This window comes from Pollicipes pollicipes, unplaced genomic scaffold, assembly GCF_011947565.3.
Source record: "Pollicipes pollicipes isolate AB1234 unplaced genomic scaffold, Ppol_2.1 Scaffold_4295;HRSCAF=5057_pilon_pilon_pilon, whole genome shotgun sequence".
In the NCBI taxonomy this organism is placed as follows: domain Eukaryota; kingdom Metazoa; phylum Arthropoda; class Thecostraca; order Pollicipedomorpha; family Pollicipedidae; genus Pollicipes; species Pollicipes pollicipes.
Genome location: NW_023596461.1, coordinates 34,525,345 through 34,597,433, shown reverse-complemented (window position 1 = coordinate 34,597,433; position 72,089 = coordinate 34,525,345). Strand labels below are relative to the sequence as shown.

The window sequence follows — 72,089 nt, the reverse complement described above, 5'->3', positions numbered from 1 at the left end:
CCGGTGGCTGGTCTCTGCGGACTCCCTGAGTGCTTCTGGCTGCTCCTGGTGTCACTGCGGGCCTCCCACCCCGGTGGCTGGTCTCTGCGGCCTCCCTGAGTGCTTCTGGCTGCCTCAGTCCCTCCCCCCTCCCCTCCCCTTCCACAGCAGGGCCTGGCGCATGCCCCGGCAGCCACTGCGAACACCTGTGACCCCTGCGAGGGTCGCGCCGCCCGCCCCATAAGCGGACGGTCGTGCCGCACCTGTTGCAGGGCCGCCCCGCCAAATAAGGACTTACGGCCGGCGGGCGGCCGACTTATTCATGCGGCGGCGGCGGCGGCGGCGGCGGCGGCGGTGGTGGTGGTGGCGCCGGTGGAGGTGGAGGCGGCGGTGGCAGCGGCAGCGGCGGACGCGGCCAAGCCGTCAGACGTGGACAATTGACACTTCCAAACAAGCGTAATCGTTGACCATTGTTCCGTGCCGATATGGACTACCGACCGGGACGCGTGGCAGCGCGACAGGGCCAATTTCGCCGGCATCATTGCCGTGGAGGAGCAACAGATACAGCATGCGCGAGACGGGCCTTGGAAATGTAAGACACGTGTGTGATTCGTTGCTGTTTTGAAATCGGCGCCGTGTTTGTAACGTTCACGCGCCAAAGGCATGGGGCCATATCTGAAGCAATGCAACGCCGATGACAGGGATCGTAGAATTTAGGGCCATGTAATCTGCACACTGATAAATAAATAATCGATGCTTTTGCTGCACGTGAGGCTTCGTGTTCGTGACCGCAAAGTGCCCGTCAGCAGCACGCTTGCAACGGTCGATATTTTTCAGCGCTGCAGTGCAGCAGCATTCAAATCATCATTTTTTTCTCCTGTAGGTGGCGCTGCTGTATTCGGTGATCTAACGGGAAATGCCACAAACTATGCGCGTGCACTGCTCGACGCCGAGTCGACGCCACCTCAAGTGCGTCCTTTGCAAAACTCCTATCGGTCTGATCCACTCCTGATGCGTCTGGCGCGTGGCCACAGGCACATGAGACGTGTGGCCAGATACTGTGTATTAAAAGCTCTAAAGGAGCCTCAGTGTTTTGTGAAATGTCTCTAATGCAAATGTGCGGCGCCGCATTCGCGAGCTGGCAGGGCGATCATGCCATATGAAAATGTGGATGACGGCGGGATCCATGTGCAGCCGTACCGCATGCATAGGCCGCCATCGTGCATTGCGCTCCAGCAAGACGAGTCGCGACTGAACGCATGCAGGACCCAGTCCATATTCAAAGGTCTTGGGTGCATGCTTCAGACCCTGACATTTCGGTGCACCTGTCTGGACTCTACAGCAAGCAAGCCACTGGTCACTGGGCAGCCGGCGCCTCCACAGTAATGCCGCAGCGAGCCCTGTAATCCAGCGGTGTTTGCGTTGCCTGCTGAGCCGCGGCCGACCGTCCGTGGCCGCGGCGCTTACGCGACCGAGCGCATGTGAATCAGGTCTCCGAAGCATGATTAGCATGCTGCAATGCCCCGGCCGTTCTGAGAACCGGGTCGGATCAGCCCCGTGTTATCTGGAAATATACTGCATTGTGTGGCTCCATGTATAAGGCCACGTCGACATCGAGGCCATTTTATTGGAATTGAGTGCTTGTACATATGGCCATAATTTATGCTTCTTTCAGCATGTTTGGTCAGTCATTTTTGCAGCACATGTGGCTTTGGCGGGGTGACACATGTGCGATCAACTGGAACTTACTGAAGACCCATTGTACCTATCACTTTATCACGTAATGTTTCATGAAACAATCTTCAAATGTTCCAAACCTACCGTATGTCATCGTGTACGGCAGTCATTACTGTCGAATAGGACCCAGCTTCCGTCCGCCGGTCACTTCTCCCTGTCTGCCACGCTGCACCGGGACTGCTTGCGGAAGCCGGCGCCGCTCCCGAGCCGCCCGATTGGCAATGTTCCGCGAGGACGTCCCTCGGGGTCGGCCGAGCCCCACCGGAGAGTCCCGCCCCGCCGACGAGGGCGTCACTCGGGCCCCGCCGACGAGGGCGTCACCCAGGCCCCACCGGAGAGTCCCGCCCCGCCGACGAGGGCGTCACCCGGGCCCCGCCGACGAGGGCGTCACCCGGGCCCCACGGAGAGTCCCGCCCCGCCGACGAGGGCGTCACTCGGGCCCCACCGGAGAGTCCCGCCCCGCCGACGAGGGCGTCACTCGGGCCCCCACGGAGTAGTCCCGCCCCCGCGACGAGGGCGTCACTCGGGCCCCCACCGGAGAGTCCCGCCCCGCCGACGAGGGCGTCACCTCGGGCCCCACCGGAGAGTCCAGCCCCGCCGACGAGGGGCGTCACTCGGGCCCCCACCGGAGAGTCCGCCCCGCCGAACGAGGGTGCCACTCGGGCCCCACCGGAGAGTCCCGCCCCGCCGACGAGGGCGTCACTCGGGCCCCACCGGAGAGTCCCGCCCCGCCGACGAGGGCGTCACTCGGGCCCCACCGGAGAGTCCCGCCCCCGCCGACGAGGGTGTCACTCGGGCCCCACCGGAGAGTCCCGCCCCGCCGACGAGGCGTCACTCGGGCCCCACCGGAGAGTCCCGCCCCGCCGACGAGGGCGTCACCTCGGGCCCCCCACCGGAGAGTCCCGCCCCGCCGACGAGGGCGTCACCCGGGCCCCACCGGAGAGTCCCGCCCCGCCGACGAGGGCGTCACTCGGGCCCCACCGGAGAGTCCCGCCCCGCCGACGAGGGCGTCACCCAGGCCCCACCGGAGAGTCCCGCCCCGCTGACGAGGGCGTCACCCGGGCCCCACCGGAGAGTCCCGCCCCGTCGACGAGGGCGTCACTCGGGCCCCACCAACGAGGGCGTCACTCCGGCCCCGCCAACGAGGGCGTCACCCAGGCCCCACCGGAGAGTCCCGCCCCGCCGACGAGGGCGTCACCCAGGCCCCACCGGAGAGTCCCGCCCCGCTGACGAGAGCGTCACTCGGGCCCCACCGGAGAGTCCCGCCCCGCTGACGAGGGCGTCACTCGGGCCCCACCGGAGAGTCCCGCCCCGCCGACGAGGGCGTCACCCGGGCCCCACCGGAGCGTCCCGCCCCGCCGACGAGGGCGTCACTCAGGCCCCACCGGAGAGTCCCGCCCCGCTGACGAGGGCGTCACTCCGGCCCCGCCGACGAGGGCGTCACTCGGGGCCCCGTCGGCAGCAGCCGTCGGTGGCGGGAGAAGTGGGTCGCGTCCCGGCGGACACGGCCCGGGCCGGGCCCAGATCAAGAGGTCACTGAGGGTTTGGGTCGCGTTGCTGCGGGCGCGATGATAGGACGCAACATTTGGTAGGTGCTGCGTGCAAAAGGCCCACTTATAGATAGCTCCGAGCATGTCGTGAAGCTCCAGATCGCCAACCTCTCTTTCTCACCTCGCAGGAAAAAATGTGCATTGGACAAAAGGTTTGCGCAGGCACAAGCGCTGAGCTCCAAGGGATGTGAAGTCAGGGAAGAGTTTGTGACGTTGAGGTCGACCACCGGCCTTGCTGCGGACTTCATGTGTTTCTTCCATGCATTTATATTCCGTTCGCCTTTACACGGAATCATCCATCACCGTGCATCCCACGTCAGTGGCGTTGGCAGAGCTCGCCAAAGGCTCATCATGGAAACACACTGCACGTGCGGGCAGTCAGCCTGCATTCAGCAGAAATGAGAAGCCCCCGCATGTTTTAGATAGCCACTCGGTGAAAGATGGTTCGGGTGCATGACAAGAACACCCCTGCAGACGATCCGTGATCGAGCACCGCCCTTCCACGAACCGACTGTCAGGAACCAAACACGATCTTAAAGCTGAGGCTCACGCCATGCAGGAGAAATGTAGCGAGGCGGCGAGTGATGTGCCTCTCCGACATGCGAAGTCTGAGCGCCACTGTGCTGCTCTTCGTACCCTTTAGCTCGCTACAGCGCGCGTATAGAATGCACACGAAGTACACACGCACACCACGACGTTGCCAGTCCGAGCACATGCGCCTGGTTCACATGGGGTTTCAAGGCGGAGCTGGCACGCGCTCACCCCAGCTATCACGTAGGACCCACAAGGCACGGGCTACACTCGGAGCAATCGTCCAGAGTCCGAGGCTGGGAGGACGGTCTGGAGGGTAAGGCAGCATGGCAACCACCTGGCCCCGCCGAGCTGGACGACGCAGCGAACCGTCTATCCATGGAACCAACCGTCACGGCCCAGCGGTGTGTGCGGACCGGTTAGCCGGCTCCCCACCAGCCGGCGCTAAATCATCGCGGCTTACCGCGTCCCGTGCACACCCTTCTGCCGGCGACTGTAATGAGGGATCAGCGGAGGACCGACGCTAAATCACCGCCGCTACTGTGCCGCGGCCGCCGCCTGTTCGGGATTCAGGCGGCGCGGTGGCAGCGCCGGGCCGGCCTCCGTGCCGACTGGCCGTCCTCAGCGGCGCGGCGGCTGGCCAGCACCGCTCACCGGCGGTGCCGCAGCCTGGTTCCGCCGGACCAGATGAGTCACTTTACGTCGGCTACGAGCAGTCGCAGAAGTATACAGAAGCAGTCATGGTGACATTGGACCTCCTTCACATGCCCGATGTTGTGTTGACCGCAGGCTACCACGCAATCGTCCGATGATTCAGGAGCCTGTGGCACTCGCACCCGTCGTGTGATTTCAAAACCGACAACAAAAGACAAACGGTGGTCTCATACCCCAGCATTGCTTAATAGCCTCAGCAGATTACAGATGGAGGACAGGTAAGATTAGGTCGAGTCATACGAAACATTCAAAACCACTGTTTTTCAGCCTTGGGAATTCGGCTTTGTCTACCGCTCTTCCGAGACTAATGAGTCAAGGTGGCCCCTGGTGGCCTGGTTAACATGGATTGCTTCGGGAAATGTCATGTTAAACCAGTTTACTAAGGGTTCGTTCCGATAAGTGGCTTTTTATTTGTTCCAGTCATACATGGCACAAAAATGAAATGCAGCGCTATGCAACAAAACAAAATATTCATTCTTCGTTGGATCTGATTGTGTTTAAAAGGAGGAATAATTCAAAAATCAGAACTCGTGGAAGTGAAGCTTTCATGACATGATACAAACTGAACGGGTAGGTATCAATTAACCATTACATTTTAATGTCCCTGCACATTTCCCTGTGATAATTTATTTAAGTCAACAAAATGGGAGGCATCGTTAACATACTAGAAAAAGGGAACAGTCTGCCAACTTCAGGAAACTGTTGTACTATATTTCAATGCATCGTTCTCCTCACAACGCGAACCATCCGGTTACCAAGGCTCTTTGGAAAATATTCTTGCACACATAAAGACACATTTCAAGCGCTAGAAAAGTTAATATTTGTTCATAATAGTATGCGCGCCAACAAATGTGATGCCGTTTTAGACACGGAAATGGCATATGGATGCATATACAAACAATGCTCCACGGGGTTACGCGATTTTTTTCCTTTAAGCTGAACAAAGGCGTTGACTTTCAACTCTGCTAAAACATCCTGCTTGCAGTGGCCCGAAAAAGGTTATCGAACTGCAATTCAGCTATGCTTTGGTGACCTGCCATCCGACGGGAGAGACAGTAGCTAGGCTGGCGGCCTGGGAATGCTTTTTGAAATTTGGAGGACGCAAAAAGCGCGTGCTTGTGTGACACAAACATTACCTGTGATAAACCTGGTGACTTATGAACTGCATTCATGATCCAGATTCCCACGGGTGCGGCTGCGCACGCTGCATTTAAAACCAGGTACTGTAAGCAACATTTCATTTTCATATCAGTTTCTTCCCTCCTGCCTCCTCTCTCTCTCTCTCTCTCTCTCTCTCTCTCTCTCTCTCTCTCTCTCTCTCTCTCTCTCTCTCTCTCTCTCTCTCTCTCTCTCTCTCTCTCTCTCTCTCTCTCGCCCTCTTTCATCTCTCCTCCCACTCTTTTCCTATCCCTTCCTCTCTATCTTTTCGTCTCGCTCTCTCTTTGCTTTCTATTGCGCCTTGCGTGTGGCCATCTCTTCCTGTGTCGTCTTCATGAGAGTCGGCCTGGGATCATAAAACACTGGGAGCCCATTTCCCGCCCACGAAATGCGAGGCCAGGCGGCCTACGGGGCGGGCGCCTTACAGAAACCGTAGATCGGTAGCCAGCTCGCGTGTGTACAAGCAGCAGCGAGCGGCGCCGCGTTGGTCACGATGGCACGTTTGTCGTGATGTCACGTCACCTTTTTCAGCTTATCCAGTTGAGCGGTGAGTGCAGCCCTGCGACAGTAGCAAAAGCGTAACACCACGCCGAGATCGGCGGTGTGAGGGTCGCGAGGGCACAATGCGCGCCATTCCTGAAAACGCCCGTAACAAAGATGAGAGAAGCATGGGTGAAATCCAACAGGCGCACTATGAGGTTGCTGTCGGAAGATAGGAGAAACTGAGGCCGAAAATCTTGCGAGAGGGGCCTTCAGTTTCATCTGCCCTTGGTCGGGCACAATCGGTTTGAGTGAAAAGGGAGCCCATGCTAAAAGGGAGCCCATGCTAAAAGATAAGGGAATGTAGTTCCTAGTCAGGCGCGGAGTAGATAGACGTTACGTGGCGAAACGGCGAATTCGGAGTTGACAGAACGGCCTGGCGTTCGTCTTGAAGCGGTCAGTCCGGGTGGCAACGAGGCCAACAGAAGCCCACCTTCTGTTCCAAGACCAACACCAAGCTCGCCACCCCCAAAAATGCAGTGAAAATAAGCCCGCCCTGCCTGCTTTCGTCGAGGGACATTTCAACAACTTGACGTGGCAATTCACATGGCTGTCAGCAAAGGTGCAAGGTAAGAATAGGCCTTTGCAGGCAAAGCGACCGTCGCGAGGTCGCCGAGTTCGGCGAACGTCTGCTCCAACGCCTGAACACTGTCCTGAAAGCCATGGCATCCGGATGTTCAAAAGATGCTGAGAACCTCGGTACCTGTTGCCATGAGATAGCCGAACGATGCGTGAACCCCTAGTCACGACACCAGATGACTGTATTCATACACGGAGTAATAAATGCTCCACGGAGCAGCTTTCGTTGTCGTGCATCCACTTCCCCTCGGAGTTTTCAGTAAAGGGACACAAGAGTCGTGCAGTAACGACCTGCCGGCGTGCCGTGCGGGACACGTTAGACGAGACTCGCCAGTCACGTGGCGCGTCTCCTTGGTCAGATTGGTCACCAGTGAGCCTTTTCCCGACTCCGCGGTGAGCAGTGTGCATTGCCAGGGAACTGCCATGAGGAACAAACCATCATCGGAACAGCTGCTCGCCCTGTACAGGCCCTCCGGGAGTGTCCTGACATTTACTAGAAGGCAACACGAGCGACAACAGTTCCGACCAAGTGGGTCACCAATTAGCAAGCATGCTTGTTTTGCCACGTGCAGTGCACATGCCCCATGCCATTACCGTCATCATCGGTAGTTCCAAAATAATGATACTCTAATTCTGCGCGTAAAAATACCGCTCACGCAAACTGAATTTAAAGCAACCTTATCAAGCATGGCGTCTCAGGTGAACAGGGGCGGATCCAAGGGGGGGGGGGGCGCACGGAACCATCCTTCGCCCCCATGATATTTTGATGCCTTTTCGGCGCACCGAAATTGCATGATAAAAGGGCAGCAAAAGTTGTATTTCTCAAGTACATAGCTTTTATTTTCAAGACGCACTTAATTCCAGCGAACACTGGAATGCGACACCTCCCCATTGACATCTTGGGGCAGCCTATTTGGCGAGCGCCACAAAGTTTCTTTTAGGGGCACCATTATCTTCATTCCCAAGAGGCACCAAACCCAAAACGGGCCATTTAAAGAACCAAAAAACCCTTACAATCGGGAGACACCAAAATACCATGACACCACAACTTCTGTGCCTTTCACCCTAAAGAAACCCCAGATTGGCCCCTTCAGCGAAGTATGTCAAATGTGCATGCTAAACCAATTAACCACGATTGGACATATTGTTGCAAAGGTTTTGCCCTGTTTTGATCTACGCTGGGGTTTGACCAACGGGCCCTCGTCGTTGAAACCTCCCGAGAAATTGGGCACCTTTGAATTCCCCGCGAAAATTTAGCAGCAACGCAAACTGTTACCGCCTGACACAAAGCGTCCAAGGGACCACTGTAAAGTGAATAGCGCCCGCGAATTATTCTATGTAGCCATTTCATTTCTGAATGAGTCAAATTGATTTACTTCTAAATGCGTGCAGAAGTGCATCTTCCAGCATGAAGGGTTCACTCAGGCTAAGTTAAACATAAAAAATAACTTCAGACAATAGGATTCCTCGAAATGTAGCAGGCTAAATTCGGGCGAATCATTGTTTTCTTATTTCTTATTTTCGGGATCAGTTTTCCTGCTGCCCTTCCACCAGCCCTTACCCTTTGTTAAGCGCAATGCACCTCTCTTACCGTGGCTCTGGCTGCGTCCCAGGTCGCAGTGTCTGAGCATCCGCTTGACGAGATCCGGGGGTCGGCCCTGGTTAGCGCTAGCAGTAAGGAGACATCATATTCCTCACGCCCGTATGACATTATTGTTTTAATATAGCAGTTGGATCTTCACAGAAAGGTACAACTTGATGTGCGCTTTACATTGACCAATACCCACCTGCAGCGAAATCCATCGGCATGACAACAATAGTATGTGAATATGTCCATAATAAAAACAAATATGAACGATAAGGGCGGACCTTAAGAGCGGGTGGAGTAGATTTGCCGCTGATACCCAAACCATACACATGCAAGTATATGCAAACACGTGCCAATCAGTCGCTCAGCTTTGGCGCCACGAAAAGCTGTTTTTCGTTGAATTAGCAATCACGTTTTACATTTAGATGACCGACCGATGACAGTCTGAACAAATGACCCGTGCATGCACCTAGTTGAACACGTCATTTAACACACTTTTTTAATACGCGACACACTGGGCGTGATAAATGTATTTGAGGATAGCAACAGCACAAATGCGTCTTACGCGCCGCAAAGTTGCGCATGCCCCCTGGCATGTTTGCTTCGGCACTAGTTTGACCCAACAAATACAGATGCAGAATTTCGAAGCATACATGATGTCGATTTCGTCTCGGCGGTCTCGCAGATAGCAGGAGCGGTGTGTGCCGACAAACTTTCGCATCCGATTGCAAGATATGCCATGCGCGGGCGGCGCAGGTCTGGTATCCGCACTTGTTGAGTCAGATACTCATACTACTTATACATCGTTGGAGTCACTTTCTTTGGCCCGAACTTCGCACTCCTTCACGATGTTCAAAACATTCAACGTAAGGTTTACTTATTTCCACGTTAACAGCACAAGCATTCCGCATGTTCCAAGGAACTGGCCATATGTTTTACTGCCAGAAAGTAGATTGGTCAACAGTCTACGAATTTCACTGGCTTCGCCGCCTTCTGCTACAACAATATTCGCGTCACGCGAAATCCTGTGAGTCAATATGATTTACAATTAAGGAGCAAGCCAATATTTTCGCTTTCGACCATTAACTGCAAGGTCAGTGACCTACAAAACGCAACTTTCTGCTGGTTTCATCGCATGTGAGCTTAAGATGGCCAGTGAGCTAAAGTGAGCTAAAGAGCTTGAGTGAGCTAAGGACGGCCAGTGACGCAAGTCGTGCTGTGATGTCTGATTTCGATTGAAAACTTTAACCCGTTTTTCCCCATCTTCTTAGCTCAGAATGGAAAGGGCATCAGTCTCTGAAAAACGTATGCCATGTATGTATGTACCTTTTATGCCTAGCCATCTACCATGCACAGAGGAAGATAATTTCTCGATTAAAAGTAAGAAACTGAAAATGAAGTGACCGGAATCCGTGGACTTTTGCGAGGGCGGAAAGCAAAGTGAAGCGTGGCCCTTTCCTTGACAGGATCCTTGATCCATCCCTGCAGGTCAGCGACCTCAGTTTCACCATGAAAAGGCCAACAATAGGACGTTTGCAATAAAAATGACATGCATATTTGGATTGCGAATGAAAACTAACTTACAGCACATGTTTTCAGCAATTCATCTTTCCTCGCCGAATTATTTCCATACTTAACGGCAACCTGGCCAGTGGGGCGGTAAAACATATTGCAAAAATAACCCTGAAGCTAAAAACACCGTGCGGTATTGCATTACTCACGACGATTAAGCACTATGCCCAACATGACGTGTGCCCGGGTTTATCGTAAGAACGCAGCCAAAAATTAAGTTGGCTCAGCAATTACCGAGTTGTTTTAGATGACTTCCGTTCGTAACCTGATGACTTCATAACGTGTCATTGGCCCTAACAGATGCATTCTAACTATTTGTTGCGTGCACAACATTAAAGTAATCCATCGTTTGCGTTCCTGGAATTTGTATGAGTACATTATAGCGAATTACGACAAAAGGGTAGCATGCATAAGCAGAAACGTAATGCAATGCATACTGTATAAGGGAGACCCTTTACAGTGAGAACCGACCTAACTGCTGGTCTGACCACCCTCCAAAAAGTGGTGCCTTTGCGCCCGCGAGCAAAGGGGAAGGGGGCGCGGAATTATTGGAAGTAACATGAGTACATCAGTGGTGTAGGGGCTGTGATATGGACTACTTCAATCGCCTTCCCAGAGCATGCTTGAAATGCTCGTCTGCGACGAAGAATCACAATGGAGTGATAAAAACAGTAATGTAAACAAACGCAGTGATGTTAAACCTAGGTATGACTTAGTCAATCTTCCACGCTGTAGTGTTGTGTGACAACATCTTTACATGTACGGGCTTTGTCATAGACATAACATCGTTCGATATGGCGCTCTATAAAGAGAGACGGAACGGAATCAGCTATCGACTTACCATACCAAGCAACCAGAGAACGAATTACCGTACTGGTGGAATAAACAGACCGTGCCGTCCGTCAAATAAACTTCGTGTGCAGGCATCGTGTGCCTCGCAGCACGCCAGCTGCTCAATGCACTAGCCGTCCCGACATCCCCAAACCCCAGAGCCTGCGCGAATGATCGGGGCGTTGGCCACCGACGGCGAATATTGTGCCGAATCAGATCTCCTTTCCGAAATTGGCGTTCGACGGCTCCCTCGACCCGCGTGACTTTCAGGCTATTCCACGAGTTGGTTCGCAATCAGCGAAGACAACTCGCTTTCTGAGCCTTTTACACCGCCGACATCCCCGCCAATGCGCCACTATGGAGCGGCTGGAAGCGCCTCCGCCCCGCACCATTTCTCCGGCGCCCGCGCCAAGCGCCGCCGTCCCCCATCAGCGCCCGAGATCGGCCGGAGCTGGCGCGGCCCCAGCGCAGTCCGACGCCGTCTCCTCCGCGCCCCAAGCACCGCCACTTGGCCCAGGCGCCATCCGAGAGCACGCCACCGCACCACAATGGCCGCCAGGCCGCCGCGCCGTGCGTGCAATTGACCACTATTCATATGCAACGGGCGAATCATGGCGTGCAAGCGACCCACGCCGCGACGGCCCGGCTGAATCTGCGCAATAACGGTGGCGACCGGGGCACCCCGGCGAGAGCGTCTCGCCCAGAGCGCGGCGGGTGGCGAGTCTCGTCGCCCGCGCATCCGGCGCCGGTCACCGAGAGCGCACCAGGGGAACTCGACAAGAGCGAGAGCGTCTCGCCCGGAGCGCGGCGGGTGACGAGTCTCGTTGCCCGCGCATCCGGCGCCGGTCACCGAGAGCGCACCAGGGGAACTCAAGAGCAAGAGCGCCTCGCCCGGGGCGCGACGGGGGTGACTCATCTCATCGTCCGGCGCACCCGGCGCCGCCCACACACGGACGCTGTGGCACGGCGCTGGGAGCCGGACAGGTCGCGCGTAGCCGTAGCCGCTCTGGAACACACACACTGCACCTTGCAGCGCGTAGCCGCGTGCTACGAGGTGCAGTGTGTGTGTTCCAGAGCGCTTCCTTGGCCAGCCAACTGCGGTCGAACCCCACTCGGCGTCTGGCGAGGCGGAAGCCGTCCAGCCGGCCGGGAATTGAGAAAGGTCGGTTGCCGTAATCGGAGCGGCGACATTTGATCGTCGGGGGCTGTGTCGGCATACGGTGAGCCCGCAGGTCGGGGCGCCGCTCAGTCGACTCGCCTGGGGCCCTGCGCTGCGGTGGAACGTAACCAGCTCGCGGCCCGCACTACGAGAGGACCGACTGCTTGCACCCGGCCAGCATATGTATTGCGTTTAGCGCACGGAAACTGAGCGAAGCAGACAAAAGCGACATCCGCAAGCTGGGTGCTCATGCAGCTGGGATAACGCTGCCATTCGAAAGCATGAAAAGGCCAACACATGCGATCACCTCCCGAGCACCGTCAGGCGTTGAAAGGAGCGTGTTGTACTGGCATGTTTCACAGGCGCTGCAGTTCGGCAGGGCCACCAAACACTGGCCACGGTCCGCAACGTTGTGACACCACGGCTGGTTCGGTTGACGTTACTGCTGGTCGGGCGCTGCCTGCTGGGCGTGCCCTGACGTCACTGCTGGTCGGGCGTTGCCTGCTGGGCGTGCCCTGACGTCACTGCTGGTCGGGCGCTGCCTGCTGGGCGCGCCGTGATGTCACTGCTGGTCGGGCGCTGCCGGCTGGGCGCGCCCTGACTTCACTGCTGGTCGGGCGCTGCCGGCTGGGCGCGCCCTGACTTCACTGCTGGTCGGGAGCCGCCTGCTGGGCGCGTAAGCCCCGGGTCACGTGACTCAGCCGGTCTGTGAAGCGGTGCTGCATCCGTCCGTGGGCAGCCAGCACCTGAGGGCAGCCGGCGAACGCGGCTTACGACGGAGTACATCACTCAAGTGTTCGAGGAGATGTTGTGGAACAAACAGTGCACGGATCCTGCAATATCCGGTCTGCGGGCGCGTGGTGTTCAGGGTCGGGTTGTCTGATCATATGCAGACGCTCCTTCACAGCGGTGTTATTGGTTGCTGGAACAATACAAATAATCGGCCGGAGTGCTGCCAGTCATGACGGATCTGGTGGGACGTCTTGAGCTGCTTCGGATATTAGGTCCCTGCGAGGACGCTGACACGCCACTGTCAGACCGCTGAACGGCATCTGGTGGATCTATTCAACCGGTATCGTTTGATATGCGCTTAATTGTTGTGCACCGTAGCGTATGGGCAATTCAATCATCATGTACCACCGAACTTTCACACGCTACATACGCTACATAACCCATATGCTGTCTAGTTTTCAACTGTCATGTAGACGGCAATTGTAAAGCCCCCTAAGCAAAGTTTTTCTCCCGCAAGAACATGATAAACATTAACCAGTCCCGTTGCACTTGATTTCACAGTTAATGCGTAGGAAGTGTTTATCAACGAAGTGATTTATATTTATAACATGGTCTCCGAAAGGATTCTAAAATGCAGGAGGCCGTTCGACCCCGTATCCTTGCGGTACCCTTGTTCGTTTAATGGACTGTTCCACATTTGTGTGGGCCATTGAACTGATGAGTCGTTTTTAAGATCATTTCCTGCAGTTCAGAGCTATGTAAATTTTAATATTCCAAATCCACTTATTTTTTAGCTAGGCGCACGCGACCTGGTGCAGACTTTCGCGCCGGCTAATAGGAAGTCAACCAGAGATGTATGTCAGAGAAACGTCACACGAATTCTGCCTGAGTGGCCAAATTGTTTTCAAGGTCAAGACGAATACAGCCATTGATTTATTCGTGTCTAAAGTACGTTGGTACCAACTGTCCCATCAACAGACCGCAGTCAGCTATCAACCAGAGAAATGCAAGTCTCGATCACGATTGGTTATTGGTCATTTGGATCAGAGCCTTTCGGCCGTCATGGTCATTTCAGGGCTATGAAACGAAGGAAAGCGGATAACAGTGGGGAAGGATCGCATGCACCTGGAGACCCATACGCCGAGGCTTCGCCCACACAGCGACCCCTACGCGGTGTGTGCGCGCGCTCAGCGCTCGGACTAAGGCCACCAGGGGCCACTTCGTCCCACTCGAGCGTGGCGCATGTGGCCTGCCCCGGAGAAGCGAGATGTCCCGGGGATGCGGGATAGAGCGAGAACGACGTTAAAACAGTGGATTGCGAACGCGAACCACCTTCGGTCACACGTGATACAGGAAATTGAGTGGTTCAACTGGTCACGGCGAGCATGACGCCGGAAATCGAATAATCCGTGAATAGTTACGCAACCAGGAATGTAAATGCGAGTAAAAGCATCACGTGCCATCACGGAAACACGTACAGGAACAGCACGAGAGAAGCTACAGAACACACGCACATGCACATATAAGCATACCAAAAGTTGAAAGTGAGCTTTTTCCATCATGCTTGCCTCAATATCTTCTTAATTGTGGGACACCCCCTCTAAGGTGTGTTTCGGTCAAACTGGCAGCTCACCTTTAATCGTGATTTTCACAATAGAGCGTTTTTTTTTACCACGTTCTATGGCAACATGCCTAGCATGCCGACACATGGCTGACTGACAGCGGCATCATAGCAAAAAACGTGCTCAACATCGAACTGCAGTAACTCTGTTACGGTTACTTAGCAAAGAACATGAGCGGATTAGAGGTCTGAGGGGACACGCACAAACGCCACGAGTCACGCCAGGCCTCCTCAGTGTCCCTTATCTCCACAGGCTCGCCGTCGCCATTCGTATCCATCACAATCGGCACGTAAACGTCTCAATGGTTCTGGCGGGAAGTGGTGTGCCTCCGCTTTGGCCTGAGAGCATCGCAGCCCCGGCCGGATTTAATGCCGCTATAAAGCCCCTAGCTGTGAGCGGCGCTAATGTACCGCGCTATCGGTCGGTGGCACAGGGGGGCACCCAAGACCGCGGCACAGTGCTCAGACCAATCATACACGCGGCCAGCGCCGTCTCTGGGCGCCCGTTAAGCCCCGCAGACATCGCGTTATTCAAATGATATGGCGCCGTCTGGTAACTGGGCCCGTGTAGGGTCGATTTTTCCCCCTCGTCAGCACGCCGCTCGAATGAATTTCTTCGTCCCCGTTGCGGACAAAGGGGCATAAAAGTGGAATAAGTGACCGCTTTCTGACGAGATTTGCTTTGAGGCGGCTGACGCGCTCGCAACGTGGGCCAGACGGCAACAAAGAGAACGCGCCGAAACTTGCCTGGTATGCGGCAGCACTGACACCGTCGGAGTGCACCGGTGGTATGCGACAGCACTGACACCGTCGGAGTGGCAGTATGCGGCAGCACTGACACCGTCGGAGTGGCAGCATGCGGCAGCACTGACACCGTCGGAGTGGCAGTATGCGGCAGCACTGACACCGTCGGAGTGGCAGTATGCGGCAGCACTGACACCGTCGGAGTGGCAGTATGCGGCAGCACTGACACTGTCGGAGTGACAGTATTCAGCAGCACTGACACCGTTTAAGTGGCACTACGCGGCAGCACTGACACCGTCGGAGTGGCAGTATACGGCAGCACTGACACCGTCGAAGTGGCAGTATGCGGCAGCACTGACACCGTCGGAGTGGCAGTATGCGGCAGCACTGACGCCGTCGAAGTGGCAGTATGCGGCAGCACTGACACCGTCGAAATGGCAGTATGCGGCAGCACTGACACCGTCGGAGCCGAAGCCTGCCTGGTATGCGGCAGCACTGACACCGTCGGGGTGCACCGGCCTATTACCGAAGAGAGATCTGATTGGCAAGTTTTACGCAGCAATGATGAAAAAGCGAGATTTTACTTATAACTTCCTGGATTGAGTGGCACGCTATTCGTGTCAAGGGGTCACAGTTTGGCTCAGGGATGTGAAGCGGCGGCACGCGTGAGACTTCAGTTTGCTGAAGAGGTTGTGGAGCAGAAACAGTGTCAGAGAACAGCACACTTCCTATGAAAGAACTACCATGGCTGTTTTAGAAACTTGTCCAATACGCCAACACATCGGCCGACCACAGGCGGCGTTTCATTGTACCGTCAAGCTGATCTCACATTATACCAGTCTATGGCAACGGCACACAGAGTAATTTGTCTAGATCCGGAAAGCATTAGGCTTTGCTGCGAAGGTCATTTTCGGCCGCGAAAATCCGATCATGCTTCAAACCTCCCTCAGAAGCTTGGCTGACTCTGGGCTGTTGATTTAGGGAGGCTCCACACCATCCCCATCCCACACAGTGTTCTGGTAAAGGAGGTGTCAGCAATCAACTGGCCGGCCCCTCTGACCGGCCAGTTACGGACCGCGGGTGATGTCCCTCTGCGACTCACGGGACAGGCCAGTGACTTGGCTGTGCTCCGCTCCCACACTGAGATGGAAAAGCGTCGTCTTCCCTCCCGTGCACCTGAGCTGTACAACGCAGTGCCGTGCAGCCTCAAGCGACCACCGGTCGTAACCGTCACTAGGCATCTGAAGCGCTAAGTGATCAACGGCAATTCAGTGACATGCAACGACGCTCGTGCAGATGTCTGCATGCTTGTATGCCTGCACACGCCTTTATATCGTATGCCCGTGTATGCTCGTCTCTTTCACCTTAGTACATCTCTGCCATGATGGGCATTAATAGCCTCGAGTTGAGTGGAGAGACGCGAGGTTGGTGTGATGTCCATGTGTATATTCGGGTCGCTCAAATACACGCACGGACATGACACGGACATGACACCAACCCCGCGTCTCACACCGACCTGGCACCACATCGAGCAGATCACAAAGCCACCAGTGTCGTTTGCCCAGCTTCTCGCCAGCTTTCAAGGTGCCTACGGCAGACCACCGGCGGAGCTTCGGCCAACGATCCACCGCTGCGAATGGCATTATCTTCACCTCGTCCAGACACTGTCTCCTCGTCGGCCGGGCAGACTGGGACGTAGGTGGAGGGGCGGGCGTGGGGGGGGGGGGGGAGCAGGTCGGGATGACCCCGTGCTGTCCTGCTCTCACCGGCCCGCAGGCCATCACAGGGTAACTACGCCATATTGCCGGCCGTCCCGACCGCGCCGCGCGGACTTTATTAAATTTGCGGCCGATATTGTTTCATTTCAAACACTGTCACGCTCGAGCATCGATGCTGGGCGGGCGCCGGCGGCGACCCTTCGCTGACGTCTCAATCAGGTCAGGCCTGCCTGGGATGGCGTCCCCCTGGCCTCCTCCCGCGTTCAAAACCTGCCCGCGTCGAGCGCGAGCGGCGCCGGCGAGCGATCCTCCGACGGAATTCCTCGGCGTTATTGAGCAAAGCAGCTGGGCGGCAGTCCTAACTGTGCGGATAGTTTGGCCGCTGCTGCGTTACCAGCATTCCGGCCCGACTGCAGAGTCGTGGCTGCAGTCTGGAGCATTCCGCCTTTACACGCGACCGTGCGCCTAGACGCGGGTGTCACCCACGGGAGTCGTGCTTCATTAGCCGTGACGAGCAACACCCGAGAGCAGATGAAAAATCTGACCCCCCCGTCGTGGCGGCTACAGTCCAACAGAGCCTACCGACCGGGCAGCAAAACCGCCGTGCACTGGGCTCCCGAAAGAGGAGGATGGGTCACCGGCTGAGCGGCTGGGCAGTGAGTTCCCGATAGAGAAGGACGAGTCACCGGCTGAGCGGTTGGGCAGTGGGCTCCCTATAGTGAAGGAAGGATGGGTCGGTACAGGGGGGGGGGGGGGGGGCTGATTGACACAGGACCCTCACATTGCCTCGACATGAGCAATCGTCATAAGCTATAATACCTCCTTTTGTTGTCAGAGGGACCTGGCCAACGCAAGAGGTCCTCTGTCATTCGCGGTCCCGCCCCCAGCCCTGTTGAACAAATTTTCTGACCGATTCGAGGACCCTTGTTCACACAAAATACCCTGTTAGGCACTATGGGCCCCTGAACGATGCAGGAGCCCCACATTATTGCAGGGCCCCCGGCCAATGTAAACCATGGGCCCGGCCGAGTCCCTGGTTAGAAATGGACCCCCAAAGCCCAGACCGACACGGAGCCAGCCAGCTGTTCGGTGCTTGTAATCTCTGGCCGAAATAAAGGGACGCTCTGTTTCAGGGGTCCCCAGTCAGTTCAATAGCCCCTCTTACTGACATTTGAGAGCATCGCCTCACGGGCGAGGGTCCTTAATGTGACCTACAGCCAGCCGCTTGGGCCCTTCAGCCTTCCAATCGAGCCCTGGATCTTTGGTCTCAAGAGACCCTTCGGCCCTTCTTCGGACCACCTCAAGCACCGCTCCTGGCCGACTCGGGACTATTTGCGGTCACACGGCCCCTGTTGGGCACTGCGGCCGCTGGCCGACACGAGAGCCGACCGACACAAGTAGGCCCTCAGGCCTGTACCGATGTGGAGCCGACTGTGCGGCACTGGTGGCGCCGCCTGACTGACGTACGGACCCATTCATTCATATAGGCTCCTGAATAAGACTCCGGCCAGGCCTTCGTGACCTCAGACCCTCCAATGGGGTCCTCCAATCGGGATCGCCAGACCTGTTGGCCCCTCCAGGCTGATCAGGCCTCCATGAACACTGCCTCCGGCCGACTAGGGGTCCTTGCCAACACATGGCTTGAACGCAGGTTAGTGGTCAACGACCGGAAGACACAACGCGGTGGGGAGGAATGACCCTTCAGCCCTTGACCGCTAACAATAATGTGCGCCCTAGTCTTCCACTCAAGGGGCCCCTTTCCCGGAGTGAAAAAGAGTTTCATTAGGGTTGACTAGAGTGGGTTGAAATGAGCTGCAATGGACAAGCCTATGTTTGTCTGGGGATGTTTATTCTTATGCAGAATCGACAAGTGACAAATTACTTCAAAAAGTTTTGAGCCTGTGCACCGCAATCTCGGGAGCAAGGACAGCGATAGCCTGGGTTGCAGATTCCGTCGACCCGACGGCCTTGGCCACTGCATGTGGCATAAGGCGGCGGGCGTCGTGCGCGCAAGCACAACCGTCGTAAAGCAATCGTTCCGAATGCCTTGAAAGATTCTTTCGTGCCGCTCAAAGGTGAGACTGTGTGCAGCTTTTTTACAAGTTTGAGGCTATACTCTGGACCAACTAACAAATCCATCGAAACGGAAAATATCATATATGCTGCTATATCACTAATCAATTCCGACTGATTTTTTTTCTGCCATGACTGAAATTTTCTATTAAAAAACAAATCAATTGATTCTGACATTTCCAGACAAACATGACTTAGCCATGTTAATACAAAATGTTGACGAATTTTGACATACATTCGTGAGATCCTTGAAATTCTCCGTACAGCCCAGGTAAAGATTCTGACAAACTCACTGAGTTCTATCGGTTTAGAAAGTCCACTTCACCATTGCAAAATGAAGAGCACCGGCGCCATTTGCATGTAATCGCTTAACGCATATAACGCAAAGTTCACTGGCTATGAAATCCAGGCAGAACTGATCTCACAGTAGCTTCTGACATCTGTTTCAGCTATAGAAGACAAACATGAAAAACATCAAAGAAAGACGTCCCCTCATTCACAAATGGGACATATCCGGCGTTTCTTTGCGGGGGGGGGGGGGGCTTTTACTTTCACGGGGCCCTTTGTCAGCCCTGTGCCTCCTCCCTTGCCAAGGCTCTGGATGCGCACCTAGCAGTGGGCTTCCGGTACACAGATGGGCCACCTGCTCAGCAGCTGCAGCCACCACTGAGTCACCAAGTAACTGCAGTCGGCATTGAGCAGCAGCTGCAGCCACGACTGAGCAGATGCAGTCATGACTGAACGACCACAATCCCGAATCCGACTGAGCAGTTTCAGACTATGCTGAGCAGCCGAAGTCCTGAATCAGCAACCAAAGAACAGATGCGTAGTCCTGACCAACAGCTGAAGCTCTGATTGGAGAGCGGCAGTACCTAGCGACAGACAACGTATCATTAAATTAGAGGAAAATTCGTATCCATATTACGAGTCGTTCACATTGAAGCTTAAGCTTAATAAGTTAAGAAGAGTGTCATAGCCGGGTATGTGAAGACAAGTAAACATTTTAAATTCAGGGATAAATAAGCATGAACACCATGAGAAAGGACCAAAACACGAGCACATAATGATGCTTGGCTTAGCGCGGCTTCTAGCACCGTGCTGCCACCTTTGAGCCAGTTTGAAGCACTACAAGTGAGTGGAGAGTGGCAATTTCCCACAGCTAGTTTGGCAGCATCCCAACGTCATAAAAACGTGTCATGACGCAATGAAAAAACGCAAGAAAAAGTGAAAAGTTGTGCGTGAACTTATTTCATAATATCTGGAGCTTGTTTGAATATCTTCACATGTTGAGCATTCCCTTACACGTTTAACCATAACACATGCGTGCATATATCATCATCAGCCCCTAACTCTTGCATCTGAAGCTATTAACAGCGACCAATGAGTCAGTGGTAGCAGACCATTTGTACGTGCTTTAGTCATTGTTTTATGCATTGGTAATGCCTGATTTCAATTTACTTACGACACAAGAGTATATTTTATTGATATTGTTAACTGTGATGGTAATTTCTCCATCCACGTCTTCCGCCTATCTAGATATCTGATTTCACTGCAAGCTTGCAGGCATTAGCCTCTTGTATTTAGTTCGCAAAGAAAAATCCTTTGGGAAAGCCCATCAGGACAGCTCTGATCAATGTCGCATTGCCGCGTCGACCAGCACGACTTTAAGGTATGGAAGAGAACTGCACCAGCTTGTACACTGAGCTCTCATTCATACTAAATGTATGACCAAGGTTATTACATCTGCAGACCACTAAAACCTTCAGCCTCACGTGTTTCCGTAAAGCGTCAGGGCAGGCACTCATTTTTGGTAAATAACTCATGAATGAATCTATCAACTAGCACGCCATGTCCACCCTGCGGTCACAGAGGTGATGTTGTGCCGATGTTCTTTGTATGGAGTAGGCTACATCATACGCAAGTTGAATACCTCACGATATTTCAAACAAATGCCCTCGTTTCTGCCGTTTTTTTATTTCCTTGTGACTTTGGGAAGACACATTTTATATTTTTAACAAAGTGTTCAACACTGCTTTGTTCTTTGAGCTGATACATAGACGTATCTGATCTGGCCGATGACACCAGCATTTTGAATTCCTTCCGAATAGCTCAGAATTTAGATTTGAAGTAGCCGCTCCAAGGCGAGAGTGGCCATTTGACTCCCAGGGCAACACACTGTGAGAATGATGCTTAACATTTCCTTTATGCTTCTCAACGTGTGGGTCAAGTAGTAGTTGTGCAATAAATGGTTTGACAGCGTGAAACTTTAACGGAACGGATTTGAAAATATGAGGTCATTACCCAGCGAATTCTACCAAAAGGTATGCTACGGCTTTGATTTCTCCCCTATAGCACTTAGCCCGGCGACTCTTTTTGAAGCGCACTTTAGCTGTGGGAAACAAAGTTGACTTGGATAATCAGCTCGTTGCAAGGCTGTGCTTGAGAAGCAGATATTTATCACTGACAAACGCGTGGTCGAGCGATGCACATGCTCCCGTTTCCATCAAAGTATTCGCTAAATGGCTTGCGCCGCCCGCTGTGCCAATCATAAACGTTCATTTCTATTGACGTCAGGCATACCGACTAATGACGGAATACGTTCTGACCACCATACTTCAGTCGTAGGGTCTGATTGTCGGTGTTCTCAGGTAGCTTTTTTCAACGAAGGATCCCTTTTGCCCCCCCCCCCCCCCCACCCTCCTGTCCCCGCGCTCTGCCCCAAAAGCAATTAACCGGATTTGGCACACTTTATGAGGGGCTTTGCTTTCTTTTTTGACTGAAACCATATATCGAAAATCACCGGAAGCTGCCATGCTGCCTGCATTGAGCAGTCAACAGAATGAACTAGGCAAGTACGAAATGACTGTAGCGGATAAGCCACCAACACTTTTTGTGAATTTTTTAAAAAATGTTTGCAAAGACTCGCTCAGGTCGTACTAAGCAGATTGCAGATAGGGACGTTGCCAGATTGTTGGTGGCTTCCAGTAGATATCGAGAGGCCCTGTGGAAATAGGCGGAGGAACGCTTCAAAAAGTGTGTGTGGGGGGGGGGGGGCAAGCTCAGGATGTATTCAGGAACCTTCCCTGGACGGCGAACCCGATGACCAGGGGAAGGGGGGGTGGTGGGTTAGGGATGGAGGCTGTTGTCGCTCTTTATTCAAATGTCGTGGCTGGTATGCTAGATATGCATCTAGAGCTGTTTATCACTGGTGCGTGATCTTGCCTATTCGACTTATCTTTCATTTGGCAATAAGGCTATCCAGCTTCCCTAGATAATTCGTCCATTTTAACATTATCTTTCCTGGGGAGGCGAAATTCCACGAGCCGGTGGGCATTTGGGGTTATTAAGGGAGCAACTGCCTCCACAGTGTAGATGCCAAAATACGGCCTGGATATAGGCTGGTGAAAATTTTGAAAGTGGATCGATGGCTCACAGTGCGACTGATTTTTCATGCGCCTTCATTTCGTTGGCTACTTTTCAAGAAATGCGACTTGTCGCAGCATTTTAGGCGGAAACAAATTCGGGAGCTTGAAACTGCTACAAACAATATGACAAAAGCCATGAAACTGGAGATTTAAGAAAAGAATCAAGTCACTTAATAAGGCCAATCTGTCCTATGTTCCTTATCTGGGCCCTCTCCTGTCCGCCGTCGGTGGGCACTGCCCTGGCCCGGATGTATCCCGACCGCGAACTGATCGTATGGCTGCTTTGTTGCATATTTTTGGACCAGCGTTACCACTACATGGTGTATGAAACAGGTGTCGGACACCTGCAACCATGGGGGTAGGAATAGGGGGGACAGGGGGGTCATGGTCCCCACTTTTCAAGGTGGGGGGGCAGTAATGTTCAAGGTGGGGGGGGGGGCAGTAATGTTAACTGGCCCCCCACGTTTCAGATTAAGGCTGCATTTGTCTTACTTTTGCACTATATTTAGCATGCATGCCGATTGCCTAGTTCACCAGCCATCTCCTTTAAGAGGCATCATCTTTTTCTTTTACTCATTGGCCATCGCTCAGTGTTACAGCCACAAGGCCGACGCCGACCGGCCTGGAGATTGCAGCGCCGGGCGTCGAAGCTGTTGCTGCATTACGTAGTTTTCCATCAGTAGCCAGTTCTGACAGGATCTTAAGCATTTTAAGACGAACACGGGTTAGCGATGCTAATCCAAATTGGGAACCCCATTTCATCTACAATCGAAGATCAGGGAGAACTTAATATCTCTGAAGAACAAAAAAAAAACACGGAACTGAATTCTATGTGACAATTATTGCACTCCGGCGGTGATCAGGGATGTTGTTGCGTCAGTGAGGTTTCCTGTGCTGATCCGGGGCAAACTGCGCGGGTCAAAAGGCCTCCCGTTTCAGGGATGGGAACAATGTGATATGATTTATCCTTCTAATGGCCTTCGGATCGACCAGGAAATCCCGTCCCGTGCCACCAGAATGATAGCCAGAAGACACTTCACGATGGGACGGAATGGCCCTTCCGCCCCTGACCGGAAACGATATGTACCCCTGGTGTTTTACTCAGGAGGTCCCCTGCCCGGAAGGAAATAAGGGGTCTCATTATTGTTGAGTAAATGCGGGCCTTATTATTGTTGAATAGGGTGGGTCGAAATGAGCTTAAAAAACGAGCAAGGTTATGCCATGCTTGCCTGAGAACGCTATTTTTTCTGAAAATGTTATTGAAACAAATTACATCAAAAGGCAACATGCCCGCCCGCAAAGGAACATGCCCGCCCGCAACCTCGAGAGCAATGACAAAAATGGTCGCTTCCGTGAAACCGAAAAGTTTCGGTCACTGCAAGTGCCACCAGACAGCGGGTGCCGTATTAATCTGTCTCCCGGATATATGAATAGCTGCAAAAACACGAAAACTAGATATTCTACCTTTACTCTTTCAGTTTAACCACCAGATTGTAGTCGCACTCCGCGGTGGTTTAATGGCCAATGAAATGATTTCAGAAGCGTCATCATTTTCGTCTACCAGTGAGCCACGACTAAGAGCAACTGAGCTAACGCTCGGCGGACAATGGAGACTGCAACGCCTGGTGTGGAAGTTTTTGTTGCTAAGAATTGCGAACGCGCATGTTAAAAAAAAACATGTTGCATAAATTGCATCACTGGTCAATTTTGACTGAATGGTGAACATTTTCAGACAAACTTGGCATAGCAATGTTAATACACATTGTCGACCACTCGATCTGCAATAAAATTTTCATCTTCAAATTTGGATCGAACATAGCGATCTACAATCTACCTTCGTGATGCCCTCAATGTCAGTAGAACCGAGATAACAAATTCTGATAAAGCTTCTGAATTCTATCCGTTTAGAAATAGTCAACTAACCATTCTAAATTAAGAGCACCGGTGATTTATTTCATGTCGTCGCTCAACGCCTGATTTCTGCAGTTTATTGACCTCAAAATACAGACAATTGAGCTCACAGTAGCTCCTGGTTTCTGTTCTGGTTACAAGGTAAAAATAACAATAAAACGAAGAAAACCGTGTCACTTGTTAACAAGTAAGCTATATCCGGGGATTTTTGGGGGGGATCACCATAAGATGGGCTTTTGTCAGCCTTATGTTCCCCCTTGGCAAGGCTCTGGTTACGCCCCGCCTGCACACAAAAGCAGATCAAGTCGTATACGTTGCATGATGGGCAATGAAACATCCGTTCTGCCGATTCATACCTAAGGCAGACAGCTTCCCGGAGGCTATTTTTCTGCGATGGTGTGGTGTAAGGGAATATAATTAGGAAAAGGATACTATTGTAGCTGTCCAACACATGTTTCATATACCATGCAGTAGTAACGCTGATCCAAAAGTATGCAACAAAGCAGCCATACGATCAGTTCGCAGTCAGTCATGCGAGATACATCCGGGCCAGGGCTGGGGCCACCAACGGCGGACAGGAGCAGTGCCCAGATAAGGAACATGTGACAGATGGGCCTTATTATGTGGCTTGGTTCTTTTTTATGACTTATTAAAAATCAAAAGTAGTAGGACTTTTGTCACATTGTTTCTGTCAGTTTCGAGCTCCCGAATTTGTTTCCACCTAAAATGCTGCGACAAGTCTTCTCCCTTGAAAAGCAGCCAGAGAAATGAAGGCGCATGAAAAATCTGTCGCACTGTGAACTATCGACCCCCTTTCAAAATTATCACCAGCCTATATCCAGGCCGTATTTTGGCATCTACGCTGTGGAGACAGATGTTTCCTCGATGACCCGAAATGCTTACCCGATCGTGGAATTTCGCCTCCCCCGGAAAGACAATGTAAAAATTAACGAATAACCTTGGGAAGCCGGATAACCTCATTTGCCAAATGACAGATGAGTCGAACAGGCAAGACTGTGCACCAGTGAGAAGCAGCTCTAGATGCAAATATAGCATAGCAGCCATGACATTTGAATAAAGAGCGAAAAAAACCTCCATTCCTACCCCCCCCCCTCACACCCCCGGTCCTCGGGCTCGCTTTCCAGAAAAAAGTTCCTGAAGTACACCGCGAGCTTGATCACCGCACTCTTTGAAACGTTCCTACTGACTATGCCTGCAACAGCATCTTTTCCGAATTATCTTACCTCACACCACACCATTGCAGAAAAAATAGCCTCCGGGAAGCTGTCTGCCTTAGGTATGAATTAACCCAAAGGACACTTTATCGCCCATCATGCAACGTATACCATTTTATCTGCTTTTGTGTGTAGGCAGGGGCGCGGCCAGAGCCTTGCCAAGGGGGAACACAAGGTTGACAAAACCTCATCTTATGGTGGTCCCCCAAACAATTGCTGGATATAGCTCACTTGTTAACAAGTGACACGGTTTCCTTTGTTTCATTGTCATTTTTACCTTGTAACCAAAACAGAAACCAGGAGCTACCGTGAGCTCAATTCTGTCTGTATTTTGAGGCCAACAAATACACTGCAGGAATCAGGCGTTGAACGACTGCATTGAAGAAGCCACCGTCGCTCTTACTTCCCATGGTTAGTTGGCTCTTTCTAAACCGATAGAATTCAGAAGCTTTGTCAAATTTTTAATCTCGGTTCTACAAACATTGAGGACATCTCGAAGGTAGATTGTAGATCGATATGTTTGATCCAAATTTGAAGACGAAAATTTGATTGCAGATCGAGGGGTCAACAATACGTATTACATGGCCAAGCCATGTTTGTCCGAAAATGTTCACCATTCAGTCAGAGTCGATTACTGATACAATTTATGCAACGTGTTTTTTAACATGCGCGCTCGCAAATCGTAGCAACAAAAACCTCGACACCAGGCGTTACAGTCTTCATAGTCCCTGGAGCTTTACCTTAATAGCTTATATTTAGTCGTGGCCCACTGGTGGACGAAAATGATGACGCTTCTGAAATGATTATCTTTAAACACTTGAATCTACTAGTAATACAAGTTATGTGACGCAAGTTTGAACATGCGCACTAAAACATTTTAGAAACACAAGCCTCGAACCCAGGCGTTGCAGTCTCCATAGGCCACGCAGCGTCGGCCTAGCAGCCAATATTAAGTTGTGGCCAACGGGTGCACGAAAATGATGACGTATCTGAAAAAGTATCCTTGGAGGCTTCATGACATCAGATGTTACATTTATCAGGCAGCCTGAGCGCATTTTTCACGTGTGCCATTTTTAGACTGATGAAAAGAACGGATTGACCGTTAAAGCACCCCGAAGTGGGGCTGGAACCTGTTGGTTGAACCGCAAGAGTGAACGTAAAATCTCTATTTTTTCGCAGCTATTTACCTGCCCAGAAGACAGATTAACACGGCGCCCGCCGTCTGGTGGCACTTGCAGTGGCTGAAACTTTTGGATTTTACGGAAGTTGCAACCCAGGCCGTCCTTGTCCTTGCTCTTGAAGTCGCGGGCGGGCATGTTCAAGCCTTTTGATGTAATTTGTTTCAATAATACATTCTGAAAAAATTAGCATTCTCAGGCAAACATGACATGACCTATCTCGTTTCTTCTAATTTATTTTGACCCGCGCTATTTAACAATAATGAGGGTCTCACTCTACTCAACAATAATGAGACCCTTATTTCCTTCCGGGCAGGGGCCTCTTGAGCAGAACACCAGGGGTACGCTACCGTTTCCGGTCAAGGGCTGAAGGGCCATTCCGTCCCATCGTGAAGCGCCTTCTGGCTATCATTCTGGTGGCACGGGACGGGATCTTCTGGTCGCTCCAGAGGCCATTAGAAGGATAAATCATATCACATTGTCCCCACCCCTGACACGGAGGCCTTCTGAACCCCGCGCAGTTAGCCCCAGATCAGCACAGGAACCCTCACTGACGCAACAACATCTATGATTACCGTAGGTAGTCAGATAGTTGTCACATAGACTCCAGCTCCGTGTTTTCCTGTGTTCTTCAGAGATATTGTGTTCTCCCTGACTGTAGATTGTAGATGAAATGTGGCTCCTAATATGCATTAACATGGCTTATCCATATTCGTCTTAAAATGCCCAAGACCTGTCAGAGCTGATAACTGATAAGAAAACTACGTAATATCGTATTGAACATGCGTGCTCGCAAGTGATAGCAACAACAGCCCCGACGCCCGGCGTTGCAGTCTCCAGGCCGTGTGGCGCCAACCTTGCGGCTGTAGCACTAAGCAATAGCCAATGAGCAAACGAAAAAGATGACGCATCTTAAAGGAGATGCCTGGTGAACTAGGTAAATCGGCATGCATATTTAATGTAGTGCAAAAGTAGGCCAAATGCAACCTTAATCTTAAAAGTGGGGGGCCAGTTAACATTGCTGACCCCCCGCCACCTTGAAAAGTGGGGGCCATGCCCCCGGCCCCCCCCCCCCCCCTGTTCCTACGCCCGTGCCTGTGGATTAAATACCAGAGTACATCGAAACAGGCTCAAAAGTTGCATTTTTGATACGGTTTGGCTACGTTCTCCCGCGCATAAGTATTCATCCGTTTGAATCAATCGGTAAGATCCTGTATGAAGTAGTTTCAAGCATACGCGTTCTCGGTCTTTGAAAGCAAATATACCGACGCCCAGCGTTGCAGCGTGTCCGCAGCTTACGCGGCGTCGACCACGACAGCTGGCATCGGGCGGCGGCTGGCGACCGACCGAAAACAATGACATATCGGAATGAGGTACTTTTGAACACTGTCTTAAATCATCTTACCGTGTGAATGACATATATGATCCTTAAAGGGAATCCCACATTTGAAGATATTAAGGTAAGTATCAGATATGATGGGAAAAGCTTACTTGTAACTACTGGCAAGCTTTCACGGGTCAAAAAACGACCCATCATTAGCAGAATTTCAAAGTTTGTAAAAATGTGCCCCCTTAAGTCATCGTTTGATGGCGTCATGGAATTGTTCTGTGACGACAGCATTACCTGGCAGCATCTGACAGCCATACCTAAAGAATGCCTAGAAACGCACGAAAGCTGACGCCAGCCGGCCATTTTCGTCGCGGGCGTGTGTCGGGTGGCGGGTTAGTGAATGGCTTGTCTGTGGTTTTTTGTCTTGGTACTGGTCGTAGGAAAAGCTTTGGTGAACTGTTTGACACAAGCAACGTAGTGATCGCCAACTTTTGTGGTAGATTGTTATCAAAGCACGATATGCTGTGAACACTGTCATATAGCGTCATGAATTCCTTACCGAAACCTGCCAAGGACTGTTCGGGATGTCGATACTCTATTGTCGACCTATCCTTGCTTGCGCTGCTGTAGTCCTGACATTGATATCTTGTGATGTGCACAGTAAGTACGTTTTTATTATTTGTAGCCGGAAATGCAGTCATGCACATATTAACAATAAATCTGTAACATTGTTATGAATTGATTGCCAAAACAGTGTTACTGCTATGGTAAAAATGGTAAGGTCGAGCTACCAGGAATGTTTTTCTTGCTCAAGGTTATTTATGCAATCACTGGCTAACCCGGATACACCCATCGTGGCGCAAACGCGTTCTCGCTGGTAACAGTCATTTGGCAGTGTTAAATCAATTGTTACCAGTCATTCATAAATTATAAACTGCTGTCTCATAGGCCTGGAGTAGTCAACTAAGGCGGTAAGTTGCGTAATGACACAGGTCAACAGTGTGACTGTGGCACTACTTCAGTGCTGTATTGTGGCATGGCATAATGAGCATGGTACGGCCTTTGTACCGCAAGCCCTGCTACTTTCATAATAAATTCCATCATGAGAAGATGGGTAGAGCGTGCATTCTTGTATTAACTCCGCATCTAACATATGACTGGTCAAAAACACATGACAATATATATATATATATATATATATATATATATATATATATATCTATATATATATATATATCACTTTCAGCAAAGTACACAACCAATAAGTGACATTATTTGCTCAGTCCGCTTTGGAAGTCCACAATACGTGGGTGACAAATACACAAACACGTCTTCTGTTTCCACAGTCATGCAACATTCTGCAGTCATCAGGCTGCTTCAATGAAAAACATTGTTCTCGTAAGTAATAACACATGTAGAACAAGAAAATATTACATGTAGTGAAATGGCACTGCAAACCTGCTGACCTTGCACAAGGCTGGAGACATGGGAAGTACATGTGGTTATGGTTAGATGGGCGAAATGTAAGGAAGTGGCGAAGATACCAGAGCACGCAAGGCTCAAGATAGAAATATTGTTAAGTGCTATCCAAGAAACCAACAGCAATACTTTTCCACCTTCCCCAGTGCCCAGCATCTCACACAAGTTGTCGTGACTCTGATATTGATGACTCACAAGCAATGCTTGCCTGCATACATGTTTTAAGGCAGTAGTGTGTGCATCCATAACACAGCAGAATTAATTTTTCAGAATTATTAATTGAAATACAAGTTTGCAAAGCTACATCATGCGAGATTCTGCCAAGTATGTGCATTAATGAGCTGCACGGACCTGCCCGTAATGCCAAAATGAATTGCTAATATAATGGCATGCAATGGATTAATTACATGCTATGATAGGTTCAAAACGTTAGCAAGATCATAATGAAGTAGCAGCTTGCCTTTGTTTGCAACTGCAGCATAGGAAATGCTAGTGTTTTTTCAGTTTACTGGCATCAATACCTTGTCATGTTCAAACGCAAACATAAAGATAGACGCAGGTTTCGATACATCATATTTTATTGGGAATCATCAGACTTAAATAATATCAAAACTATGTTCTCTCTCAGAAGCGCAAACCTCGCACGCACACTCCCCATCACATCAAGATCGATACAAGCCACTGGCACGCACCATCAGTGATCATACCCATTTCAAGCGACACACCAATGTCAAAAAGTGTGATCCGCTTGCGCAGCCCGCGGGACCACCAAATTGCAGGTTTTGTCACAATGCCCGCGCAGGTCTTCGGTTATAACACCGCATTTTGCCGTGAGTTTCCTCCAAACCATAGCCTCAACGGGGGCTCATGGTAATGCAACTTAAGAGGTTTTACTTGTAGAACACAATTTTTTATTCAAGATTTTAATTTGTCATACAGTATGTTACATATTTGGTTGAATGCTTTTATAAAATTACTGCAAAATTTCCCTGATTTTATAATGCTTTGCTAGCCCGCAAGCCCGTGTAAGGTTCTTTCTTTGCTCCGGCACGCAATACGCCAACCTAGCTGTCTGTAAGAAAATTGAAAGTACGTCAGTAGAACAAAACAACGACAATGGGAGAAAAAAGACAGGTTCGCCGTTACGTCTTCTTTTTTATAGTATTGGGGAAAGCATCGTTCTTTTTTCGGTGCCGTATTTTTTACAGACATCGGCTTTCTTTTTCTACAAAATTGGCTAATGGCCTAGAAATAAGGAAAAATGCCCTGTTGACGAGTGCCGCACAATCCGAAAGTGCTCACGCTTGAGTTCGCGATACACATTCAGCGGCGAAATCTTACTAACAGCCAATCCACCTCCGCGGATAACATCGCATGTGCCACATCATCGCTTTTGCGGATGTATCAGCAGCCACGCTGCTTTTGAGCATTAGCAGAAAACAGCCTGTAATATGACGGCGATCGTATGACGCTTCTATGACGATATCATTATCAAAGTGACTTCGAGACAGTCTCCCAATAAACCTTTTCCCACTTTTGCAGGCGTATAACTCAGGAACCAGAGGGGTTTGGGTTTTAAGAAGGGCATGGCCGTGAACTGCATCACAGTTCCTTAAGGTGGCTATTTCAGCTCAAAACATCACATCAGGGTGGAAAACTCCCTTTAAATCTTACCGGTGCAATTTTCAGATTATCATTCGGAACGAATTGCCCTTTACAGCACGAGCGACTGACGCAATGTGTGAGCCTCTATTGTTCGTGCTGCTGCAGCTGTAATCCGTTCAGATGATCATCCTCAACATTGTGCCGTTGAGATATAGCCCCATGTGCGCCATAACCTATGCGCTGAGATATGCGACCTTTGACCGGCTCGAATTCATTTTAACAGGCTTTCGGAAGGCATATTTCTGGACACGTGTCGAGCGTCCACCCGCTGCTGTTAGCTGGAGCGGCCAACGCCGCAGGGTTCTGAGAAGGCTGCGACACTTGGGACCGGCGTTTGCACTCTGTAAACATTTGAGTGTATATCCCCAAATTATTTGGTAGGATTATGCCCAGACACTAATCGGCTCTGGAAACAAGATGAAAAAATACATTGGTTAACATGGCTTAGCCATGTCAATAGCAATTCTGGACACGTTTCGATCCAACCAATTGAACACCATGGAGCCTGACAACCCCACCAGTGAGCCCATCATCTATCCCGGCCAAGAATCGAATGACCTTTCCGCCCCAGACCCCGTTACTGGATGCCATTCTGGTGACATCGGGTCCGGTGCACCCGGCCGGTCCTCAGAGGTCCTCAGAGGGACGCCTCGTACATCAGCCCCCTCGCTGACGCAGGAGACGCCCTCATCGGGGCGGTCGGCCCCGATCGACGCGGGAGCCCTTACGGGCGCAAAACCACCCTTTGCCAGCGCTGAGGATCCCATAACGGGACCCTCAGTATGGGACCCTCAGTACAATGGGACCCTCAGGTCCCATAATGGGACCCCCTAACATATCACGCAGTCCGGCTTAACAGACCCGTAGTCGACACAGTTTTCTGTTTAATCATTGGACATTCTCCAGCGGTCTTGTCGGTTAGTCTGGGTGCAAACAATCTATGACAACAATGCAGTAGATACAGCCCGTTAAAAATCTCCGCTAGGCGTTCACCTTCAAACCAACCAACGGCCGAAAGTAACACACAGGTCGCAGAAGTCCCAGATCGGTCCCAGACTGTCCACCCGTATCCATGCCACAAGACAGGTTACGGCGTCACACTGCACCGTCGCTTGCCCAGCTGACCCGATGGGGCGGGCGCTGACTGTCCGATAACGTGCACAAGAGTGTCGAGACGAGGAAGGGCAGGGCTGCCTGCCGGAAGTCAGGCCCAGCAGCACTGTATAAGCTGAGCCTGCATTGCTAACATAGCGCAAATAATGGAAACTATAGAAGTTATTAAAAAATAAGTAAGTGTAAGTAGGTTGTGTAGTTATAGCTAAAGTACAAGGATACATTCTGACGGATACAAACTCGGATTTCGAACGCAGCTGTTAGGTCATGCCCCTTGGTTTTAATCTCATACTGGTGACCGGTGTGATTGTACGCCGTGTGTGATCTTCGCATGCCAATGCAGATTCCGCGTACTTGCAGTCCGCTTTCATTCATCTTTGTATGTGTATTCTGGGTTGGCACATTCTCTTCTTGTCAATGTGGAGCATTTATTGGACTTGGACTATTAGATTGGAGCCTTTAATGAATTATTTGTACGTAGGTTTAAGTGCCGTATTTTATCGTACCGTATTGCATTAAAATTGCATATTATAGCATATTTCGTGGCATGGTATTCTATAGCATTTTTTGACATGTATTGCAACGAGTGAGTGGTTGTTGTAACGAACCGAGCCGAGCAAGCGTTGTAATGAGCCGAATACTTATAAAGCCGCCTCGTAGATACATTTCGAGCAAACAAATACAAATGCATTCTTATTGTGCACATAAGCCACCTTCCACGAAGCACTTGTGAAAGAACTTTATCAAGCAGGTATTGGTACATCTCATACCAGAACTCAGTGCTCCTGGACGGTGCTCACGGTCGCAGGTGTCACTGCGTGCATGACAACGCCATGCATATACCAATGTTAGCTTGATGACGCCGTTTAGTCAGTGCCTGTCAGTACACTGAACGACAATCATTTGCAGTATGTAAACTAATAATATCGAAATACACTGAAACTGAATACCTTTAGTGTGCATATCAGCAGAAATCGTTCTATACATTCTGGTTTTTACATCACACATCTTTTTGCAACTGGGAGATTCGCAGCCGATTACCACTCGGCGGTCGACACACGTAGCTGCTAGGAGGCAAGTTCCAGATGGCACGGGGCCAGCCGCCTGTGTGGAATGCGTCACTCCGCGGTAAATTCCACGGGCAAATTTGCACCCTTCCACGTGCACCACGGGTGATTGTGGATATACTAATCCCAGCGCTCTATGCAATGGTATGGATCGGGGACCGGCACAGCCGCGTGGCTCGAAAAACGGAGATGTAAGGCCGTTATTTCGCTCGCAACAAATCACCTCAGCTTCTGCTAACCTTATGAGGCAGGCACGCTTATGTCACACGGCGCACAGTGGTCCGATGTAGACCAGTGTTACATACACCTTGCTTCGCCACGCTGATTCAGAAAATGCAGACCGTCGAGGGTCTCCCACCAACAGTCCTCAGGGTACCTACAGCCAAACGCCAGCCCCCCCCCCCCCCCAACGCATATCATTTGAGAAAACTTTTGAGATATTTGCACTATATTCTATTTGAGAGAACTATTTGAGATATTTGCAGCTACAGTTACAAGTTACACTCACTAGTTCATAAACCTGCAGCATACTCGCTAACAGACCTGCGGGCTTTTCAAAGCACGTGCTTTGGGGACCTACGAGCTCGCAGGCAGCGGCCCTAGTAATATTTGGTCTCTGTATTTCACCGTCCCCCTCCTGCCAACGCTAAAACCGTCCGGGACGGTGTGACGCTAATGACCTGAGCATAGGCACGGGCCGCTCGATAGCCTAACGATTCTCGTTACAGTCGTGCCAGATTGCAGCTCTGATCCGGCTTAAGACGCGCCGCCGTCACTGTTTCAGCGACAGCCGACACGTTCGGCCATCAAGTATTGCCACGACGCCTGCACATCGGACGATGGTGGGTCCTAATGGCCAGGAATATACGACCACTAGCACACCACCCACGGCGACAGAAATAAACCGGGAACGAGCGCCATGCACCAGATTAGCCAGCCACGCGTATCGCGCGGATTCCAGCCCATTGAAAACTCCCGCACCAGCGGGGGTAACGGCCGCAATCAAATCGCACTGTTTCGCGTTCCTCTTCCCACGCAGACCACTCAAAGTGTGCACTTCAAACAGACCTCCGCCGCCTGCTGCACTGTCCGCCTGGCGTCCGACGCGTCTGAATACAACATGGCCGAGCCGCATCCGCCACCAAGAGACAAAGATCATTGAGCGGTACCGCGCAGCCACCGACCAGTTCAGCTGTTCCGTTGTAATTCCGTTGTAGTTCCGTTATTGTTCCGTTGTAGTTCCACTGCTCGTCACGGCTCGCCCCAGCGGCTCCTCAGACGCGTGCGGCCGCACATCGCAGGCGCACGCCGCCGGTGACGACTCCACGCCGAACAGACGCCGCACCTGGAGCAGATGCGACTGCGAGCCGGCCGCAACCCCAGCAGAGCCGGCCGCAACCCCAGAAGAGCCGGGCGCAGCCCCAGCAGAACCGGACGCAGCCCCAGCAGAGCCGGTCGCAACCCCAGCAGAGCCGGCCGCAGCCCCAGCAGAGCCGGTCGCAACCCCAGCAGAGCCGGCCGCCGACCCGGCGAATGCTGGGTACAGTGTCCACTCTGCCCCTCCCGTCCTGCTTCTGGAAACGGTCTGCGCCGCCGTGCCGCCGGCCCGTGACCGCCGGCAGCCGGGGTCATCTCCAGCTTGTGACAGCCCAGCACCGGCCGTGCTGTGGCGGAGGACCGCTGCCCCGGACACCAGCTCTCGTCACGCGGCGGGCCGCACGTGGCCGCGCCGCGCCGCCCGTCGTGCCGTGCCGCTCGGCTGACCGCTATGGCCGTACCGAGACGGGTGGTCGCGGGTGGGCTCGGACCCGCCCATGCCGTGCTGCCGCGCGCGACACTCCGGCGCGCACATAATTCGCCGCGCGGTCTCCACCCAGCACCCCCTCCCCTGCACGCCACCCCTGACGAGGCGCCGCGTCAGGCTTCGGGTGTACAGCGGGCCGGCCTACCTCCACGGCGGCTGGCTGCGGCGGCTTCAGGCCGCCCCAACGACACGGCAACCTTCGCTGAGAGCAGCGGCCATCAGTCGAAACCAGCAGGCTCGGCGGTCATGCCGCAAACGCGGGTGAGGTCTTCCAGAAGCTGCCATGCACACTGCGGGGCTGAATGCTTTGGATCACTCCCACCTGAGCAGTGCGCGGGAATAGCCCAAGCGGTCCACCGGCATTGAAAATCACTAGTGTAGTATTTTCATCATGTTTGCGGCGAGAGACTTCAGACCAGTGCCGCGTGTCTCGTGTGCAGCCTGTACAGCTTCAAACGCTTTGAGAAGCGACGCCCGGACCCGCGTTCCATCCGCCTCGCCAGAGCACGTGCAGACTCGTTGGCGCCGACACCCCCAGAAAGCCTCAAACCGGCAGCCCAGCTGCCGACGGCGAGCAAACGGCCGGAACGGCGACACCAGCGGGATGGAGGGCCGCGCGACACAAATCACGTGTCGATGACAAACCGCGACAGGCTATTTCCAGCGGCGCGGCCTGCCGGCGCGGTGCCACGGGCCCCGGCGCTCCCCGGCGCCGCGCGACGGTCCCGGTATCGGGCCGCGCCAGGAATCAGATAATTCCGCCGCGTTCTCGGGCGGAACACTTCGGTTAACTCGACCGGCTGCCGGGGAAATACGGAGCCTGTAAATCGGGTGGGCTTGAGCGGTGAGATTGCGTGCTCGCCGGCGCCGGCCGGCGGTCGCCGCTCCTAGTCGGCGCGCTGGCGGGCCTGATTCAACTAATCGCACCAGGCCCGGACAGTGCTGCAGCCGGCCGGCTAACGAGCAGCGACTTCGCCCGGCGCGATTGATGAGCGGGTCGATGCATTTGGGCCGGGTCGGCTCGCCGGCAGACAGCCTGTGTGTTCATGTGTCGTGGAGGACGGCGGCCGCACCGCCTGTCTTGGCGGATCGGTGGATGTTGGCGACGAGCCACCCGGCGCCGGCGAGAATAAATAACCGGGCTTGATCCAGCTACAAATCGACTTCTGCCCGGCCCGGAAGCAGCACCAGTTGTTTTAGTCGTTTGTCTCGCCATGGACGAGCTTCAGGGGTCTGTTAGCGGGCCGGCTGTGACCAAAGATGGATGGCCCGTCGGATTCGTATCGTCGTGCCGTTTTGTACACGTAGAGCAGCAAAAAATCTGCTGCGATTCATCGAATACAACAACGCGCCAGATACGGGAACGACGCACAGCGCATCGTTGAGCATAAGAACTACTGATGGATGGTGTTGCTCCGATTGAAACCATTCGTCAGTGAAAAGGGGTGCGGCTGTCCAGACTTACAACACCGGGGTACGGCTTTTTGCGCGTGACCGTTAGCACTAAACGACCGAGATACCACATGCCACATACCACATACCGGACGACCCCCGCCGTATAGTTCGCTGGCAAATAAAGTGGCAAACATCGCCCAAGCAAATGTGGGGAGTTTATACCACCGCGGAGTCAATCCCGTAATCGCTCGCCACAGCCTATGAGACATACTCTGAAACACCAGCGCCGAATTTGGCAATCTCAGAATATATTTCATGCCAAAGCTGACTTGGATGTTCACGTAAATGAGCATCAAACATGCAAAGGTTCGTAAACATAACCTTACGGGGATGCCTCGGCATATCATACAGACTGCCTTGACCTGCCACAGTTTGTTCATTCACCCTTCTACAGATTTTGTCCGGCCCCCTTGACTGAATGGATTTGTGGGATCAGCGTCCCAGCTTAGCAGTGCTTATTGCGTGAGCCCTCACCTCACCCCTCGGTCGCAAAAGCCGGGTCAGCGACAAATTTTGCGGCGAAAGCTAAACGTGTCGCAAGGCCCGATTGTTCTACCAGGCACGACACGCGGACAAACTTCCACGTGGACAAACTGTAGGGCGTCTAGGAACGTTTCCACGCGTATAAGCGTTTAGTATCATGGCCCGAGCCAGGGGTGACTCCAAAACGACATGCAGTTTTCGCTGTGACTCACAATATTAAATGGTTTCTTTACAAACAGCGGAGAAACTACAGAATAACACTGCTTGACAACAACTCATCAACTAGTGGATACAGCCAACGCCCGAGCATATGCGCCCAGCCCACAGGAATCAGCAAATATTTATTACACTGTAGCGTAAAGAAAATTTTCGCCGCAAAATTTGTCGCTGACACTACGCGAAGTATTTAAACGCTCATATTTTCCGAGCCTCGTTAGGCAATGGATTTACCTTTTTGCGTGAATTGCTTTGCCAACAATTGGATATCATGACATGATGTGGGAGCCTTCTCCCCAAACATGCTCAGCATCTCCATGAACGACTCTGGGAGTCTCATGACAGAACTATGCTCGATATGTTCGTAGAGGTCACATCAAGACGTGCCCGAACTGCTATTTTCATCCAGCCACGCGCTGCATCCCGTAGCGGTCATCATGAGCGCCGCTGCCGGCGGAGCGAGTCTTAACGTCAACGACCCGGAATTCGGTGGCTCCAGCGACCCGACACACCCGACACACAAGCTTATCTTTGCAACCACTGACCGTAGCGCTAGACACTTCTCAGTAAGCTCTGGTAAAACTATTGAGAAGTTAGACTGTGATATTGTCCGGGCACTTAAAAAGGCACACAACTTTGATCAGGTGTAATGCTTGTTTCATGGCGTAACATCGCCACGATTTTTACTCTCCATTCGATTAATATGGGCAACGTAAAATTTCCGATCACGAACGAGCTGGCGGACGCTGATCGAAACTAGGTCCAAATATCGGCCGCAGGCCTCACGACGGCGGGCTTATTTATGCCCACGGACGGATAATACTAAACGGCCGTTGGCTATCGCATGCAATTGTGCGCGAGCCGTGGCTGCTCCCGCTGCTTGCTAAGAGCTGATAAATCTCGACAGCCAAAACAGGTGCACGAGTGAAGCCAGCCGTATGGTGCAGGTCAGCCTACCGTCTGCAAATCGGTAAGGGATAACAACACATCTCAACCCTAGATGCGGCAATAACCGACATTCCGGGAGGTCATGCTCAAACGATATAAAAAAACAATAGCATATATTACGAAAATGCTCGGCGTTAAAAGACAGCGCTTACGGTCGCCAGTGATGCATAGCAACTGCTGCAGCTCCGTTAACATCTTCCGTAGGATTTCGTTTGAGAAAATTACGTGATTTACAGGATCTGTATTATCTCTCATGGCCATGAACACTGGCTTGGAAACGTCGAGTATCATCACAATTACAAAAGCTATCGTCCAATTCCAACAATAATCCCACCGAGGCCAGGCTTAACGCGGCCGCCTCTACGGGGCCGCCGGTCCACACCCTTGTCACGACGTCCCGTCACACCTCATGACAGCACCTCACCTGACCGGCGGCAGTGCACGAGCCGCGGGTACAGCGACGCTCAGCTCCCGTCCGCGGCGCGGAGGCCCCGCGGCACGGAGGCCCCGCGGCACGGAAGCCCCGCGGCACGGAGAACCCACGGCCTCCGCCGGTGTCTGGCGGTGGCCGGCGACCGCGAGAGGCGCCGACGCCGGCCTCACCTGCCTCGACTGCGCCACCTGCTGCAGCAGCTCCGCGTGGATGTCGTTCTCGGACTTCGCTAGGTCCCGCACAGCCGTCTCCATCGCCCCCATGAACTCGGAGAACTGATGCGAGATGTCTGAAAACGGGCCGCACAACGGACGCTGGTATTCCATGGGCGTGTTCTGACTTGTCGCGGCAGCTCGCTACCGGGCACCAGTGAACGTTAAGCACAATGTTCTTATATCGGAGCTGTATGAAATATGACCGAGTCAAGGCCCGTTGTTCGTGGCTGTCACAGAAAACACATTGCCAGCTGAAAACGAAGATGGCATGTGGGAGCCGGTATCCGGAGAATGGTGGTAAACGCAGCATTCAGTTGCCGTTAGTTTGCTTCGTCTACGCCTAAAACCCTCTGAAGTACCTGAGGCTTTCAAGGTCAATTCCTTTCAGTAGGCACAGTTCACACACCTCGATTTATGGTCACCACGCCGAAAAAGCGCCCTAAATGAAACAGGAGAAGGGATAATTTTGTTTAATATGCCGGAATACCCTGACAAGCGATGTGCGGCTACAAGCAGATCACGCCCGTACGTTGAAAGTTCGCGCGGCTAGTGCATCAAAAGCGAAAAGGACACAAACGCGTCTGTGAAAACCACGCCTCGTTTTAAGCAGCACGATGTGGGCTCCCGTACCCGGATGCATTACTAAGCCCTGGCGCTGGCGCCCGCTCTGGCGCCTCTGCAACAGCCAGAAAACCGCAAACGGCTTGCCCCCAGCAGCTGCCCAGGCCGCGAGCAGCCGTGCGGAGCGCTGTTGAAGCAGTCCCACGCGCTGGCACCGGTGGGAGCCGGCCGGGGAGACAGACGGCAGCCCGCAACCCGACCGGCCGTCCTCCCCCGGTCCGCTCCCTGAAGATCCCGGTGACACGGGGTGTGGCCGTCGTCCCACGCCCCCTCGCAGCACGCAGCTGGGACGGCTCGGCACGACCAGGGCTTCGCATCGGCGGCCGTGCACCACGCGCGTGGGCGCTGCCTCCGGTGACCCGAACCTCACCCCCTGGCGTTTCGGAAGCTCGCGCGTCGTTGGGACGTGCAGTCGGCATTGACGGAGCGAGGCCGGCCGAAGCGACGAGCGCCGCCGCTCCCGCGCTCCGCACGCTGCTCGCAGCCGCGCCGGCACCAGCCGGGGCCGGTCCGCGGCTGCTGCTCCCAGCAGGGCTCCACCCACGGCACCGGGCCTCGCGGCTGGGCAAGCCGTTTGAAATCGGGTCCGCGATGGCTGGTCCGTGCCTCAGACGGATTTGGTAGCGTCAAGGGCTGCGGCGCCGATGCCGTTGGCGTATTCGATAAGGCCTTCAGGTGCCAGTGGCACATCCGCGCTCGACGCGTAACTGCGAAAGTCACGTACAGGGGCAAGGTGGTGATACAACCTGTACTGTGTGTACGTCAAACCCCATTTACAGTGCTGTGTACACGTTTGCGTATTATGGGAAGAATAAATAATCATCAAAAGAAAACAGCAACTTAGCGCTACTGAAATGGCGAAAGCGCTGAAAAGAAGGGATTTTATTGATGGATTGGCTTGTTTGTGCTTTCAGTTACTGTGTCATAGCCGCTGCAGAGGATGTGATAGATGTTGCTTCGAGTTAGATTGATATCAACAGTCTAAAAGTTGGAACAGGAAATCTATTAATGCAGACCCAATAGGAATACAAATAGGGATAGGAAAAAGGGCGTTGTGTAAGAGCTCTTGAAACTGGATCAGTTCAGTTTCCGGTAACAGCATTTACAGCCAAGACATTTCAATTTTGAATCGCTTTCCATCGCATGCAGTGGGAAGCTCTACACCGGTAACTTTCAAAAAACGGATACTTACCAATCCAGATGGACATGTTCTCTGCTTGGCTACAGTACCACCATTAAAAGCCGCTTATTAAATATAAAATTGGTAGGATTTGAACAATGGCGGAATGGATTTCCAACATCATGAAAAATGGTAAGACATGCTATGTGATCTCCCACCTAACGGCTGATAGCGCGAACACGCTGTCAACGAATGGTATTGCCATTGTCGCACTTGCGTCAGCGCGTACACTCCATGCTGTTAGGCAACGAGTTGGCGTCAAGTTTGTGGTCACGTGTGCGTGCGTGCGTGCGTGCGTGCGTGCGTGCGTGCGTGCGTGCGTGCGTGCGTGCGTGCGTGCGTGCGTGCGTGCGTGCGTGCGTGCGTGCGTGCGTGCGTGCGTGCGTGCGTGCGTGCGTGCGTGCGTGCGTGCGTGCGTGCGTGCGTGCGTGTGTGTGTGTGTGTGTGTGTGTGTGTGTGTGTGTGTGTGTGTGTGTGTGTGTGTGTGTGTGTGTGTGTGTGTGTGTGTGTGTGTGTGTGTATGTGTGTGTGTGTGTGTGTGTGAAACATGGTGTTGTGCAGCGTGCGCGTACAATTTGCAGCAGACATCCGCCTCCTGGCAGCCGCATCTGTGCCGCAGAAGCACGGCGGCGGTGCACGGCGGTGCCGCCTGGGAGCCCACCGCCAGCGTCGATACCGCAGGTCATCAGAGCCGCCCCCAGCGACCCCTAACCCCAGTGCGGGCGCCGACACGTGCGGCGTCCCTCGCCGAGCCGCACGCGCGGCCGTGCTCTACACGGCTCCCGCTGTCAGGCGGGACACGGGTCGCACCGGTGCCGACCCCGGACCAAGGCCGGCAGCGGGCGGCGGCGGCAGGCGGACGGCGCACGGCGCGAGCCCCTGCTGTTGGCAGCGGAGCTCATCGCCACGCCACTGCAGCACCAATACAGAGGTCACCGCTGCACAGTGCTGCAGAGAACTGTGACGCTCTGCGGGGCAGCTCCCGCCCACGGCTCGGGCTTCCGGTGGCTCCATTGTCCGGACTTCCAATCACGGTGGCTCCATGGTCCCGACTCCCTAGCGCGCTGGTTTCATGGCTCGGACTCCCCAGCCCAGCGGTTCAATAGCTTGGACTCCCTAACCCGGTGGTTCCGTGGTCTGGGCTCCCTAGCCCGGTGGTTCCGTGGTCTGGGCTCCCTAGACCGGTGGTTCCGTGGTCCGGGCTCCCTAGACCGGTGGTTCCGTGGTCCGGGCTCCCTAGACCGATTGTTCCCTGGCGTGGGCTCCGTAGCCCGGTGATTCCGTGGTCCGGACTCCCTAGACCGGTTGCTCCATGGCGTGGGCTCCGTAGCCCGGTGATTCCGTGGTCCGGACTCCCTAGCTCGGGATTCCAGTGCTGGAGTGGGAGGCACGGGCTCAATTCCCGCCGCAGGGAACTTTCGCCTGACCGGTTTCACCGGACCAATGCGACTCGGTTGACCTGACCAGTCACGTGCTCAGGGTATACCCTAAAAACCAGGCCGACAGTCAGCGCCCGGGGCGGTCGGCCGGATACGGCGCGAGCCGGCGGTGACGGCCGCCAGCTGGCTGCTCGCAGTCGGCGGCGGGGCCGCATGGTATCGGCTGCAGGGCTCGGAACACCCCGCTTCAGGACCGGGGACGCTCTGTTTCAGGGTCGGGGACGCTCCGCTGCAGGGCTGGGGACACTTCGCCTCAGAGTCGGCGACGCTCCGTTTCAGGACCGGGGACGCCCCGTTTCAGGGTCGGGACGCTCCGCTGCAGGGCTGGGGACACTTCGCTTCAGAGTCGGCGACGCTCCGTTTCAGGGCCGGGGACGCTCCGCTGCAGGGCTGGGGACGCTCCGCTTCAGGACCGAGGACACTCCGCTTCAGGGCCGGTGACACTCCGCTTCAGGGCTGGGGACGCACCCCTTCAGAGTCGGCGACGCTCTGCCGGCCGTGGACGACCGCCGAGAACACGCTAGGTCGAGGAAGTCACCATAATCCTTAAAGATGTGGATGGAGCCCAGAAACGGGAAAGTACAGCTTGCAACGAGGAACGTTTTGATGGATGGCGGTGAAGTAGAAAGGACAGAAGGATGCGAAATTGATTGAAATGCACTATCCATGTAAGAAAATACACCGAAATACGGCGACGTTTGTTAATTCTCATGCTGCCCTACTCCGTCCGTTCTTAAGTCACGTTTAATAACAATATTGACCGTTATTATCATTATTATTTGACACCAGCTGACATTCAACACACAAACACCTGGCTACTACGCGTCAGTTGTCGGAGAGGCAACACAGCGTAACGAAACAGCGGGAAGTGGCCACGTTTGAAAATATGCAACCGCGTGCATACACATCAGTATCTCACAGCCCCACTGCACAAGGAATGCCTAAGCGGCGCGCTTAAACCTTGGACTCAGTCGTCTCACATCTGCCGGCAGCGCGCTCGGGCCGCGGGCCGCGGGTCGCGCGCTGTGCGTAAGGCCGCTGTCCTGAGGCCGTGTGCAGGCTCTGCGCCGAGCGCGCGGAACACTCCCGGTTCAACGCGACGGCGTGTGGCTGAAATAAGCTGGCTGGAGCCGCGGGTTCGCCTCGCTCACGAGCTTTATGCGCAGCGATGAAAGGCTGCACGCCACACAGGCGAGGCGCGACAAGGTACAGAGCATCATCCTGTTGATTGCTTTGTGATTGCGGAATACTTCATAACGCAGCCATCCTAGACCGGTCGAGGGCCGACAGGGTCCCGCTGAACATCATAATGGCGCGGCTATCGACCTGTTTGGCTTCTGGGATTCGCCAAACGGATGGCTGATCGAAGAATACGCTGTGAGCCAAGCCCACACATCGTTGCATGACGACCACAATCATACCAGACACGGAAACAGAAAAGTACGGCACTGAACACGGCAGATACAGAAATCGCCATCACAGAAGCGTGCCAAACCGGAGCTCGCGGTCACGCTGATATCAAATTTTGCACAATAGGAGGGACTTTCCACTGCAACTGCCAGCGCACAGTTTGCAGTAGATTTTGTGTAGTGCGCCTAACATCGCGTTCTAAGCCATACAAGGCTAAGGACGACATAAGCATGCAGGGGCGCAGCCAGAGCCTTGGCAAGGGGGGGGGGGCTTCTGGTTAACAAAGGGCCCCCTGATAGTAAAAGGCACCCCAAAAAATCACTGGCTATGGCCAATTTGTTATTGAGGATACGTTAACTTAGGTATGATATATATATATATATATATATATATATATATATATATATATATATATATATGCGCTAAGTTTACGGTAAATAAACTGAAAACATCATGCGTTAAATGACTGCATGAAATAGATCACTGGCCTCTTCATTTTGCACTGGCCTAGTGAACTCTTTATAAGCCGATAGAACTCAGAAACTTTGTCAGAATTTTCCTCTGGGTCGTACAGAGATAGCAAGGATTCCGTGAATGTAGATTGAAGATCAAAATCGGTCAACAATTTGCATTAATATGGTCAAGCCGTGTTTGTCTGGATATGTTCAACATTCAGTCAGGATTGGTTAGTGACATAAATTATGTAGCGCAGCTTTCAGTATGAGCGTTCACATATCTCGGTAACGAAAAAAGACTCGACGTCCGGCGTTAAAGTCTCCTAAAGTTGCACAGCATTGGTCCCGCGGCTAATACTAGGCCGTGGCCAACAGGTGAACAAAAATGGCGACGCATCTGAGAGAAATGCCTTTGAACGATCTTGGACACCACATCGTACATTCAGAGATATTCCGGGCGCATATTTCACTCGTGCGGTTTTAGATTGATGGCAATAACTTATCTGTCTTTCCCGCACTGCGAAGTGCTGGAGGTGTCTGATGGTAGAACTGGAAGAGCAAAAGTAAAATCTATAATTTCCGTGTTGCTGTAACTGTTAATATGTCCAGAGGACAACCTCAAAGTTGTAAAAAAGATTCGCCCAGCGTAATCTTTGAACTGTACGAATTCATTTTGAGACATTCAGAAACATTATTTTACGATGGTCGTTGCTGCGCGCTCAGCGCCGATTCGAGGCTCCTCGTCGACACAGAATGACCGCGATACAGAAGCTCGACCAATGTAAATCGCGGGCCCGGCCTTGTCTTTGCGTGGGAAATGGGCCCCTAGAGCTCAGACCAACATGGAACCGACTGCTCGTTGTTCGTGATCTATGGCCGAAGTACAGGAACGCTCTGTCTCAGGAGGCCTTATAGGTGCAAGACATCACCTGACTGACATTCGAGATTATGTCCCACCGGATCGACTATGCGATGCGGATCACGGAGGGGGGGGGGGATCCTTAGTGTGATCCGCTGGGAGCTCTTTTGCCCCTTCAACCATCTCATCGGGCCTTTGATTTTTGGTTTCGAGAGGCCCTTCGGCCCCTCTTCAGACCCCCTCAAACACCGCTCCAACCCGGGGTCACTTGACTCCAAAGGACCCCTGTTCGGTACCGTGGCCCCCCGACCGAACCGACACAGGAGCCCTCATTATGTCAGGGATCCCGAGCATTGCAAATCGCGGACCCGGGGCTCGTTTTTGTTTGGAAAACGGGTCTCAAGGGCACCGACGGACGGAGCCCACTGTTAGGTGTTAGTAGCCTCTGAACGGCATAGACACCCAAATTGCCTCAGAGGTTCCTCAAACGGTGCAATAGGACCTCTGACTGATATCACAGGCCATGGCCCTCCGGGCCGCGACTTTTTTTGCGACCTACAGCCAGTCCTTCGGATCATTATGCCATCCAACCGCGCCCTTGATCGTTGGTTCCGGTGGGCCGCCCGGATTCCCCTTCGGGCCTCATCGAACTCTTCCCTTAGTCGACTCGGGGCCCTTGTAAGCGGAGGGCCCTCTGTTAGACGCTGTGGACCCCTGACAGACACAAGGCCCCAGACCAGTGTAAATCACTGGCCCCGGCTTTACAGCTGATTGGGAAGTGAGTCCTCAGGCCTATACCGACACGGAGCCGACTATGTGATACGATGGTACCTGACCGACATACAGGCCCCTATTGGCTCAGGGGTTCCTGATCGGCACAAAGGTCTCTCTAATCGTTATTTGAGGGTCATTCTTCGCAGGTCAGGGCACCAGAATAATACTTCGACCTGCCCTTTATGCCTCTAGACCCTCTAGTTGGGCCCTTGGCCTTTGGACCCAGTGGGCTCTTTAGGCTCTTCGGGCCTCCTCGAACACTGTCTCTACCCGACTCGGGACCCCTTGACAACACAGGGCCCCTGTTAGGTGCTATGGGCCCCGAGCTATGTAAATCGCTGGCCTCGGCTTTGTCCTTGCTTGGGAAATGGACCCTTGGGCCCATGCCGCCACGCGGCTGACTGTGCATTACTGGTGGTGTCTGACCAAAATACAAGCCCTTATCGACTCAGCGGGCCCCTGATCAGCGGGCCTTCTAGGCCGGGGGCCGGGTCCCTGAATGAGAACTCCAGCTGGCCTTTCCGGCTCTTCGGGCCCTCCAATCGGGCTCTTAATCGTGTGTTCCGAGGGGACCTTCGGGCCCCTCGGAACCTACGGGGGTCACCTGCCCCTGTGCCCCCCCCCCCCCTCCCTGTTTGTGCCACTGTAAGCATGCCTGTAAAGTCAGCAGCAGCCGGTCAGCAGTATCTGGAGACCCGCCCTTTGAGGTCACGCTTCCGCCTGATGCGCAGGCGCAGAGCCGGTGGCTGAAAGTATGTTGTCCGGCTTTGCGATCGCGCCCGATAGGGACATCCTACAGTACCAATTACCACGTTCCTTGTCGACACAGTACACCCAGCTATAAGCCACTGATTACAGCTCCCATCCTAAAACCGAGCTTAAAACCATGCAACGTCGCGTGCCATAGCCAAACGGACTGTCAGGTCACACCAGGCCAACTTCTAGGTCATTCGCGGACGGCCCTCATCCGACACCCCAGGCGGCGTGTGTGTCTCCTGCTGGGGATCCACGTCCCCTCGGAGCCGGGATGTCGCGCCCCGGCCCGCCCCAGGCGAGCGGCACCCGCCGGCTGGTCTGACCCGAGTTCCCGGCTGCCGCCTGGGCCTCCTGGCGCCGCTCTGGAGCCGAGTATAGCCAGGCTCGGCGGCGGCCGCTCCCACGGGAAATCAATCGCATATGAAGATGACTGGCGAGCAGCAATTAAAGCGCATCGTCTCCGATTACGCTTGCCCGGGGCACTGAACCGGCGTCAGCGCTGCCGTCGGCGCCGACGTCGCCAGCGTCGCCGTCGACGCCACCCGGCACCGCAGCACGGGCCTCGTCCGTATGCGGCGCGCGGCGCGACGATCAGGCGTCCCCGGGCAGACGGCGGCGCGTCCGACGGAAACAAGGTGCGGCCAGCGAGCGCGAGCGTCGCTAGTGAATTCAGTGATTGTGAGGTGGAGGTGGCGAAGCGTGTCGCTCCTGCGGGACAGTACGTCCCCCCCCCCCCCCCCCTCCTTCCCGCCGCCTCCCTGAGGCGGAGTGGAATGTGCTGTGCTAAAGCAGACGACGGGTCTGCTCGTCCGAGCAAAGCGGCGGCGGCGGCTGCGGCCGCGCATCACAAACGAGCCTTCCCCGCCCTGTACTCGGTCTCCGGTCCACCAACCCAACTACGCCAATCGCCAGCGTTCATCTCCGCGGCGCGTCGTGCGCCAGCGTGTTTCCGACCGGCCGCAGCAGCCGTCGGTCGGCGTGGGCGGGCGCGGCGAAGGTCAGCGGGCGTGGCGGCCGGCTGCTCGGCGCCGCGCGGCCGACAGGTCCGCAGATCACGCACGGCCGCCCGGCCGCCAGCACAGAGATAGACACCGGCCGGCCTGGATGCCTACCACGCACCACTCGTGCCAATCGATACGTCTGCGGTGGCGTTCCGTGAACGGCCGTGCGGCGACGGCCGAACCCGCGCGGCCCCAGCGGCGGCAGCCGCGCCCGCGGCGGCAAGGCGCGAGGCGTCCGTGATCGATTCCGCCGCTGCAGAGAGCCGGCCGCGTGCTCGGCCCAATTCGACAGCGATGAAAAATGACTGGAAAGTCCGCCGCCACTCCGCCCCATGCATCACGGCCGCCGCCCGGCCAAAGGTTGCGCCGCTGCAAAATGCGCATCCGATTGTTTGGCGGCGGCGAACAATGGCGCCCGGCGGCGGCGGAGGCGATGGTGGTGATGGTGGCGGCGGCGACGGCGCTCAGCCGCGGGTGTCCACTGTCCGCAAACCGTGACTAAACGGACTGTGAAGCATTACTGCACACCAGGAAGACGCACCGCCGCCAGCCTCTCGGTCCGCCTTGTGGCGCCTGAGTCGGGAGCAGCAGGGCCGGACCGAGCGGAGGGCCACAGCAGCGACTCGCCCATTGCACTAGGTCGTCGACAGGGGCCAACACGCCAGCCCACCAGGGCCGCCTGGCCGCGTGAGGTTGGAGGACACCAGGCGGCCAACAAACTGGCCAGATGGCGGCCAAGCTGCCGCGCCGTCGGACCTCCCAGCGCCTGTGCCGCCACACGGACACGGACCGGAGAAGTGTCCGCCGCGCAGGTGGTGTCCGCCCACACACGTTAGCCGCCGCTGATCGCAGCCCCCTCGCCAGGTGCGCCACGTGCTCGCCATACTATGACGTGATGAAGCGCCGGTCGGCAGGAGCCTCCTCGCGCAGCACACGCCTGGCAACTCGCACCAGAAATAGATTTTTGACAGGGGCCGAAAGACCGGCAAAAGTATCCACGGTGATGCTACCACAGGTAGCGGCCTATGCGAGCCGCCAGTGTGGCATGCAAATCATGAAAGATAAGCAAAGGGCGTTGGCAGTGTCCGCGCGTACGACAGCTAAAATGCGCCTTGGAGCCTCACGTGCTGCTCCTCCGTGATCCAGCAATCACAGAGTGTCAGCATCTGACCTTTGAGGACGGGCAGGAGCGTGGAGACGGCGTCCTGTCGTCCCTGGGCCGGCTCATCCTCCGCGCCTACGTAGCTGTCGGACGACTCTCGCTTCTGCATCGCCTCCGGCTGGCTCTGTGACTGCGACCTGCAGGACACAGTTGGGTCGTCGGTGCAATCGCAGTACTCTCCATCCCGGCTCGGGGAAGGGAGCTATCGAATTATCTTCAGTACCAAGTCAATAATGAGTTACCTGGAAAAGCGTCCCGTTACAAGGCTCAAACTTTAACTGCGTCTACGTAAGCTAATCAGAAAATGAACCTCGGTTAAATCTACAACGTCGCAAATGTCAACCATTGACCCAGGCATGAAAGATAAAGTCAATGCATTCTTTCCTTCACGGCAGTAAAAGGACATCCAACGACTTGGCAGACTCGGTGACGCAAGAGTTTGACGCAATTACATCCAACAGTTGATTCGAATCGCTTGCGACGTTGAAAGCCTCCGGAAAAGCTGCAAAGTAGCAAGTGACATGAAGCGTTGTTACCCCGGGTTACGCTGCTACGTTCGGTACAGACGCCGTGGAAAATGCGCCGTAGGATTTTCAGCGCAACACTCCTACTTTCAGGACGTAATCAAAGTAAAACAACGTAAAGAAAACACTACGCGGCCCTAAAACCTTGAAAACTTATGATGAAAACGCGTCAGGTGAGCACACCACGCACGCCACCTCGGCTACCGCTGTTTACAAAATTATCCACTTTCTTACACCCTACGCGATCGTCAAACATGCGCAGTAAGTCATGTTCCGTGTCAAGCGCGTGAACACAGGGGGCATGAGCGGAGAAATACTCGTGTTTGTATGGGACTGCCCACACCGACTCCCAGCCCCCCGGGACTCCGCCGTGTCAGCGGCGTGGCCTTTTAATACCCGGCCGTCGAGTGGGCACGCCGCGACAACTTAGTACGAGAGCGATCCAAAAGTGGCGACGAGTGCCTCTCGCCAGGGCGAGATCGGCGGCGCGGGCGGCGGCTCGACGCGTGTCCGCCGGGGGCCGGGGTCCGGCGCGGCCCTTCCGGTGACGGCGGCCGGTCACACGGCGTCACGACGCGTCACGGCCAGCCGTGACGTGAGAGCAGAGCGAGCTGCTCCAGTGATGCACAGGGCGCACGCCCGAGAGGTGGTAGGCTGCCCGCCGGTGAGGGAGTTAGTTGACATTGACTGGTCCGATGGCCACTGGAGAATGCGCCGTTCCCCTTCAATATTCAGGGCTAATAGGGCGATTCTGTCCGCTTAAGTTTTCGATAGCCGTGGATTTTGTCAGAGAAAACACCCGTTGAGTGGCCTCTTGGCCACCGCCAGCGCACGGGCTGGGACAATGGGCGTGTAACCAATCAGAGTTCCCTTGTCACTGGTGCGTCGTGGGCCGGTGCCGATACCGACAAGTGTGCCCGTGCTGGTGCGATGGTAGGCTGGACCATGCAGGTCCAGGTCACCGGCGGGGCGGAATGAAGGTCAGTGCAGACCGGGGCTTGGACAGGGTCAAGCCGACCCATAGACGAATACGCAGTGTTTCACACATTTAGCAGTTGAAAATTGAACAACAGGCTATCGCAAACAGCAGGCTGCTTGAAACTACCTAACCACGCGATGGCATAGACGCCAGGCGATGCAAGGGTATAAGTCGAACAATGTTAAATGACACTTTCCAAAAACCGACATCCACCTCTAGTACTTAATGTACGATAAATATAGCCTCCACACTGCTTGAGAACTTGTTTTCATCACGTTGCAATGCTGCATGATGAAGATTAATGACTTTTAATAATAACTCATTTTCACGAATTAGGGACACATTAACGACTTGTACTGACTTAGTGTGGGCGTGTGTTTACTGACTTAGTGACGATCTTCCATGACCTCTATCGGCCTTACGCAGCATACTTAGAACCAAGGCCACAATAAGATGATTGCGTACCAAGCAATACCAGCCGAGGGCCAAGCTTGCAAGCACAGCATGTTCCGAACTTCCGTGATATGAATTCCTTTAAAAATGTATAATTCGACCACACATTCTGTGCCTTTACACTATTTATATCGACACGCGCTCGGGTGGGAATCAATATGACCCCCCCCCCACGATTTTTGCGGAATGCTTTCCGAACGGCGCGGCTAAGCCGCGCCGTTCAGAATTGTTGCTTGTTGTCTTTTTTCAATTCAATTGTCTGCATAGCTGCAGACAACTGAACACTGTTCAGTTGTTCAATTGACAATTGAACACTGTACAATCTGCTGCGGCAACAGATTGGTAGCAAAAGTTTAGATGTACCTTGTAGGATAGCTGACGTACGGTGGATCAAAGTCAGGCCATGGATTCAGCGAAATCAATTTCGACTCTTAGGCAACGCCACAATGGAATAAACAAATTTCATTGACCTCGGGTCACGTATAAACATCTGACCACGGTCAAAAGCCAACTTGTTTCATTCCTCCAGGGTTTTCTGTACGAGATAGTTCATGGTGCTTATTTCGAAATGTGCTGATCTTAAATGAGCATGTGACAGCTTGCTTAGAGCAGGTATCTAGGTTCTAGGGGTACTTTGGGGACCAGCTTGGAGTTTGACCTTGTTTGATCTTATTCGACCTGAAGGCCATGACCTAAGAACCTCAAACTTTGACCAAAATGAGTTCATGTACAGCCCAACACACCCTGTGAATTTGGTATATCTAGCTTTGTTAGTTCCCGAGTTCTTTGGGGGTCAAAATGACCCCCGAGAGGAGGGTATTCAACCGGCCACTCTGACGCGTGTTACATAGCGTTGCCTACGCCACTCCCGACATGCCTGACCACACCACACAACTGGTCTCGCCGCGACTGTGCGGCGCCGCTGCACGTGCCACCAACCCCGCCCCGCCCGTCGGCGCGGCCGGGGGCCCTCCGCCGCCCATCCCTCCCCTCCTACTGTTCCCCGGCTGCGGGAAGAGGCGCGATCGCCACCCGCTCACCGGGTCGGGCCGGCGTCGCCGTCGCCTCGCGACGCGCCGCCCGTCGCCGCCTCCGCGTCTTCAGAGAAGTCGAACATCATCCTGTAACAGGGCGCCGACGCTCAGCTGCTGTGGTAGGCGTCGCGGCGGCCGCAGGTGGGCTGCCGCCGTGAAATGCAGCCGGCAGGTGGTGAGCTGGCTGTGCTGGGCTCAACGATTGAGTGGACTGCATAACGTTAACCTTACGTCAAGCAAAATGCTAGTGCCCTCTATTTGGCTGTTTTTGCATGACTTCATAATACTAACAGACTTCAAATACATAAAAGCAAATGTCATATACCCTACCATGGAAAATTTGGGAGCAGAAAGTTTATCATTCTCAGCAGCTGGAAGCTGAGCATTTTCAGCAGCTGAAAGTTTGGCATTTTCGGCAACTGAAAGTTTGGCGCCCTCTAGTCCGACAAGACCAACAGCAGCGCAGCACGTGTGACCCACATGGCGTGCCGGCCCGGCAAACCCCAGCAGGCATGGCCGGCCCATCGGGCCACCCCCAACGCGCGGCTCGAGCGACGGCCCGACATCTCCCTGCAGCGGGCGACGCGACAGCCACGCGCGGCACAATCAATCAACAGTCAAATTAAAACTTTAGCGCCGCTCTCTCGGCCAGCCTGCCGGCGGTTCATCAGCGTGATGACGTCATGCCGCTCATAACCGGCTCGGCGGCGGCGCGCGCGCGCGCGCGAGTCCGGCGCGGGAGCCGAGCTCCATTACGGTGAATGACGGCAGTTTGAGTTGAGTTCACCAGCCGAATCGCTGTTTGCATTTCGGCTTAGTTTGGTTGGCGCCAGGGTGGGGAAGCGGCCGTCACTTTCAAGCGGCGAATTATGGCGCACGCCGCTCCGGACGACAGTTTCATTTGGCGGCGGTGTTGGTTTTGCGAGCGGGCATCTGGACAAAAGGCTTGGAATGGGACACGAAGAGACTGTCGGCCACCGCTGCGGCGATGAAGAATGCATCCGGACATAAAACAATCCGAGACAGCGGGGTCTTCAGCAGTGCATCCGCTGCTCTGAGAATCCAAACAGCAAAGATGAAGCCGCAGCGATGACGTATTTGCCAGCAAGGTTGGATGTACACAATCACTTTGGCTATACGATTAGGTTTAGCGTTCCCTCAAAACTTCGCACGGACCCCCATCCTCCCGTCCCGTCGCGTCCGCCCAGAGCTACTTTTACAAAAAAGCGGGGCCATGGACAGGGAGTGTGCCACATTTGGGGCATGTTTCAAAAACATAATGTAGCGAAACCTCAGAAGCAGCTGTGTCTAATAACGGCGCTCGCGAGTGTCGGCGCAGCCCAAGCGAGGTATCGCATGCAGTTTAGTTTGTTGACGCAAACTAATTATTGCCAGTCCGAACTACACGGTCAGCATTTCAGTACAACATCACCCTCTTATTTCTGCGTAGTCTCGAGTTTCATTTCCGGTGTGAGCTACCTTGGGTAGGAAAAACATTTACGTGCGATGTTCATTGCGGACTCGGTGACTGTGCGGGGATTTCTGGTTGATGTCGTTCAAAATTGGCATAAAAAGGAAAAAGCTGCCTAAAGACGCAAGCAGGCCCCCTATATACCTCAAGGGTGGTGGTCAGAACGTACTCCGCCACTTACGGGTGTGAATGACCAATGTGGTGCCAAACACCACGGATGAGCAATGACAGTCTCGGTGCGATTCGTTGAATTCCATGATTACGCCCCCATCGTTTGCATAGTTTCCCTATAAAATGCTTCAAACTAGCATAACTTTCCTGCACAAACATGTTCGCCAACTAGGGCATCATCAACATTGCGTAACACACATGTTGAGAGAAGCAAAGCATCTGAGAGCATTCCTTCACTGTGGTGGGTGAGAGCTATGGAGTCCAGCCAATTGTTCCTAAGTGCATTTGCGAGGAATGTTATGCATATAAATAAGACAGGTCCAATAGCTTTATTCCTCGTAATATGGATGCAATGATATTTCGATTACATGCCTTTATCGCAACGGATATCAGTGGTAAATTCAAAATTGCCTGCAGACCCTACAGATTTTTCAGTTTTTTTTTTTTTTGACCAGCGAGCCACATTTTTAAAGGACGCCAATATTCAGGCGATAAAACAAGGAGCAATTGCGAGCCACTTCTATGATACAGTGCACATCCAACTTACAATTAAAATACGCGAACAACTGGTGTACATGCAAACGGATTTAAACAAACAGGCATCACACATCACGCACCATTCAAGCATGCAAGCGATATCCAGTAAACAGGCACTGCGTAGCACGCATCACTTATACATGCAAACAATTTCAACCAAACAGGCATCACGCATCACGCGTTAATTATCACTCCTATATGCAAACGGTTTTAAGCTATCACGCACCACACATCGAGGTACAAAACACGATCGCACAATCGGCCGTGATGCATGTCAAGTTTCGGTCGCGACTTTTTTACAAGAATGGATTCACATATTTTCCTGTCTGGATGGTCCTGTGCAGATGACTTTGAGCACTTAAGGGTGTTAAGGAGTCCGTACCTACCTGGATTTCTTTTTTGACAAAACATTCAGCCTGAGTGTGTTTTGTCAAAAATGGTCGCCGAAATGGCCACTCCGTTTTTGTTTTCAGCGTGTTGCATATGTTCAATACATTTCGAGTGAATAGGGCGCATGGACTCCCCGACATCTCATATGTTCCTCGCATGTTTTTCACACGGTTTACACCTCATTTCGTCAGCCACGTTTTTTGCGTGAAAACCCTTTGAAACCCACACTTGCATGACAAACTCCTACTGATTATTACTTGTTACTGCTGATATTCGTTTCGATAAAGGCATGTAGCCAAAATATAAATTATCTATCTATCCATTCTCCTGGTTATTCTACGAGGAATAAGGCCATAAGTACTGTCGTATTTATGAGTTCAGACGTATGTGTACCGTCAGGACGTCCACTTCAAATAGAAGATCTGAGCAGCTTAGAACATCGAGAAAAAACTGACATGATCAATAAAATCGGACTCCTCTGATCTAGCAATGAATTGGTAGTACAAAAAGGCAGCATACTCCAACTAGGATTACGTAGACCAAATTGGAGCCCTCGCACACGCCGGGTGTTTATTCATTGTTTGTGATCATTCCACTCAACATAGTTTAGAGGGCATATCTCAACTGGTGTACCAGTATCCAAAACACAAAATGTATACGTAAAACGCATCCATGTAAACCTAAGGTCATATTCGGGCGCTTGATTGAGTGGCGGTGAAAACTTCATGGAGATCGGGGGGGGGGGGGAGCTGTATTGCAACACCATAGCTGTATTGTTAGTTTTTTGTCTAGGGCTTTGGGTCCCCCGGTAGCTGCCCCCTCACTCACTGCCACCGATCTTGATTTTATGTGAAGTGACAACGCTCAATATCCAAAGGCGTCTGCCCTCAAGGCAGAGCTCACGCTCTCTGCTTTTCCCACTGTGACATCACATTGGGGAATTTTGTGGTCGCATCATCTTCATTCTCAGCTACCAAGCGCGTATCCATGATTCCTGACTTTATTCCGTACGCAATTCAAAGCCTTTTGCGTTGTTCACGCGGCTGACTGACGTTTTGGCTTCAGCAAACATTCGCACACAAGCTGAAAATGACCTCGCCCCAATTCACAATCTTATCGCACGTCAAGTGTCATACTCGCATTAATGAAACAACTAAGAAGGCAAGCCTAGCAATAAGCTCCCTTCGTTCAATTTCAAGGTACATCAGCAGACAATCCCCACTCCGGCGTCGTCCATCCTACCGTTTTTCCCTCCCCATGACGTGGGGCCCGACGAACACGTGGCCACGCACGACGTTGGCCAACTTAAGTACTTAAGTGGGGGCAGCATGACTTATGACGGGGACACCATTCCGCATACCGACCGTCCGACTTAGACCGGATCCGGGGTAGATGACTGTGTCAGGTAGCTATGAACTCCGCAAACTCAATTACCTACCGTCCGGCTCAGACCGGATCCGGGGTAGATGACTGTCAGGTAGCTATGAACTCCGCAAACTCAACTACCGACCGTCCGACTCAGACCGGATCCGGGGCAGATGACTGTGTCGGGTAGCCATGAACTCCGCAAACTCAACTACCGACCGTCCGACTCAGACCGGATCCGGGGTAGATGATTGTGCCAGGTAGCTACGAACTCCGCAAATTCAACCTGCACCACAAGCTGAGGTCGATACCAGCATTCCACGCAGCTTTATACAGTTTATACTCCCCAACACAAGCCAGCCAGAGGGAACGGACACCCCGGAATGGCACCTCACATACGTTACCACACGGTGGTACGACTCCCTTCCAGCTGGCCTTTGTTTCAGCTTCAACACGACTGTGGAACGACTTACCCGAACAACTGCGCACCCAGCCGGGCATAGCCAGTCAAAAAGGGAGTATCCTAGCAGCTGCAGCCTCCCACTCACCCGCCTTCTGTCATTAGGTACCAAGTTTGGAAACACTGCACACTGCACAGCGATAGGGTAATTTAGATTTGAATATGTACCTGTCCTAACCATGGCTTGCAGCCGTGGCCACACTCAGGAAAATGCAATGCACTTCATTCGTCTTTGTCTACAATGCTAGCATATCAGACGCATGCTCCTGCAGGATGTGCCCGCATTTTTGCGAATGAATTTCCCAGCACTCTCTTATTCAAAACATCACGCTGTTCTCATTCGCGGTGCTAATCTCAACGGTGACAGGGGCAGAGGGCTGAGCGTCTGCGGGCAACATTTTCTGATCCACTCTGGACGTTTTCATTAGTGGCACTGGCACCGCTGTGGCGGTGCTCTCGAGGGGCACACATGAACAAACTGGGCCGACCGGGATGAGGCGTCGCCGATGGGCGGCAGGCGAGGATGGAAATTGTGAGTTAAACAAATGTAGCATCTTCCAAGAGTGTGCTCAGACTTGCTGTCCTGGCGTCTCTGCATTGATTGGTTGAATGTGGTGTTATAAACCCGTTGTAAACCAACTAATACATTCCACGAAATTGACGAGATGAGGGAGAATCGTTGGAAATAAGATTCCATTGCTTGCAATCCAAAAAGCTCCATCGCTCCTCTTCAGCCGATTTGCCGCCTTATCAAATCAAATCCGCTGCCAAGCAAGTGGCGTGCATTTGACTTCCAACTCAAGCCATTTCGGCACATGCGACATCAAAGCCGCCAGCCGCCTGAGATACCCCGGCTATATTGAGCTGGCTCGATGAGAGCACAAAGCCGAAGCCTCATAATATATTCACAAATGCAATCGCGGGACGTCGACTTGAAGGTCTGCTCGGCCCGGCCGGCGGGCGGCGTCGGGGATGATGAATGGGGTTAAGCACACCCGCCGTGCAGATTACCGGGGAAACGGCCGCACGCAGGGGCATTCAAGCTCGCGCCCCTCACACCCAACGGCGCGACGACGACCGTCCCGCGCCAGACCCCAATCCGACTTGAGAGCCGCAATCGGAATAAAGTAAGTGCAGTTTCCCTAAACGTCGCGTGCTGAGGACGTGCGTCATCTCTGTGTAGTGACGCGCGCTGAAGCCGACGGCACGCGCTGGACACAGCGCCGGCGCACGACGATGCCGCGAAAAGCGCATTGTACGAAGGCCTTTAAAACAGAACAGCGTAACCGTCATGCATCAATGCGGCTTAATTTTCCCGTCTGACCCAATGCTTTCAGGTGAGATGCTTTCAAGGAAGGGAGTACGAATTAATTTCTCGCTAAGTAGAACAAACAGAAGACAAGCTCGGTTGCGTACATCTGGAACAATGCTGAACATTGTATATAAGCTTACGGTCCAAAACCCGAAAGCGTAAATGGGCAGATCCGAGTCAACTGGTGTATAAGAAAGTTCTGAAACAGACACCTAGCGAGGTTAGCGCGACTTTGGGTCCCCGATTGTGGGTGGATGCGGGTAGGGAGGTCGGCTTTGGACCGCACCACTTGCGGTGGAGGGTGGGCGGAAACACCGAACATCGAGGGAATGGCTACTGCAATGCTCGGCACAACTGCATCGCCGGGAGCAAAATTGTACGTCAACAAAGCTGTCATAACAATACGGAGAGTCTGTTGGGTACGTCACGGACTTACACATCTCAGACCACTGCCCGGGAGCTCAGCGTTCGCTCGCTGGCTCATGTCAGTTACACCATTTGGGACGGAAGCACATAGCACGTTGAAGGATCGTTTATTGAGGCTAGGCGTTACCGCTGTTGAGAGGCGCTGTACCATGAGCCCCCTAACACACCGTTGCCAGTTTGACTTTGGAACGTTTCTAACAGCAAGTCAAGAGATGACTTTTCACAGTCGTCCTGTTCATGTTATGCCGGAATGAGAGCTCCCTTTTGGGTTTTCCGGTCACAGGTTCAAACCGTGCAAGGCATGGGTTCAAACTTGGCGACTTGTCCTCGCCATCCTTCTGTCCCTCAAAACATAGTTATGATATATATATATATATATATATATATATATATATATATCATAACAATCAAATTATTGTTGCCTTAAGTGCTCGAAACAGCGTTAATGGTAACACAAAATATTTGATTCTACAAACTGTGCGGGCTCAAGTTGAAAATTTGAGTTCCGTTCAGGTCAGATGTGTTCGTTAGCGGCCTTGCTTCTAAACAGGCATTACTACCGGCGAGCCTTAGGACTGAGCGGGCCTTACTTGACAGGGAACAGGGCCGGCCGTCACACTGTCTGTCGGCTAGTGCCTTCAATGCTAGCAATCACTAATCGCAGCTTCGAGCAGTCTTTAGCAGAAGTCTGAGGTCCTAAACGTTAGTCCCAACGCTAGAAAAAGTGGCACCTGGTTTAGGTGTGCCAAGGATGTCCGCTTGCCGAACTGTGATCTAGAACCAAAAGAGCTAAAACAAGGCCATATTGGCACTGCCAATCATTTCATGCCTTTCTCGTGCCCTGGGGAACAATTTCTCGCTGACGAAAAACAAAACAAATGGACTTGCAACTGTCCAGAAACAACTTTATGACTCAGTGACCTGATGAGGCTTTGGATCTATTGCATACAGATCCAAGACCTCATATCCAAATACGCAGAAATAGTGCATCGTCAGCAATGCCAAATCTCATAGCGCTCCGGTGTTTCCGTGTGCTGTTTTCTCAGCAATGTCGCTTGGATAATTGTGGAACGACCTCCGGGCACGGTCATCGTTAGATAACTAATACTTAACCTACAGTCGCCAGATTTTTTACTTGATATGGTCCGGCTCAAGGTAGGGGTGTAGTTTCCCCAAATGAGTCGCAGGGGAGGGGGGGGGGGGGCTAGGCAGTGAAAAATGGCACAACCTATAAAAAAACAAAAACAAAAAAAAACACAACAAAAAAAGAAGCCAACACGCGCGTTTCTAACAGGATTCAGCCCACTTTTTTCTCAACGTTGGGGCTGGAGCCCAAGCTGGGCAAGCCGAAATGGGGTGGAGGGGGGGGGGGCTGAAGCCCCAAACTGAATAGGAGCCTACACCCCTTGCTCACGGGCTGTGTCGACACAGTGCTTAGTTTAATGAGTGGAAACTGGGTTTCCTGTGACTTTCCTAAACCTTTCGAAAATCCTGAATGTCATGGTCGGCTACCACAATTTCCTCCATGCATCGCCGTAGGGATCATGCCAGACATTCTAGCAAAAACCACAAAAAAAGTGAAGGCCTCCCGGCCCCCTCTGCTTCTAGGCCCATGATTTTACACAGTTATACTATGAATCATGACGCCGTGCATAGCACGCTTCACGCATTTGTTTATGCATGCGTCCGCGACCCTGTGCTGACAATGAAAACGCTAGGTGCAGCTGGGAGCCAGTGGTACAAGCAGACCTATCTTAAGAAGGTGATGGGGGAGGGGGCAGGTCATTTGGCATCGCCCGCGAAAGCCTTGCTCTTCTTAAAATGAGCGGAATCAAGTTAACTGGTCACTGTAAACCATGCTATAATGGTTTAAGTAGATACGCCACACGTTTCTGAATGGTTTTAGCACCTTCACTTTGCTCTATGTCCAATATGATGGCAATAAATGATGTTTTCCCTCACAGCTGCCTCCTCCCCCCCCCCCCCATTTGGTATGAGGCGGCGCGTAAATTTGCGGTGCGGCTGACGACTGATTATGCAAAAATAGTTCAGTCTGTCAACACTTCCACCTGAATGTATGACGACCCGCAACCACAAAATTACTGCCAACCTGATGACAGTTACATATGCGCCTAAGTCCAGCAAGTCCATGATGGCTTCCGGCGCTTTCCGTCATGTGTGAGGCCCCTAGCCGACGTACGGTGGCCGAACAGAACCAGAGGGACGGAACGGGGCCACACGGAGCCGGACGGAAGCGGACGGCACCGGAGCGAGCTGGAACACTATAAAGCAAGATGGAACTGGACGGAACTACTCCAAACCAGACTGGGCGCGACCAGACCAGACGGGAGCGAATGAATCCGGACGAGATAGGATCAGATGGGACCGGACAGTAATGGACAGGCCCAGACGGGATCGGACGGCACTGGACGTGACCGGACGGAACCGGACGGAAAAGAAATGGGCCAGCGGGACAGGACGGAACCAGAAGGGACTTATTAGAGCCGGACGGAATCGGTTGGCATTAAACGTGACCGAAATGAACCGGGTGGGACAAAACGGGAAACATGAAACCGGACCCGACGGGACGGAACCGGACAAAACCGGACGTAACCTCATGAGGTAAGACTGAACCAGACCAAACCAGACGAGACCGGGCGAAACCAGATCAGATAGGACCGGACTTAAGCAGATGAGACCTTTTGGGGTTAGGTGGGACGGGACGGGACCGGATGGAGGCGGGCAGGGCCAGACGGGACTGAGCGGAATTGGACGCCACCGGGCATTACAGGAAGCAAGCGAACGGAACATCACAGGACCAGACGGGACTGAGCGGAATTGGACGCCACCGGGCATTACAGGAAGCAAGCGAACGGAACATCACTGAAGCCAGATGGTACCGGAGCGGATCGGGAGGGACCTGGCCGAACTGGACGGGACAGGACCGGACAGGACCGGACGGAACAGAACCGGACAGGACAGGACCGGACGGGACCGAAGGGGACTGGACTGGATCGGACGGGAGCGGACAGGATCGGACGGGACCGGACATGAGCAGACAAGATCGGACAGAACCGGGTAAGATGGAATGGGACCAAACGGGATCGGACAGGACCGGACAGGATCCGACGGGACCGGACAGGATTGGACCTGACCAGACAGGGTCAGATGAAATCGGACGGCAACGGACGTGACCGAATACAAAACGCTACAAATGGGATCAGACGGTACAGGGTGAAACGGCAGAGACCAGATGGGGATCAGGTGGAACCGTGCACGACCTGGGACCGGGCTAGACTGGACGATGCCTGATGGGACCACACATATGGTGTGCTGGGACGGGATCGGACGGCAAGTCACGTGGCCGATGGCAACGGGACGGAACGGGACGGGACAGGACGGGGCAGGGCGGCACTAGCTGGGACTAGAATGGAACCTTCAGGACTAGACCGGGCCCGTCTGATTCCGTCAGGGCCCGTAGGGTGCTGTATGATCCCACCTGGTACCACTTGGCCTCGTTTGGTCTGGTTTAGTCCGGTCCCATTTGGTTTATTCAGTCTTGTCTAGCCTATTTGGTTCCATCCAGCCATGTCCAGCCCATTCTCGCCTCCTCCAGCCCACTCCAGTCGCGTCCAGTCCCATCCGGTGCCTCCCCATCGCGTCTGGTCCCATGCGCCACTGTCTAGTCCTGCGCCACCTCGTCCGATCCGGACCATCTCTGGCGATCCCGCGCCGTCCGGTTACGTCTGGTACCGTCCGGCTTCTATCCGTAAAGCCCAATGGTGTTTGATATCGTCTAATCCCACCTGGTTTGGCTCAATCACTTAATCACTTCCAAGCCCGTTTGGTTCCATCTGGTCCGTTCTCAGCCATAAGGTGCGGTTCAGCCCCACAACGTTCCTTCCGGTTTCATCCGGTCCCGTCCGATCGTGTCCGATCCCACTTGGCTCTGTTCAGCTCATGGGTGTAGGAACAGGGGGGGGGGGGGCAGGGGCCATGGTCCCAATTTTCAAGGTGGGTGGCCAGCAGGGTCCCCCCCCCCCCACACACACACACATTGTTCAAATGAGGGCTGTGTCTAGCTTAATTTTGAGCTGCATTTAACGTACATGACGATTTACATATTTCATCACCCACCTTCATCAAGACGTGTCATCTTTTTCGTTCGCTTATTGGCCATCGCTTAGTGTCACAGCAGCAAGGCCGACGTCGCGCGGCCCATGGAGACTGTAACGCGGGGCGTCGAGGCTGTTGCTGCTACAACTTGCGAGCGCGCACGTTCAAAACCATTTTACATAGTTTTTTATCGGTAATCATTTCTGATTTAATCTTGAATATTTTAAGATGACCATGGATTAGCCATGCTGGTAAAAATTTGGGACCCCCTCTCATCTTTAATCTACGTTCAGGGGGTCCTCATTATTTCCGAAGAACACAGAAAACATGGAACTGGAGTCTATGTGACAACTATTGGACCACATGCGGCCATCAGGGATGTTGCCTCGATGAGCGTTTGTGCTGATCCGGGCCAACTGCGCTGGTCAGAAGGCCTCCGTGTCAGGGAGGCCTTCTGAACAATGTGACATGATATATCTTTCTTATGGCATCCGGATAAACCAGGAGATCCTGCCCCCTGTCGCCAGAACGACAGCCGGAAGAGCCATCTCACCAGCCAATGTCCAGGCCGTATCTTGGCATCTACCCTGTGGGGTCAGATGCCTCCTTGACGACCCAAAATGCCTACCCGCTCGTGGAATTTCGCCTCCACAGAAAACACAATGTTAAAATGGACGAAGAATCCTGGGAAGCTTTATGGCCTTATTTGCCGAATGACAGAGGTGAGTCGAATGGGCAAGATTGCGCACCATTAAGAAACAGCTTTAAATGCATATATGGCATAACAGCCATAGCATTGGAATAAAGAATGATAACAAACTCCATCTCTACCCCCCCCCCCCCCCCCCCATCATCGGGTTCGCTTTCCAGAAAAAGTTTCTGAGGCACACCCTGAGCTTGCCCCCTCCCCCCCCCCCACACACACTTCTTGAAACGTTCCTACGCCTAGGTTCACCTCCATCTAGCTTCGTCCCACACCGCCAGGTCTCGCCCGGAAATACTAACAGGTTGGCAGTAATTTTGGGCTTTGTGACCTCACAAACGGCTGAAAATGTTTGTGGCCAATATCCTCGATTTTTCCACTGCCCGCAACACCATGGATCCACGCGTCGGTTGATGTGAACTGTGCGACGAATGCAAGGTAAAACGCTATGCGTCGTCATGCTATCGCACATACAGCTAAATGATGTCGGCAAAAGTATTCCAAAACGTCTTGTGCATCTGCTGCTTTCGACACCGCATGGGCTTCGCACCAGCTTCAGTCGAGTTTATTGGAAGTGCGAGGTCTACGCTGGCGACAACCCTCACCTTAGCGGTCAGTCAGGAACCGACTATAGCGAAAGAGTCCAAGAGGTGGCGGACCAACCCTTCTCCCGCTATAGGTTACGCCTGTCAGCTCGGGGCGCAGTGCAGACGTAAGCGAATGCAGACCAAAGCCATCCCCAAATTGATTCCCTGTCCAGTTGGCTGAAGCTTTCATCTCTCCCTTCAATTTTCTCCCCCGTGTCATCTCACCTCGTTACTAGGCACCAGCCGTCCGCTACCAGCGTGATTCTCAATTAATTCAGGTCTCTTTCTCGCCGCACCCCTGACCTCCCCGTTTCACACCGCCCCAGCTAAAACCGCAGCTGTCACTTCTCCCCGCCGGTGTTTTTGAAGCAGAAAATATGGTATAGCAGATTATTTCCATAAACTTAAATATAATGAGATGTACCCTCACGGCAACATATTCATGAATTCGAACGTTAATCAATTTATGACATAATTTTAATGGCGTATTACTAGTAGGCTGGAAGGAAAAAGCAGATACTGGCATTTGTTGCCGCTGCAAAACCCGCCGGTCCGTAGTTAATGTTCCTGACTGTTTGACTACCTAGGTGACGCTATCTAAAAGTAAGTCTCGATATAGATGGCAGCACGTAGCCAGGGTTCGGAATAGTTTTAGGACAAAAGTGCGTATGGGATGAACTGTTTGGGGCCCAGGGATCCCAGTTGGAGAGGTACATGACTAGGGTGCAAACCACTTCTGCATGCGACTGCGCAGAGGCAGTTTCAGGCATGAGACACATGGAACAAAACCGAATTTGTTCGCGTAGGTGTAAAACATGATTTAAAGGAAACCTGTTATTTTCACTCTGCGATAGACGGATAGGATACCTCACCTACACGGCACATCAAATTTCTCGGTGTAATGGTAGAATCAACGTTTTCGTGAGAAAAGCACATCAAAAAGTCGTACAAAATGCGACGGAATTATAATTTTATGCCATTATCCATTATTTTGCATTACAATCAACGGAATGTAATCATGCTGTACCGACTCAGCCACTACTTTACACCTAATGATCTTAAAATTATGGAGACCTGCGTTTTTTCCACATAAATATGCGTATGGGTTGGTGTGATCAAGTGCCAGGTATAAAAGACTGAAGAAGTTTCCAATTTTGCCGCCAGGATTGTATTTGGCATAAAACGCAGCCAGCATACAATACCGACTCTGGAATCTAGGCTGGCCCCGAACTGATTACTTGGCGAAAGAGAGGGACGTACTGAAAGTATTCAAAGCCCTAAAATGCAAAGAATCGCCGCCGGCTGTTCGATCTCTTTAAGCCACGTTCCTCTCTTTCACTGAGGGAGACGCGCTCCTCTATACCAATGTCTCTCCACCTGCACAGGTGCCGATTAGAAGCCACCAAGTGAGCCTTTCGTTATCGTGCCGGGTCAGCTTGGAGCCGCCTACCTCTGGCCACCACTGTCTTCATCTCTGACTTTCGAGGGATTAAAGACTCGCATTTCAAAGCCCAGATATTAGGTCATACATCTTGGTTTTGATTATATGCTAGTTACTGGTGTGATCGCATTGGATTTTATGTTATATTCTGTAATCTAGTTCATAGCGTCGTATGTTATGGCATATTTCGTACCAAAGCCTGTTATATATATATATATATATATATATATATATATATATATATATATATATATATATGTATATGTATATGTGTGTGTGTGTGTGTGTGTGTGTGTGTGTGTGTGTGTGTGTGTGTGTGTGTGTGTGTGTGTGTGTGTGTGTGTGTGTGTGTGTGTGTGTGTGTGTGGTGTGTGTGTGTGTGTGTGTGTGTGTGGTGTGGTGTGTGTGTGGTGTGTGTGTGTGTGTGGTGTGTGTGTGTGTGTGTGTGTGTGTGTGTGTGTGTGCATTGTTACGTGTTGTAATGTGTTTTTGTAACATGTTGTGAGCGAGTGATGTAACACCCGAGGCTACCGAATGTTGCAATGAGCCGAAATCTGAAAAGCCACCTCGTGGTTGGTTGTCGAGAAAAAAATAATAAAAAAGTACAACTACAGTCTACAACGGACACTTGCACCCATTCGCGCCATCACCATGGGCGTTTGTCCTGGCCTGCCTCTGAACTAATGAGTCCACTCATGGGGCGACGTAGCTACAGGTTTGGCCGCGGTGACAGAGGGGTAGGAGGCGGAAGGGCTCGGCCCGTCGTCTGTGGCCGGTAAAGGGTCGCAACATCCGGCCATTTTTATCCAACAGCCGAGTCGGCGGTGCCCGGGCGGGGAAGGCCGTCGTGTGGCACGCTGGCCCATGACAATGATTCCTTGCATGCTTGACTGTCAGATTGAGGATCTGTGTTGCAACCTGGTCTCAGAATGTGTTCGGGTCTCTTAATTGTCATAGATCAGACAGAAGTAGCTTAACTTACGCATATTTACTATACTACAACTTACTTAGTCTCTTAGTTGTCAGGTAAGCATTGGTGAACAAGCTTACAAATCAGCAGTAAAGCTTGCATAGCAACGGAACAGCGCCGCTTAACGTAGAGCAATCCTACAATCATCAACAGTGTTATTCATATCAGCAAAAGCACTTTTCGCCTGCATCTGGTTGTCCAACATCACGAGGAGCGTGAAGGAAGTCAATGCAGGATAGTTTTCCTGGTCAGTAGAATCTGTCAATGAACAAGCCAGCAACCGTTGGGATGCAAATCAGTTAATTACACTTCTTTGCGAATATTAAGCTGTTCCTTGCTCCTCCACAGAGGTGTAACAGGCGTTTTGATGACAAGCCACCATGGACGCTGTCACAATTGACATACGCAAAGCGTATGCAATTGTTCGTAAACGAATGTGCGTAAACTGTCAAGTTCGCATGGCAGAATTTCGTACGCAAAAGTGTGCTTAGAAGTGTGTGAGCTAATATTCCTATGATATAAAGTGCGCATGAAAAAATGTTTGCATTGACACAAGTTTATCGGGATAAAAGCTCATAGAATGAACAGCTCGTATGTATAAATTGCGTAGCAATTTTTCTTAGGCAGTTGAATGAAGTTTTCGTAACGAATAAAGTTGACATGGCGAAAGCATGCGCGCAAAAGTTCGTGAGCAGCATAGAAGCGGGGTCCTTGGGTGCCCCCCAAATTTCTAGAATGCTGGACATTAAGCTTAGAGAGAACTGCATAGAAAGAATTGCCTTCGAGATGGTGGCTAATTCTTTTACGTACAGTGTTCCAAGACCTACTGACCACCAGCTCAACAAATTATGCACAGTCAGCTCGCAAATTCCTTCAATTTTTTTTTCCTGGAATGACCTAAGGTGTGAATTTGAGTTTACGATGTCTAGCTCTTTTCGCGTGCAGTTTAAAAGTGATACTCTCGTACAATGTCGGGTCGGACGCACACAAGGTACTAATCGAAGGGAGTGAATTGAAGAGGGCCTATGTAGCGCATCATTCTCTTTGGACTCCGATTTGCCGCACATAAGCAACCGCATGCCAGGTCTCATTGGCGCGTCTGACCACCGTATTCCACAAGCAAACTGACCCTCAACGCGTCCATCAGTTGGTGTCAGTGACACATGGCACGCCCACGGGGTGTCACGCGGAGCCTTCATCTATCTTTGTCTGTCTCAACGCGTCCATCAGTTGGTGTCAGTGACACATGGCACGCCCACGGGGTGTCACGCAAAGTCTTCGACAGAGCCTTCGTTGGAGTGGAGTTAACGGGAGAGCACAGCCGCTCGGCAGGTCACCTGCAGTGGACACGGCTCTTAAGTTGTCTAAACCTCCAGCCACCTCCATTCCAGGTCCAGTCACCTCCATTCATCGCTCACTGCTCCAATTTACTCGAGTTCATTTGCTGACCGCCTCAGGGCGTTTAGCTTCATGTCATAAAGAGTCAGGATAGTCATGATATTTCGCCTGGTCTATTGGTAAGGCGAGGCACTGACAATTGCGTAAATGCAATTGTCTCCTGTACCACCAACCCCGTCTTCTCTCCCCAGCCGACGGGATGCAGAGGCCCCCGCAGCAATCATTCATCCGACGGCTACCACCAAGGGTTGAGATCTGCCCTCGAACTTGTAGGATACGTCTGCATACGACGTTTTCAGCACGTGCTTTGCCAAACAAAATTTGTGCCTGAGAAACATTTGAGCATGAACTTTGTGTACGTGCTTACATGATGTATCAGCATACGAAGTTTTGTTCAAATACTTTCGTCAAACAAATGTACCGTGATGAGCATTTGCGTCTATACATTGTGCAGCTACATCATATATCTAAGAACGAACCTTCGCTTGCGTACTTTTGCCAAAAGAACATTGTCCTTGACCAACATTTGCGCGCGAGCATTTGGGGTTCAAACAATTGTTTAAAACCTTTCTTCACACAAACGTTTGCGAGCACGAATATTTTCATCCAGAACTTTGTTCCTATTAACATTATCTCACGCGATATTTATGTGTACATACTTTTTCCATTAAACCAAACTCGATATGAAATGTATGCCCTACGTCCCTTATCCTGACAAAGGCATATGAACTTTATGATACAGGCTACGAACGATCGCCATTTGTATTTTTTGTATACGTGCTTTTGTCCACAGTCTGTTCGGTATAGCAGCCGGCAATAAATCAGTCTACAATATTGGGCTGTTGTCGTGTTATGTATCCGACTGCTCAACGGGTGTGGTTCGTGCTAATGCAACTGGAGGCTCGACTCTACCGACCGACAGATACGCTCTATACATTCCACTAAAATTTGAAAGATTAGATCTTCTAAGCGTGCCTACCCGTGTGTGTGTGAGAGGAGAGGAGAGCTAATTGTGTAAGACACGCTGCACAGTGCAGTGGGATCTTCTCCACAAATATTTTTCTTCGATCCCAGAGTCGAGGCTCAAATAACCCAATAGGGTGGCAAAAATTATCACTTGGGTCATCGATGCAAGTCATGAAGCTCCGCCACGTTCCTGGTATATTATAGTTGATGGTTCGAGCATGATTTTGATTTATTTCACCACTGGTGTCTATGTAAGCCTTGTTTAAAATAAAGAGGTGTAAGGAATAAAATGCGTAGGTAAATGAAGTTATGCGATGAGAAGTAGCCAGCACCGTCAAGTTCATATATTTACTTTGCTTAATCCTACCCCTAAGCGGGGGCCTTCTAACTCGGGCCTTCTACTAACTGCGCCACTCGGGCCTTCCGTTCTCATCACCAAAACTTTTCATCTTGAACGCCGAAATTTGGTGGTTTGTTCTGATTATTAATCTGACATTCCCATTCATATTTGATCCGATTGTCTACTTATAGTTTATATTTCAATCCTTGACATTGATGACAAATATTTTGACCCTTTTCCACGTGAAGCGGCAGGTGTGCTTTGCGGAACGCATGCCAACATAAATCGCAGTATTTGCGAAGACGTGCATTAGCTGTGCACTTCCACTTACTGAATGCCGATATTTGGCTAAAGCAAGCATACATGTGTCCAAACATATTACGTATAGCTATTTGTGTCTATATTGAAGGCTTTGGATTGATATCGGCGAATGCATGACACATGCAAGAGCCTACGCCATGCACGGATGTTAGCGGCGACCCTAAAAGCAGTGTTATTTTGTTCACATGATACTGACCAAGTATTCGATATTTAATGCGTGGATGCTGCAGAGGCGGAGGCAGGTTGCACCAGGGTCCAATCAAGTAAGATTTATTTTAGATATACATGACCTGGTTTAGGTCTGGGTAAACTCGAACAGGCTGCTTATTCATAACAAAGTAGCCGTGTTGTCGTCAGAGTTCAAGTGCTACAGAGGCGGATACATCAAGTCACGGTCAGTTCCAAGGTAGCACCAACATGGAATCGGATATTTTTTCAAATTTGGACGCATCTCAACGCCACACCAAGCACACATGTAACCCATCCAGCTTTGTGACCATGCGTGCCGTCCAAGGCAGAGTGTTAGTCAAGGCGGATGACAAGTGCCGTAATACGGGGAGGGGCAGCAAATATCACCAGATGCGTTGCAACGGCCTGCCCGATGCCAGATGTTTTTATTTGCCTCATATTTCACTCGAATATTTTTCAGCCGCTACTAGTTTAAGAATAACTATCGTGCATGCCTTTGGGCCCGACGAAGTTGCCACAATGAAGCCAAGAGTTTTGGCGATCTGAATGCTTTAACTGAAAGAAACAGAATGTTCAGACCTCTCCCACATTTCCTTTGCTTCAATAAGACATTGGCCATTTTGGAAACTTTATTTTACATAACGGTTAGTTCAGAGCAGAGCCGTAAGCAGGAGCAAAACTACCGCACAAATTATCAAGCTCCTTTCTGGGCTTGGTCTTCACCCTTCACAGTGTGCTTTAGGATAGATCAAAGCACTAAAAGCACTGAAAAGAAAAATGCTGAATCGTGTCCAGAGATGTTCGCTTGAATATGCCAGAGGTCTGATGGTATCACCTTGCCCGCATCTGTTATAGCGTTGTTCAATGAGATTGCATGGGGTTTTCCATAAAATCGAGTTAGGTCTAATCACCTACTGGTCAAAGTGGTAAAATGTGATGGTTGCAGCATTTTTACTTAAGTGGTTTAGGGAGCCTACAGGTGCGCTCCCAGTGCGCGGTCATGCCATCGAGAACAATTTGCAGGGTCAACTGAGACGGTAGTATACATCGCTCAGATGGAAGCGCATATCCATTCGCAGCACATAGTCCGTAAAACAGCATATTTTCTATGTTGTATTGCTTGCCATTACTGGTATTACTCAGCTTATAGTGTCATATAGCGGTATACGGCTGGATGCAAGGAACTCGTAAACTGGTCTTAAACTGAAGATGAAGCTAGCGGCTTGTGCTGTAGTATTGGGCAGCAGCCTTGATTAAGCGCTAATTTTTCTTGATAAGTGTTGGAACTGCTTTCTTTTGATCATTATAACGATCAAGATGGGAATGTAATGAATTTTAGTAGCCTCGCTCTAACAGTGCTCTGGCCTTTCTTGCCACCAAAATAAATAAATAAGCCTGCATGCCATTGTGGAAAGCGATTCCTAAAATTCCCTTACTGATAGCTCACCGCAGTATTGACCCCTAGCGATTTTCAGTGTGAGAAGCCACCATTACATCGTTATTTTAATTTCAAAATGGTGTGCATCCTTTGTTTCCAGGGTATCGTCTTTCGTAAAAGATGTTTGCAGCAACAGGAAGCTTTGGCTTGGACCGCCGTAGATGTGATTTATACAAATGAATCTAGCCATTCATTAATTAGCGGCCCAGCAAAGCACACAGTGATGGTAGATATGAGGCAAGAACAAAGACGAGCCAACACACACACATGCGATGCGTGCACACACATACACGCAGTCGTGTCACGCACAGCAGCACGGTGTCGACAGGTCAGTGCCCACAAAACGTAATCAATTCCTTTCTGGGCTTGGTCTTTATCGGCGAGGAGGCGGCGGGAACGCTAACCATATGCTAAGTGATTCATCACTGCCAGATAGGCATTGTCGCCGGCCCCAGGGTCATATTCTATTGGTGGCTCCAGCTCACTAACGATGGGGGCAGTGTGAAAATTAGTTGGCAGCCATTGAGGCGGATTTTTGGGTGGATTTAGCACTTGTTTTGCTCAGACGGCCCCTTTCCAAAACCAAAAAAAGGGAGCGAAGCTACGCTCCCGTGCCGGGCGCCCTCGGACAAGTACTCGCGCACACGAGTTCGGCCAGCCGCCCAGCAGGTCAGTCGGTTCCAGTCAACCGGTCAGCTGGTCAGTCGATCCCAGTCAGCCGGTCAGCTGGTCGGTCGGGTCCCAGTCAGCCGGTCAGCTGGCTAGTCGGTCACGGCCAGTCAGCCAGCTGGTCAGCCCGTCCCCGGCTCACCAGCGCCCCAGCGGGTGGCCCAGCAGCCCGCCGATGGGAAGCCTTAAGATCAGCAGCCCAGCCGGTTGATGGCGGTTTGTCGCCGGGTGGCTCTGTGACGTCCAATCTGCGCCCCGGGCAGAGCACAGGCGACGGGTCGACAGTGCAACTGGGGTAGACGACGTCCCAGGGCGGCAGTGCAGGCTGGGGCAGAAGACGTCCCAGGCGTGCGGATGGCTGGGACAGCCAGCGTCCCAGGGCGGTAGGATGGCTGGGACCAGCTAAATATATAGCTAATATATAGCTAAATTACATATATATGTATATTATATATATACATATATCCAGTCAGATATATGCATATAACATATATATATATATATACATATATCATATACATAGCATGTTTTCATGTTACATACGACTATGTCTTAAAAATGTAATGACCAAAATACAAGGATAATTTTTGGAGGGGCCCCAAACTCCAGGGGGCCGCCACAATTGTCATGTGGCCCCCCCCCCCTTGACGAGATCCTGGATCTGCCCCTGCCGGTGCGCCACATTGGCGATGGATTAGAGTTTCTGGATTTGTCTGGCCACGAAGTCATTGAGAATCGCAATTTTTCTACTCGCTCTAGAGCGAAAAAGAAATGTATGAAACGTTGCTCTCAGATGTAGTCCCTATCAGAATCATATAATCTCGAACGCCCTTGAAATCTGAGTTTTTGTCTTCAGCCTTGATTCCGATCCACGTCGTTCTGTTTCTTTTGGTATTTTTTTGCGAATCGTTAAAATCGGTTGTTTACAGTACAACATTTTAACAGATACTACAAACCTTCCATGCATAAGTCGCTATCGAAGACACAGGAACTCTAAATATTTCACGGCAGTGCCAGATTATGCTGTGCTGGAATTGGCGCTTTATAGAAATGGTGCAACCGTGGCCTTCTAGACATTACTTTTCTGTACTAAACGGGTTTGGCCAAAAGAATGAGAGTTGGGGGCAGCCAGGCCCACAGTATAACACTAAGACTTTCGGGCCGTTGTACGAATTTCGCTATTTCACTGCTCTGAGGGTTTTTCGGGGAGAAACCAAGACCCTGGATAACAAACATGTAGCGACCACCAGCGTTCTGCAGGTGCTGCAACCGACCGTCCGGAACACTTGGGTACATGGCTGCTTCGATTGCCTCCGGCAATCATGTCAATGATCGGGATCGTTTGAGTGTTGACGCTGGTGATCGATACACAGAACTGATCCTCCCCTT

General features: G+C 52.4%; 1 protein-coding gene across 1 annotated transcript; it reads right to left on the bottom strand.

Annotated features, from left to right (window-relative positions):
• Positions 1-12,115: 12,115 nt before the first annotated feature.
• On the bottom strand, positions 12,116-63,271 carry LOC119097590 (uncharacterized). Its single transcript, XM_037220634.1, has 5 exons — positions 63,194-63,271; positions 51,437-51,517; positions 48,450-48,577; positions 38,739-38,857; positions 12,116-12,684 (listed from the first exon to the last, which is right to left on the bottom strand). The coding sequence occupies exons 2-5, from the start codon at positions 51,514-51,516 to the stop codon at positions 12,583-12,585; spliced, it is 429 nt and encodes a 142-aa protein (XP_037076529.1). The 5' UTR covers position 51,517; positions 63,194-63,271; the 3' UTR covers positions 12,116-12,582.
• Between the last annotated feature and the right edge of the window lie 8,818 nt (positions 63,272-72,089).

Excerpts from the sequence above, each read along its gene's own strand:
- LOC119097590 (XM_037220634.1), bottom strand. The coding sequence starts at position 51,516 with ATGATGTTCGACTTCTCTGAAGACGCGGAGGCGGCGACGGGCGGCGCG. Across the intron at positions 48,578-51,436 it reads GGCGACGCCGGCCCGACCCG|GTCGCAGTCACAGAGCCAGC; the intron begins GTGAGCGGGTGG and ends TGTGTCCTGCAG. Across the intron at positions 38,858-48,449 it reads GCTCCTGCCCGTCCTCAAAG|ACATCTCGCATCAGTTCTCC; the intron begins GTCAGATGCTGA and ends GCCCGTTTTCAG.